General features: G+C 50.6%; 1 protein-coding gene across 4 annotated transcripts; it reads left to right on the top strand.

The window, feature by feature from the left end:
* The first annotated feature begins 3,159 nt into the window (after nucleotides 1-3,159).
* Nucleotides 3,160-56,065, top strand: DAG1 (dystroglycan 1). Of its 4 annotated transcripts, XM_037049714.1 has the most exons (4): nucleotides 3,309-3,596; nucleotides 12,794-12,945; nucleotides 40,505-40,903; nucleotides 51,261-56,065. In XM_037049714.1, the coding sequence occupies exons 3-4, from the start codon at nucleotides 40,619-40,621 to the stop codon at nucleotides 53,658-53,660; spliced, it is 2,685 nt and encodes an 894-aa protein (XP_036905609.1). In that variant the 5' UTR covers nucleotides 3,309-3,596; nucleotides 12,794-12,945; nucleotides 40,505-40,618; the 3' UTR covers nucleotides 53,661-56,065. The 4 variants fall into 4 exon arrangements, with proteins under 4 accessions (XP_036905611.1, XP_036905609.1, XP_036905610.1 ...); XM_037049716.1 differs by lacking the exons at nucleotides 3,309-3,596; nucleotides 12,794-12,945 and adding an exon at nucleotides 3,160-3,302; XM_037049715.1 differs by lacking the exon at nucleotides 12,794-12,945 and having other exon boundaries at nucleotides 3,309-3,455.
* The last annotated feature ends 1,488 nt before the right edge of the window (nucleotides 56,066-57,553 follow it).

Raw genomic sequence — 57,553 nt, 5'->3', positions numbered from 1 at the left:
AGACCTGCAGGCCTGACATTTGGGTCAGGAGCCTCCACCCTCAGCCAGCACTGCCCCTGTTCCTCTCCATTGGGCCTGGGGGAGGATCAGCAGCAGGAGCCTTCTTCCCTCTGGAAGAATCTGAGGCTGGGCACTGGCCCTTGGTGCCTTGGAAGCATGCCAGAATAAAAAGCCCCTAAGGACCTAGGATCCTAAGACCATCGGAAAGTTTGGTCCCTGTAGGTGTCTGCTAGATTTTATCTGAGCTAGAACCAAAGCCTTGGCTTAAACACTATCAGCTCCAAGTAACACTGGAACGTGTGCCTTGGGTGGGCCTTACACGGGACTTGGACCCTTGGGGGTGACTGCCTACTCGGAAGTGAGGCTGGCAGCATCCCCCGATTCCTTCCTTCGCAGATGGAAAGTGAGCCTCTACTACGTGCAGGCTCTAAGGTGATGATTGTAATGTGGGACCAAGCAAACTGGCCTGTGGCCTCAAGGGTTCATACTCCAGTGCAGGGACAGACCTTAAGCTGATAATCTCCTTGGAACCTCTGTTTGGGGGTCTAGATGGAGGATGCACTAGAGGCTCAAAGGGCCAGGAGAGTTGAGGGGAGACTATCAGTCCCGAAGAGCCCTACTCCCAGCCTCTTGCTCAGTCTTCAAGTCTATACCATTTAGCAGCTGCTCTTGGGCATTCTCTGGGCTTCACTCTTGGTTTTGCTCTCCAACGGGCTGTGGCCTGACTTAGGGAGGCTTAGGACCTGCTGGGGTTCCAGAGTAGCTTCCAAGGGTCACTGGAAATGTTGTGCTGAGCCTTAGGGAGGGATGTGCAGTTTTCTGGGAGGGAAAAGGCTTCGGTTATCGTGGCTACAGAGAATACCAAGGCCTTGACTTTACAGACTGCATCTAACCTAGGAGCCCATGAAGACAACTACCCACCTCCCTCTTCACTTTGCTATGGGCTCTATGAGGGCTGGTTAGGCCCCGAGAGGCTGGTTCAACTCTGGCCAGCCAGTCTTCCTGACTTCTAAGGCTTGAAGGAGCAGGAGGTCGGGTGAATCTCAACTCCAGAACAAAAAGTAAAGCAAGCCAGCAATGAGGCCCAGGGCTCAGAGCTCTTCCGCCAAGGATGGAGGGCTAAGGGAGGGGGAGAGCTTCAGGGCCAGCCCGGGGCCACAGCACCTTCAACTGACCCCCACACCTGGGGGGGCAGGGACTAGAAAAGATTCAGCTGTAAGAGCTTCAGGCAAACTCTTGTTGTTACTCCCTCCTTTCAGGAGGAGGAAAGGCCTACTGCACCTGTTGGTGCCAGCTACTTGAGGTAGAGACTCCTTTGGCCAGAGCTCTGGGGGTGCTTGGGCGTGAGGCGCAGGGACCCTGTATGCCAGAATGTGGCCTGGTGACTCATCTAGGAAGACCAGTGCCAAAAAGGAAGAAGGGGTGATTCTGGCACCCATGGGCGGTCAGCTTCTGTGCAGATGTTAGAAGGGACATGACTCATGAGGCCTCTACCCCATGCTGTCTTTTGTTTGGGGAAAACATATGTATACCTATTCAGACACTAAAATCCCCAGCAGAGCCCAGGGTTGCCAAGCTGGGCCTGGTGTATTTTTTTGGGCAAGGGTGTGGGGGGAGATTCACTCTGCAAGCTGAAGGAGTGAATGAGAGAATATATTTTATTTAGAAACCCAAATAACCTTCTGCAGTCCTTAGCCTTTGTTTGTTTGTATCCTCATCCAAGGACATTTTTACATTGTTTTCAGAGAGGGGGGAAGGGTGGAAGAAAGAGAGAGACACAGACAGACATCGATGTGAGAGCAACATCAACTGGTTTCCTTCTCATGAGCCCAGATCGGGAATCACACCCGCCATCTTTTGGTCTGTGGGATGAGACTCCAACTCACTGACCCATACCAGCCAGGGCTGTTAGCTTTTTCACAGCAGCAGAATTTTAAAGCTGGATTTGAGAGACCATAATTTTTTTTTTTAAGTTTTAACATCTAAGAAATGATTTTGGCCCTTTCCCTGTTTTTGAGTTCCTTTTCTAGTCTGCGTGAATGGGATTTGGAGCCTAGGCAGCGAAGCGTATGTGCTGCCAAAGGAAGCACTATGCAGCTAAGTATAGAAAAATCACAAAGGGGTGTGTGTGGTTGGGAGATGGGCCATTCTTTTATGCCCTTGTTGAAATTTGCTTCTCCCAGATGCTCTTAGGGTGGAGGAGAAAGCAGGGGAGACCGAGGGCTATCTGGATTCAGGAAGAAACCCCTCTCCTGCAATAGCCAGTTCTGCGTTCAGAATGCTTGCTGACAAGAGTGTGGGCCTGGGAAGGAATGAGCACATCCTGCGCAGGGTTTGGGGGAGGGAAGAGAGCAGAGCATACCATGGGTCCCATCCCTAGAACCATCCAGGGACAGTTCAGATCCAGTTACTGTCGGCCCCGGGGCCTTTAGGGTAGAGGGTTGTAGGTAAGCCCTGGGGAGAGCGAGGGCACTTTTAGGACCTACTCCTTGAAGGGACACAGACCTCAGCAGTACCCCTGAGCCTTAAGTCCCCACCCCCTGAAAGAATGCAGGCCACAAGGAGTGACCAGCACACCAGAGGGTCAGAGCTATTTCTGGCATCCAAGGAGGCATCAGATTCCCGCGTTCAAAGACGGGGGAGGGGATGGGGGTCAAGCCTAAGGCGCCTCCCGGATCTCCAAGCTGCTGGGGGTCAGGCCTTCGGAGAAGGGCTGGTTTCCCACCCTTCCTACCCTCGCCTCAGTTTTCTCCATCCATTTAAGTCCCAGGCAACAGGCCCATCATCCTTGGCAGTTTGGTGTATGCTTCCTGATTCTTTTCATGGCTTAGAAATATCTCGATTTGCGTTCGGCGGAAATCAGGAGGGCTGCACTCATACGGTGAGTGGTTAGTTGTGGCCGAGCCAATTCTTGAGGCTAACCAACCCGGGTTGGTTGGATACGCCTCAGAGGCCCCAAAGCCTGGAGTTGGGCAAGGCGCCCCTCCCCTCCCCCACGCGGTTGGGGCGTGTCCCGAGGGCGGCCCTGGCAGGCAGAGGGGCGGGACTTCAGGGATGGGGCGTGTCTTTTGGACGGGGGCGTGGCGGGCCAATGAACTGAGCGGCGCGCACAGGGGTGGGGCCTGTGCGCGGGTGCGGCGCGCTGCGGGCGGTGGACGCTGGCAGAAACGGGCGTCGCGCGGACTGCCGGTCGGCGCCGCCCGGAGCCGGCCGCAGGATTGGCTGCGGTACTCGCGTGTCAGGCGGTTGCTAAGCTCCGGCCGCGCGCCCCGCCCTCGCGCTCGGCGCCCTCTCACCGCCCGGTACGTGCTCGCGCGGAGGCTGCGGTGCGGCGCTCGCGCTTCTCGGGCTCGGCGGCGGCGGCGGCGGCGGCTTGGCGCCGAGTCCCCAGGGAGAGGCGACGGAGGTGTCTTGCGGCCAGGAGGAGCGAGCACCTGTCCGCCCGCCGGCGCTCGGTGAGTGCGCCGCTCGTCCTCCGCCGCTGAGCCTGGCAGCCCGGGCCCCCATTCCGGTCGCCAGCCGAGCCTCCCGAGGAACACCTGCTGCTGCTCGCTGTTTGGCCCGGGGCGGGGACACAGTCGCGGACGTCCTTGCGGGTGAGGCGGCCGCGCGGCCTGGGCAGAACCGCTCCCCTGTTCTCGGTCCCTAAGGCAAATGCCCGGGGCATTCGGTAGCTGGGCCGGGGCAGCACGCCACAACGATGGGCAAGGCCTCAGCCTGGTCCGCGCTCCTGGGAACGCGGGGCCTGGCGTCAGCCGCGAGCATATGCGGTCTGTGGACCGCCTTTTGGGCTTCCAAAGAGTGCCTCGGGGCCCTGTTGGGCGGAAGTCGGAGGATGGGACGTCGACCCTTCGCAGGAGGCGTGGAAGGGCGCCGCACTCTCTGGGTCCTGAGTTGCTCAGAACCTTGGGCTCACCTTCCTCCCACTCCTGAACACACATACTTCAGCTTTTTTGGAAGCTTACCTTTTTACCTTTCACTTGGATTTTGGAAAACCAGATTCACCCGCGTGTGTATTTGGAAAATGTCTCCAGAGAAAGTGCTCGGCTTAAAATCCTTCTGCCATAAATTTCAAGTTAATTTCATACAAACTCAACTGCTAACTTAAAATGTGTGCTTTAATCTGTGTGACTTGAAGAGATCTTAATATATAAACTGACTTCAGAATTAGTTTTAGTAGTGACCATGGAGTTTGGCTTTGGTGGGAGCAGGATCCTGGGACACCACATTTATAGCCTAGAGTTCTAACTTAAGAGCCCTGCCTGGTGTTTCCCTAAATAAGCAAGTAGAAGTGATTCCTGGCGTGGAACCGAGACTGTGCGGTGTGTCTGATGTTTATATGACATAAGCCCAGATAGAGAGTTGGATGTGCTACCAGGTGTTTTGGAGTCTGGTGTGGATGGGATATTGTAACTTTATCGGGTTGTTTTGTGCCTAGTGTTCAGAGACTTGACACTTTTGGAATGTCTCTATTTTCAGAAAGAATTCAATCTTGGAGGTGTAAAAATCTGTAGATGAGATATGAAACAGTTGAATTGTACTTTGTCTGCCTTGCAGCCAAGAAATAAGAGCCCCATGGCCTGCATGCTTATAGGAGGCTGAGGAGCCATTTCTTGAAGATTTGAGAGGGAGTTGGACACGAAGTGGGATCACGTTCATAGCCTATGGGGTACTGTATGGCAGCACTGTGAGCAATACTGTATAGGCAGCAAATGCCTGGTTGGAAAGCTTGTGTTATGTGCCTCTGTTGAAAGGCAGAGAGCAAGTCTTCACTGTTCTGAAAATTTGATTTGGCACATTCATTCATTCATTTAAACAAATACTTGGTCCTATTACCGGCTAAGTTCTGTGGTGGGTCCAGAGGACTTGTGTTAAAGAGGCTGGTTCTGACCTTAAGGAACACAGTTAGGGGGAGAGTGGGGGTCAGGGAACCTATGATTGAAGGTGTCTGCCCACTGAGTGTGCTCACGTGGCTCTTTGGGAGCTTGAGGAGAGGGGAAATTCCTGAGCTGAGGCTCGCAGAGCCAGCAAGGTTGAGCACAGGGAACACAAGTACATAAGTGCCTAAAATAGCACCTGTGAGTCCTTCAGCTGACAGTTGGGAGACCTGGGCCTTTCTTGTGCTGAGGAGCTCAAACTCCATATTCAGGGTACAGGAGCCTAGGGAAGCCTTAATCAGCGGAGTGGCATGGTCCAAACCTGTGTTTAGAAAGATCTTGCTGGTGGCCACATAGGTAGTACCCAGGGACGTACAGTCGGGACCTCTGGCTGTAAGGTCAGCCAGTGGAGGAGAGATGAGGAGGGAGGAGGAGCTGGCTGAGAAGAGGCTGAAGAGGTGGAGCAGAGGGGGTGCCAGGCTGTCTGGGGAGGAGCCTGCAGTCAGGAATGTGTGGGTCAGAAGCCTAAGCACGACCAAGAATTTTAACCACCTCCTCTGTAGAGTTTGCTGGCGTCTGTTGAACATGGAGAATGGTGGGGTTTGGAGGGACCATGGGGCCACTTTGGGATTGTTATTTAGGTAAGCAGAGGCAAGTCATTTGATTGTTCAAAACTTTGTCACTTGAACTTGGGGCGTTGCATTTCTTGTTGACCAGGGCTGGTGCATTGGCCTGTGAAAGTAGATGTGGGTGCATACTGAGGAGGAAGAGAGCACGTTGAGTTCTTTCCCTCACATTTAGCCCTCCCTCCCCTGCGGTCTAGGTCAGTAATGTGATGGACTTGCATCAGCCACAGTTGGAGGCCTGGAGTGTTTCCACTCTGCTTGTGCCATTGCTGATGCTTATGAGAGTCTTGTATAGTGGCTGAGGAAACTGAGTTGCAGATGAAGGAATGTTCCCAAGGTCGTACAACTGTCATCATGTGGCAGAATTAGGATTTGAACTCAGGTTGAATATTTGGCAATGCCCATCTGCATTTGTGTTGCAACACACTGACACTAGTAATGGCCTCAGTTGGGTGCTTCTCTGGCGAAGACTGAGCCCAGGTTTCTGGTGGCGGGCAGAATGCCAGGATGGTACAGGGAAGGTGATCAGAAACCCACGTGGAACTCTAGGAACATGCTGTGGGGGACCATTCTCAGAAACTAGGACTTGTCAGAGCCTTCCTGGGGCCTGTGCATGCTGGTTACTCCGGGCACCAGAATGGAGTAAGCCACGGAGCTTGGGTCCCAGGTTGGGGAGGGCAGGCTTTAGGGGAGCCCTGCTTTTGCGCTAGTCTTGCCAGAAGGTTCATGGTTTGATTGGTGAGGGAGTGGTGGCAGGAATGTCACAACTCTGGAAGGAAAAGAGGTGAGTAGAGGCAAGGGGTGGAAGGTAGAAGACTGGGCATCTTTCTGTATGTTCTGGAAGGTTGGTTGAATTGGAGCCAGGTGTCACGTGGCGGAGTTTGGAGTCATGTAGGAAGAGAGAACCTTGAAGATCTTGGAGCACAGCTGTGGTGGGATCAGCTCTTGGCTTTAAGAAGTAGGCCCCAGTGTTACTGTGGAGACTTGGACAGGAGGCAAGTTGGTTACAGCTCCAGTGGGGAGGCAGTGGACCTGAACAAGGGGAATGGAGAGAGAGAAAGAAGACCAGAGATGAGTCAACTCAGCAGATGTTAGGGACCCGAGGGGTGCTGCTATCATCAGCGGTCTACTGTTGTGTGGAAGGGCCAGGGGCTGACAGCAAAAAGGTGGGATGTGAGGCAGCATCAGGCAAGCCTGGGTGAGGACTTGAGAGACTGAGACTAAAGAGGGCCTCTAGACTTCCGAAAGTGGGGAAGGTTTGAGCCTTTGTGGCAGGTGGGCAAGATAAAGTGCTGTCCTTGGGTGGGCAGAAAAGAGTGGAGGAGGGAAAGAAGAGGCCATGAGGACTAAGGAGTGGACGGGCTGGGAGCCAAAGGACATGTCCCCTGGGGAAAAACAGGACAGATGTTTGACCTGAAGTCTGAGCTGGGCTGGTGGTGAGTCCCTGGAAGTTCCGAGTGGGGCAGTGCCTGTGCCCTTGGTAAGCGGGGTGAGAAGTTAGGAGTACCTGTTTTGAGTGTCACAAGGGTGCAGGTGAAGGGGATAGACTGGTGGCGGAGAGCAATGCTGAGGAAGGGGCGAACTGATGGAGGAGAAAGCATGATTTGTTGACTCACTAGGGTGGGGTAGGGCACCGCTGTGTTTTAAAATGTCTGCAGCTGGGGAGACTCCAAACCATGCAGGGGTGATGGGGATTTAGGCTGCATTCACTGAAAGAATTGCTATTGGCTGGAGGACTTGACCTGTGCTGGGCACACTAAGGGTGGCCCATGATGTTGCAGGTCAGAGCCCTTTTACCTTGCCTTTTTGAGTTGGGTTTACTTCGGTCATAGCTTTCTTGATAAGAGGCTCACAGGGAGCCTAGTGGAGTGGCAAGTTGTGATAGACCCATTTTGTGGGTGGGCAAGGATAAAAGTGAGGCTTTGTGATTTTTTTTTTCTTAGCCTGTGTAGAAAGTCAGCAATGAGAGGTTTGTTCAGTATCCAGGTTCCCAGGTGTGCTGTTTAAATTTGAGCCGTGCAGAGTGTGACTGCTTGGAGGCATCTAGAATATCAAGTAAGAACTGCTGGTGTGAACATCTGAGGGGCTCAGATGGGGACCAGAGAAAGATAGTATGGAACCTCAAGGGGTCTCAGAATGAGGATGGACTCAGGTAGCTTGTTCTTTGGTGTGTCCTGTGTGTTAGTCAGGAGTTTCTCCCTTGCCCTGGCTGGTGTGACTCGGTGGGTTTGGAGTGTCCTCCCATACACCAGCGGGTTGGGGGTTTGATTCCCAGTCAGGGCACATAACCTAGATTGCGTGTTCAATCCCTAGTCAGGGTGCATATGGGAGGCAACCGATCGATGTTTCTGGCTCACATCTGTGTTTCTCTCTCTCTCTTTTCTCCCTCCCCTTTCTCTCTCTCAAATCAAGAAGCACATTAAAAAGAAATTTTTTCTCCCTCCTTTTTTGGAGTAAGTTTTCTTTCTCCTCCATGTTCAAGAATGTTTTCTGTGCCTTTGCCAGTGTTACTGTGCTGTTGCTTCCAAAGCCCCATCTTTTTCTGCTCTTCTGTGTTGACTCTGCAGGCCTGAAGTAAGGCGACGGCGGTTCTCGGTGTACACGTGATCGCTCTGCTCACTTACCAGTGGGTCTTCGTGTGTCCATGCCTTTGGGTGTTAATTTGAAGCAGTTTTCCTATGAGTTGCAGAACCTGCTTTGCCTTTTGACTGTCTTTCTCCTCTCTGATCATTAGTAATACTGCTCAGATAGCAATTTCTATAAATAGGATTTTAGAGTAGTTTACAAAATTATACCAGTCAGAGGGCTGGCTTCATTTAGCCTTGATAAATAGGGCTTCTTAGTTTCTCATTTTTTAAAAAATTAAAAACATTACTTACTGATTTCAGAGAGAGAGAACATGGATTTGTTGTTCATTCATTCATTTATTCATTCATGGATTGATGCTTGTATGTGCCCTGCTTGGGGACTGAATCCTTAATGTTGGTGTATTGGGACAATTGCTCTAACCAGCTGGGCTACCTGGCCAGAGTTTATTTTCTTATTTCTTAGGTTTGATAGCTAAGCATTTTCTTTGCCTTGCTCTGAGTTCAGGGTAGAAAGATGGGTTGGATGCAGTGGTACAGTCTCATACACAGACGGTTTCTGAGTTGGTGAGGCTGTCTGTACTGTGAGCGCTGTTGGAGTGAAGTACGTCTGAATGGAACTTAGCAGTACGTTAATTTATATTTATATTTATGTTTTAGAGGGATCCTAGTGGGAACAATCAGCTGAATATATAAGAGTCACTTTTATGACTGAATGTTTTTATCCTACACATCATGGGTGCATTTAATAATGTTGAGGTTTTGTTTCTCATTTATATCTTCTTGAGCTGATTGTTTTTTAAAATACTGCTGTCTAAATTTTTGACATTGGAGTTCATTATATATTTTTGGAACTGTTCATAATTTTTTGCCCTCAACTGCCTCTATAGAAAAGATTCGTTTTCTTTTTCACACTTTGATGAAGAAGGGTGATTAATTGGTGGCGTGGGCAGGGGACCCAGGGGCATTCCCTGCTTCCCGTGGAGCTGGTCGTTGCAGCGTAATTCCATTTCAGTTGTGGGCATCACCGACATTGGTTCCCTGTTTTCCCGCAGGGCCTCTGTGCTCAAGGAAGATAGGGCTTCTAAAGTGGCCTAGCACTAGAAGGTGATGTAAGGTCCTTAAGAAAAGATACATCCACAAAAGAAAGATGATGGGTAATAAACACATACTTGGCAAAATGATTAACCACGGAATTTTAAAACTATAGTGGGGAAAAAAGCTGTATCAAATAACATATATTTAAAATAAGAAATGTGGAAGATGAAAGTAGAAAGAAAAAGAAAAATCTCTTGTCCCTCCAGTTTTATTCTTTAAATAGGAAATGCCAACACATGGTACAAACTCAAAAAATTCAAAAGCATAACACAAGGGAAAGAAATCCTCGTTCCACCCCTTCCCTCAGTCCCTGGCTCTCCACCCTAGGAGCGCGCATCCCCAGAGGTGGCCCCTGGGCAGCACTTTTACCAAGTTTAGGTTAGAGTATAGATTTAATTTTTATCCTGCTTTTCCCCTGCTGGCATCATGGTATGAACATTGTCCTATAAATAGACTAAATAGACCATTTTTTATGGTTAACCTGTCCCCGGTTCTTAGCTGGATAAATTGTTTCTAACTCTGAGAATAAGTATTGTTGCAGTTAACATCTTTGTGCATAGAGGTGTTTGAGAATCTCTTTCTTACCATGATAACATTAAGTATAAAGCTTTTGAAAAAGTGCAACATGGCATTCAGTCGCATACCTATTTAAGCAAGGCAGGTTTTAGTTTGAAGCACGGCGTGTGTTTCTCTAGTCCCTTTTTTGTGGCGTGCATGGGTGTGCAGTTGCCGTAGCCATGGAGAGACCCAGACTTGATGCTTCCTGTGGTTGGGGGTGTGTGGCCATAGACGACTCCTCCCTGAGGCGATCACAGCCCCGTGGGACTCTTAAGTGTAGGCAGCTGTGCGGGTTGAGGGGAGCTCGAGGGTGAGGACGAATGAAGCCCTTGGAAGGATGTGTCCTGTTCAAGGAAATAGTGTCCAGTGTCCAACTTGGTCCCCTGGTTTGACACTTGCTCTTCATTTCTGTGTATGTTGAGTGTTTGTATGTGGAGTATGGGAATCTACAAAGAAGTGCTTCTTACAGAGTTCTTTTTTTTTTTTTTAAAGATTTTATTTATTTATTTATCTTTAGAGGGGAAGGAGAGGGAGAGAAACATCAATGTATGGTTGCCTTTCGTGCGTCCCCTGCTGGGAGTTGGCCTGCAGGGAACTGGTCTGCAACCCAGGCATGTGCCCTGACTGGGAATTGAACCGTGATCCTCTGGTTCACAGGCCTGTGCTCAATCCACTGAGCTTCACCAGCCAGGGCCAGAGTTCTTTCAGATAGTTGGTATGTATGTATTGAAACAGATTGGTGGCATTGGAAGATGTTCGTTTTTGCAAGTGATATGGTCATTTCTGTTTTAATTCTCACTGTGCTGGGAGCATTTGCCCCCAGGCAGTCTAGGGGTTGATCTGGGTTATTTAAGAAGCTTCCTGAGGCTGTCTGTGGCCGAAGTGAACCAGTTCTTGGTTGACAGAAACACACCCCTCTTGTTTAGCTCACTTGTTCTCCAGGGCTGGGGTTGACTCTCTGTTTTTGCCAAGAAAAATGATATAGTCAATAGTGGAATTCCAAATAGCATTTTCTTTTTATTTGGCTATTAATCAGAAGGTGGGACACCATCGTTTTCTGAGCCCTTGTTTTACTATGGAATGCCTCCGTAAACGTGCCTCTCTCATCACCGTGAATGCCCGTGTGCACTTCTGCTTAGCTGGCAGGCTGTCTTTGCCTTGGATTTACCCTGGCTTCAGGGAGCCTTGCTTACTGGATTTTTTAACCCTGGAGCTCTGCCTCATGGGTAGCGCTTGAGCAGGGGTGAGTTCTGGGTCTCGTGGAAGATGAAGAAGTGTGGAGAACTTTGCTCTGCCACCCATTTGTTCAGCTTTGTGTCAGTAAGTGTCCTATGTTTTTTAGACTTTTAAGCAGTGTTGCTGAGATTGAATTGCCTGAGTGGAGAAACTTGGTAGGAGGAGACTAGAAGAGAAGCTCTTTATTAAAGATCTAAAAATAGAATTAATTAAAGTCACAAACAGATAACAGGATTCCTGTCTTGCTCTCTCCTTCTCTGGACTCATGCTGCCAGCTGTTGCTTCTGCTTACCTGGAAAAGATCACAATATTTTGTCAGAGAGGTCAGCAGCAGTAGAGACTTTAAACACTGTGTTTGCCAGTCTGAAGATGTACGTTCTCCAGTTTTAAACGTAGTTTGAAAAGTGACTGGATCCCACGGTGCTGGAAAGAAATCCTTAGCAGGAAAAGTTCCTTGTTCTGCTTGCAGTGCCAGCTCTGAGCTGATGGGGCTTGTGGTGTCCCTGTCCCCTGAAAGCCCTGAGTTTTTTCCCCTCTGGTGGGCATTGTTGACCAGAGGGGGGACTCACATGCAGGCCATTTAATCTACCTGACTTAGTCAGATGGCATGTTAGGTCTCCATTCTGTTTTTTTTCTGGTTTCTTTTTGATTTGTGAAGCTGGAAAGGAAAATGGCTGCTCACGCTTTATTCTGCAGGCCTCCCATTCTCCAGGCTGTGTGTGCCCTTTCCTTCCGTGTGAGGGGGTGGAGGAATGTCCTGGCCTCCCCTCGCTCCTCCTGCGTGAGCTTCCAGGGAGAATGGGACCCATTGTGGGCTGTGCCCGCAGGCACAGCCCTCTGCCTCAGTGTCAGGCCCCCTCTGGCCTCCACTGTGGTTCCTGGGTGCTGAAGGTCTGGGAGTGCAAACAGTCACGTCCTCACACGTGGCCCTGCTGTTCAGGACTGTTCTGAGGGATAGCTCATGCTTTGTTTGCCCCTGATTTTGTCATGCATGTCTCAATAAATGTTCTTGTGGACCCCAGAGCGGGCCTGAGCTCACTTTTGCAGCAGCTCTGAGGCCGTATTTGGAGAAGCAGGCCTGTTACCCCAAGGGTGGCCACGGAGTGGCTGGTCACAGGAGGCTAGGTACTCCCCCCAAGCCTTTCTTATGTTCTTAATGAACTGGAAGGTGTTGATGATCTCCCCCCTGCCAATGAAATCGGACTTTAATTCCTTGTTTTTGAAATTTAGTTTGGCCTTCAACTGTATCTCAGCAAGTCTGGGAAGTATTATTTCGGCCTTAATCAACTGTAGAACTTGCTGAAGATGTGAAATACTCTACAATATGATTCTCCAGGTAGAGGAAGCCAGAAGCACTCAGTTTTTTATAGACAAAACAGGTTTGCTCTCTTCCCTGATAGTCAGACTGCCTTCCTAATCAGCCAGTTCTTCCCCTGACCTCAGGCTACTGTGTGCCTGGGGGAAAAATGTGTGAGGTACTTACAGTTTGGTGAGTGGACAGAGAGAAACCACCAGCTGCTGCTTTTTCGGGGTATTGGCTTCAGACAGGGAGCCAGATGTGGAATCAGCTGTTGTGCCACAGCAGTTTCTGCGAGGAGCAGATGCGCCAGCCCATGGTGGTAGGGGACGGAGAGGGCCAGCTTGGGCCCTCCTGGGGCTGGCGGAGGCATTTTCCACACGCGGTCTCCGTGATTGCACGGGCGGCTGCTGAGAAAGCTGCTCCTCTTGAACCCACTGACATAGACTTCGGAACAGTCCTGGAATCGCCCTTGATCTCGTGAGTAAAAATTCCTTTCTCTCCGTGATGCTTCAGGATGCACGATTTCATCTCTCCGTGGGAGCGTCTTGTGAAAGAAGCAGCTGGCGCTGGCACCGCCCTAGATGTTTGTCTTCCTCCTACCTTCCGTGGTCTTTTATCACAGGAGAAAAATCTAGACTGTTTCGTCCTTCGGCCTGAGCAGAGTGGTATGTTTTTCCTCCGTTTTAGGACTGGGAGTGGCATTTTGTTTTCATCCAGTAAAGCAGTAAGACACGGCGCTGTGCTGAGCTCACGGTGCAAACGCTGGCCCTTGTTACAAGAAAGCGTCGAGTTGCTAAAGGAGAACTCTTCCTTTCGGATGGCACCCAGTCATTCTGTGGGATTTTGGTCATAACTTCCCAAGAGGTGCGGTCTTCCCCCGAGGACCCTTTCTTTTGGGCAAGACAGGCAAGATTTTTGGCACTAGGGTGCTGAGGTTGGACAGTGAAAACAGGGCGCCCCAGCAGTAGAAATTCAGGCCTGAGGAGGGGACTTACCAGAGGTACTGAGTCCCCAGACCCCTCCCGTCCTGATGTAGCCTTAAGTAAGAGGACACTGATGTCTCTGCCTCAGTGACATTGGGACGGAATATCTTCCCCATAGCTGCCTCAGCAGCGTGCCCTGCACCTCTGCGTAATTACTGCTTGTCATTACTACACCTGTCCTTTTTCTTTCTGGTTTAATTCAAGAGTATGATATTTAATAAAGGCTAGACATATTTCTTAGGTTGAGTGATGAGTTCAGGGGTGTTTTTTATTGTGCTTTATAATTACATATGTGATGAGTTATTTTATGTGTACCAAGTATTTTATTGAAAAACAAACCTAGACAGGAGTGCAGTGGCACCTCCCAGAAAGCCGCTCCAGCTGGCCTTCGCGCTGGCCTGCGGAGCTTTGGGTGCTGCGGCGTCTTGCTGGGGTGGGCGGTGCTTGGGGGCATTGGCCCCTTCCAGGGTGAGAAAAGAGCTAAAACTGTTTGAGGATGAAGGTCTCTGTTACCCAGACAGCGTTGGGTAGATTTTGAAAGAGTTTTTCCGACGTGCCCAGCTTGGTGTTCATGAGCTCCCCGGTGAGGCAGAGGGAGCACAGACCACCTGGCAAGGTTGCCATGTGAGTTGAATGCCTGGGCATGTTTTCTTTTTTGTAAAATGTGTATTTCTGTTTGAGTTATTAACAACAATGGCTGTTCAGTGTGAAAAGCCCTTGGTTTTCACATGGATACATGTATGCTTATTTTTTCCTCATGTGACCATATGACTTCCTGACTGGGTAACTTATAATAAGTTCAACTTTGCAGCCAACAGATGCATTAACGTGAGACCTGGAGAGAGGGAGAGCTCCCGGCTGAGCGCTGGGCAGCAGCAGGCTCTGTTCTTGGAACCTGTAATTCTGCTGAGCTGTATGTAGGGCTGGACTCTTTGGAACAGGAATTTTAAGATTTTTTTGTCGTTGTTAATAGAGCGAACTTAATATGGGACGTCTGAACTGTACTCTGTAAAGGCAGTGTTCTCCCTGGAAACCTGAACTGTTCCTTGGCTCCTTGGCCCCTTGATGAAGGCAGGCACTGTGTCTTTTGATTCTGCATTGAGGGGCAGCTGCCCGTGGGTCCCCAGTGGAGAAGCTTCAGGTGGTTTCCAGACAGCAAAAGGCGCTGGTCCCTGCTCACCTTTGTGTGAGAGGCCAGTGAGGGTCCGCTGTTGTTGGCTGTTATCAGATAAGATGACCTGGTGCCACCAGAAGGGAGCTTAAAATGGAGCTCTGAATGCTCGTTCTGCATCCTCTGGGAGGGCAGAGGAGGGCGGAGCCCACAGGCTGCTCCCAGGTTGGGGTGGTCCTGTGCAGTGCGGATCGCAGTGTGGAGGGGCCGCCGCACAGGAGCTGGCGCTCCGTGGAGCAGAAGAACCCCCACTGTGGGAGCAGGTCCCTTCCTCTTGCAAGCCCTCTGGACACTTTGTCGTGGGACACCTTGTCGTTGCTGGCCTGCACAGTTCTACTTCAGATTCGGATCTGGGGTGAGAAAGCAGGGCCCACGGCGGTGCACACGGTGATGTTCATGGTCCTCAGCTAGTCTGCTCGCGTGGGTTGGCCGAAGCGCAGAAATGTTACCCGTGAGAGGTTATGAGTGGCTGGGTTAGGATTATTTCTATTTTGTATGTATACATATATATTAAAGTGTTTGTGTCAGGCCCTTTTCTAAGTACTTTACATGCATTAGGTCACTGAATGGATTTGTTTATAATTGGAAAAATTAAAGAAAAAGGAACTTGATCTAGGAAATGTTTAAGATGAAATGGTGACTCTAAGCAAACTTCTAAGACAGGCTAGCCTGGGAGGTGACCCCGGCAGTGCGCCTCTGATTCATTGGAAGAGGTAGTGGGATACAGGCCTCTCGGAGGGGAGGGGAGGAATCGGAGAGCTTGGAGAGCTGAAAGGCACCTCAAGATTGTTTTCAAAGCCAGGCTGAAGTTGGGGTGCACACAAATGTGTTTGTGACCTGTGGAGCCATTTTCTGTCTCTGATGCTGTGTGTTAGGTGCCTCTGGTGGGGCCTCCGAGATGGGGTTTCAGGGCTGGTCAGGGTGAACCATGGGAGCCCTTTTAAGTTGTGATGATTTGAATGAGGATGTAGGGCCACTTTGGGGGATAGTGGAGGAAGCTGCAGGAGGGGGATTAGAGAAGGTGGACCTTGGAAAGGGGATGGTGGGAGGAGAACTCACACGCTGAGCAGAGGAACTTGGCTGGGTTTGATCTGTTCAGCCCCACATCACCTGGAGGAGATGGGAGGAAGCAAGGGGTCACCGTCAGGGAAGGGTGAGGGATGGGGGCTAGGGGCCACCATGCTGCCAAGGCGACAGGTAGTAGGGGTGGGCAATGAGTGCAGAGGCTTTGGCCAGCCCTGAGATGATGGACTTGCAGTGGCATAGAGCAAGCCAGCCTCTGAACAGAACAGAGGCAGTGAGGTCGGACTAGCCCAGAGCTGAGCAATGGCAGCCCCCGGGAGGCAGTGCTGGTGTGCTTTACTGGAGCAAGTTAAAGCCCTGCAGGCCATGGGAGTCGGAAAATCCACAGTGGAGAGAGTGATGACTGGAGGGGACACGTTGGGATTTGGGACACCTGGTTAGAAAAAGGCACCTTTCCTCTGTCCCTGGGAACCATTGAGAGATGGATAGAGAAGTCGTTCTGGTGGCTGCAGTATCAGCTTAATACCAGCAGAGCTGTTGCAGGGCTCAGGACCTGGGTGAGCAGCCCTTGGGGTCCCTAATGCCGAGCCCCCAAGTCAACAAGGGGTGGCCATCTTCTCTGTTCACCATTCCTGGCTGGTTTCTCTTCCTGCATGAGCTGCTTTGCAAAGTCTCCAAGCTCTCGCAGGCCTGGTTTTATATTTACTTTATCTTATTAATTTTTTTAACTTTTAAAAAACTAGTATAAAATAAAAAAGAGGGAAAACAAGACCCCCCAAAAAAGCATAACTTAGTGAATTTTAAGGTTAAGAGAGAGCTTTGCTGGCCCCAGAAACAGTCTTTCCATGGGCCCCATCCCTGCTACAGCCCCCCACTTCCTTCCAAAGGTGACCCCATCCTGTTTTACTGTATCCATTTTCTTATGTTTCTTTATGATTTTGTCTCCCAAATATATGTCCTTAGGCATAGGCATTGTAGTATTCTTTTTTAAAGATTTTATGTATTCATTTTTAGAGAGAGGGGAAGAGAGGGAGAAAGAGGAGGAGAGAAACATCAGTGTGTGGTTACCTCTCGCATGCCCCCCCACTGGGGATCTGGCCTGCAACCCAGGCATATGCCCCAACTGGGAATCAAACCAGCGACCCTTTGGTTGGCAGGCCGGCACTCAATCCACTGAGCCACACCAGTCAGGACAAGCACTGGAGTATAATTTTGTCCATTTAAAAATTTGGTGCATCTTTTAAGTCATTTAATTTATAGTTTCCCTTTCTATCCCTTTTCTTTACAATTATCTGCTGAAGAACCCTTGGGCCTGTGGAGTCTCCTGTAGTATGATGTAGCAAATTGTGTCTCCATGTAATTGAGCTGTTTCCCCGTTTCCTGTGAGTTGCCAGATGGCCTGGTCAGCTTCAGGTCCGGTTCCTTTGGCACGGCTGCGTGGTTGGGTCTTTCCTCCGAGGTGCTGCTCTCTTCCTGCTCCACACTTCGCTTATAGCAGGCACGCAGAGCACTTCCTCTGTGGAGGGCGGTGGAGCCTGGGAAACAGCCCCGCGGTGGCTCTGTGGTCCTCGTCCTCGCCCTCGTCAAACCAGTCTCCCCAGCCTCTGGGGCGCGGAAAAGCCTACGTGCCTCCTTTGACCCAGTTCACAGAGGAGTTCACCATGCTGGCCCCTCTCAGTTGCTCCCCCTCTTCCTTCACATTGTCCCTTCCCCTAACCCTCAGCTCCCTGTCATTTATTATTGTCCCTTATGTTGTCCTCTCTCTTCAACTTTTCCCCTCTTCTTTTCCCCCTTTTCAGGGTGTTCTGGTGGGAAGAAGGTTGTTTGAATCTTAGGAGGGACTCTCATCCTGCTTGATCACTCATCGTCTAGGGACTGTGGGAGCCGCTGGTTTACCCATCTGTGAAATGAAGGTGTTAGTCCTGATGACTTAAATGGTTGCCTCAAGCCCTGTCCTATGGTAATTGTGTTTTACAAGTTTTCTCTGTGTTTGAAAGCTATTTGAGAGGAATCTCCTGCCTCTCTAGGGCACAGCCTCAGCAGTAAGAATGTGGGGACACAGGTAGGGCTGAGCCAGAATCTAGTCTTTCCCTGTGTCTGTGCCATCAGGCCATGTGGGCAGGGTGGGTAGAGGAAGGCTGTGGGCTGTGGTCATGGCCTCCCCTGCTCTGGGGACAGAGACCTGCCTTACAGAACAGGGAGGTGTGTGCCAGCTGCGGTGCTGCCGCCTGCCACGCTGGCAGGTGGCTGAAGGAGTGAGCATGCCGAGGGCGGCAGAGGCTGCTTCCCTGTGACGCTAGGCTCAGGCCGCAGGCCCGGGAACTTGTCAGCCAGACGGAGCTCTCTTGTGTGCAAGCCCGCTGCAGTTCACCCCAGAATTTGGTGGGCAGCCACAGCCTGTGTCTGGTACAAGGGTGACTCTGCTCACCTCAGGGACAGAGCCACGGCCTGATCCACTTTTGCCGGGAGGATCTGGGGTAATGGGCTGTGCTCTCGCCTGGCCTGTCCCTTTGCATTATACCAGCCCGTACCCTTTGGTGGGAACTGCCCCTGGGATGAGGTGTCATGTGATGTGCCGGATTCACCTGGCTTCTCCCCAGGACTGCAACACGTGAGTGTGCCTGTGGTGCTTTTGTTGTGCTGTTATTTCACACATTTCACTGATTTCATTTATTTTGTACTTAAGCAGTTTTGAAGCCAAATAGATTCAGATTTTTGCCTCCTGTATGTCAGCTAAGGTTGCCTAGGCCTAAGAGGGTAGACCAGGTTTTCTCTTTCTTCTCTTCTTTGAACCCCTGTTTCCCGAGGGCTGGCCTCCCAGGAGGAGAATGTAAGGAATCCCAGTGGGGAGGTGGGAGGAAGGGTGGGGAGGCTGGTGGATCCTGCTGGAGCTGCCCGGGGGCTGGGGCGTGGAGGTCAGCAGCCAGCAGCAGGCAGGGTGTGAGGGGAGAGCTGGCTTTGCTGCACAGGGCCCTGTGCCACCACGCTGAACAGAACTCCTCGAGATACGGGGAGGGCAGGAGTGCAGCCAGGTCGGCTGCTCAGCTCAGGTGGGGAGCAGGTGGGCAGCCCTCAGGGAAGGCCCTCAGTGGGAGCCCCTGCTTTCGCCTCAGGTGTTGGCAGGGAGCAGGCTCCAGCCCACATTACTCCAGGCTGGAGCAGGGTTTTCTCAGTTTTGAGGCTTTGAAAAATCTGCTCTTTTGTAGATAGAGATGTTTCACTGAATCTCTTGATAACTAGTAGTGTTTGACTTTTTTGACATCACTACTTTTTAAAAAATTGAAGCATACACCCTGGCTGGTGTAGCTCAGTGGATTGAGCACGGGCCTGCGAACCAGACGATCGAGGTTCAATTCCCAGTCAGGGCACATGCCTGGGTTGAAGGCCAGTTCCCGGCAGGGGCCAGGTCCCAGCAGGGGATGCATGAGAAGCAACCATACATTGATGTTTCTTTTCCTCTCTCCTTCCCTTCCCCTCTAAAAATAAATAAGTAAAATATTTTTAAAAAATTGAAGCATACTTTACATGTAGCAAAATGTATGAATCATAAATGTACAGACTGCCACATTTTTACTGCTGTGTACATTCGCTCTCACGGCGTGTCTTTTCTTGCTAAGTACCAGGTCTCTGACATCTGGGCGGCTCTGTGCAGCGGTTTGTTCTTTTCTGCTGTCGTGCAGTGTTTCACATACAAATAGACCAGCTGGCTCTTTTTCCTATTGATGGACATTTGTGTTGTTCCAGTTTTGACTACTGTAAATAATAATGATGGGAACATTTTTGTCCATGTTTTCTGGATAAACACCTAAGAGTGGCTAGCTGGATATATTTGATGTTTTTAATTAGTGGAAATTTCACTTATGTGCTTGCCGTATTTTAGTTTTGAACATTTTATTTGGGGGACTTTCCAAGTACACTCAGCTAGCACGGCGAATCCCACGTACCTGCTACCAGCCCCAGTACTGTCAACTGGAGGCTGCTCTTGCCCCACCTACACGAGAGAAAGAGAGAGAGAGGGAGGGAAGGAGGGAGGAGGGGGGAGTCAGACATTGAGAGACATCCATCTGTTTTCCACATATTTATGCATACGTCGGTTGATTCTGGCATGTGTGCTGACCAGGGGTTGAGTCCTCAGCCTTGGCCTGTCTGGACGACACTCCAACCAGTCAAGCGACCCGTCCAGGGCTCAGGTTATTTGGCAGCACATCTGCCGCATTCTGTCACTTCGTCCATGGGTGGTTTAGTGTGTTTCGAGAAGACACTGTAAGCACATCTGCTGAAGGGCTTCGTGCTCCTTCTCTCAGGCCCTAGTGGTCTTCCCTGGGTTTGTATCATGGTCCTCACGGCTCCTAGTTCCTGGGAGCAGCTCCCAGTTCCTGTTACTCCTCACCTTGGTGGGGCTGCCTAGGCCACCCGGTTTTTCCAGGCAGCCTTTGAACCAGGAACCAGCGTGATACGGAGTTGGGAGGGTTACCTGGGGGCTCTGGAATGTCAGTCACTGATGTGGACCCTACCTTCTGTTGGGTTAATTGTTCATGAAGTCAGTTCATCTGGGAGAAAGGTGAGAGTGGATTGGTCAGTGCTTCTGCGCTAAAGCTCTCGGTGGCAGTGACCTGGGGGGGATGGTCTTTCCCTAGCGCTCCAAGAGTCCGGGGGTGTCATCTCCAGGACAGCGGGGTCCAGCAGTCCTCCCAGACCTTGCCCCTCAGTTGAAGGAGCATGGACATCAAACTTAGGTGTAGAAGTATTATTTAGGAAAGGTTAGTTTTTCGGAGCAGGGGAGCCACAATCTAGAGGTTAGACTCGGGAGCCCCAGGGGCTCTCTCGCTTCCCTCGCCTGTCCTTGTGCTCAGCACTTGGGGCTGCTTTCCCGGCCCGAGCCCAGGTGGTTCTAGGGGGACCAGAGGGCTGGTTCAAGGAAGCAGCAGCAGGCGCGGGAAGCCCCACAGGTGCCTTGTTGTTGGGAATAATTCGCCCATCAATTCTTCAGAGCAGGTTTCCTTTGAGGTAGTTTGAGTGGAAAATCAGGGCACCGTGTTTTGATCCCTGAGCAGTCTGGGTGCTCACCTTCCCACATTTTCCTGCTGCCGCACTGCGACGTGCCGTGACCCCCAGGGCGCATTCGTGACTCTGCTGTCCACCAGCCGGTCAGCCAGTCGCGCAGCAGACGGGCAGGCTGCCCCTTCCTGCTGTGTCAGCCTGTCTCCCCTTTCTTCCTCTTCCATCTCATGTCCTGAATGAAGAAGTTAGACAGTAACTCAGTTTCAGTGAAGGTAAGAAAAAAGTTACTTAGCCCTGGCTGGTGTGGCTCAGTGGATTGAGTGCCGGCCTGCAAACCAAAGTGTCGCTAGTTTGATTCCCAGTCAGGGCCCGTGGCCTGGATTGCAGGCCAGGTCCCCACTGCGGGGTGCACGAGAGGTGACCACACATTGATGTTTCTCTCCCTCTCTTTCTCCCTCCCTCCCTTTCTCTCTGATAATAAATAAATAAAATCTTTAAGAAAATTACTTATATCTTTAGGTGGGGAGGGTAAGGATCAGACAGCTGATGGCATCATGGTGAGGCTTACTGTGTATCTCCTGAATGGGGACCGAGAACCTGATGCTGGCAGCCCAGGCTTCAGCCTGCTCACACACGCACGTAGCTCTGGGAACTCTGAACGTGGTGGTGTTTTTTCCTCCAAAAGGGAAGGCTCCTGGGAAGGGAAGATGAAACTATTTTTAATCTTAAGCAAACATAGCCCAATGTGGTCATTTCAAGCCCTAGTGTTTGACATTTTCTTCTATTATAACCTAAGTCACTTCGAAAACAAAGTCCTTTTTTGTATATTTTGTGTTTATAGTGTTTCTGGAGGAAAGTGCTTTTAAAATACCCTCATTTCCCCTTATAAACCTGGGGGTCCTGGGGTCCTGGCAGGCGGTGTGTTTGAGTCAGGCAGCTGGGGGTCTGGTGCCTGGAGCCTGGACTGCTCCTGGACGCCGTGCTGGGGTGGGAGGTAAATGTGGGGGCTGGGGTTCAGGACGCAGACGGTCACAGTCTGCGGGGCCCGCCTGCCGACTTTGCCTGACTGTGGATGAACGTCCCTGCTTTACCTGGAGAACCAAGGTCCTGAGAGAGGAGGTGGACCGTGTCCCACACTCCTTTTGCTTACCACCGTTTTCTTTCCATTTTATGGGGTGGGTGTTCTTGTAACTTTTAAATTTTGATCTGCTTCAAATTTCCATAATAATTTCAAGAATACTAAGAGTAACTGTGAAATACTATCTTACCTTGAATCTGCATTTGTCACATTTTGCCTTGTTTGCTTTTGTCATTCCCTTTTCCATACATAACTTTCCAACCCCCTCTAGCCATCTGAGTAATTGAGACACATTGTACTCCTTTACTGCCCAATACTTAACCGTGCGTTTCCTAAGAAGAAAGGCGTTCTCTAAATAATCACAGTACGTCTGCCAGTGTGAGGACGTTGCACGTGGGCATGTTGTCTGGTCTCTAGTCCGCACTCAGGTTTCCTCAGATGCCTGGTAGCCCCTTGGATGGCCCCACGTGGGCAGGCACAAGGTCCTGGTCTGTTCTGACGGTCACTCTGGGGACGGAGCTGCTTGGCAGTGTTCTCCACTGTGTGGTTGCTGCTTTCCATTTGTTTGAAAACAATTTATGGGCGGGAACACTATGAAGTTATGGAGATAACTCGGTTTCTCCTCAGACTTGGACCCTTACTTTCAGCATCTGATGATGCTTCTAAGACCATCGTTACTTCTCTGTTAGTTGTCATCTTACTCTAAGAAGAGTTTCCTCATTTCTCCATTTCTCACGCTCAGTGGTTCATATTAGTTCATATTGACAACTTGTTCAGTGTGGTATAGCTCACTCTTGTCATTACGCATTTTGATATTCCACTTGTCCCAGGTGTGACCAGTGCAAGCTCCTTGAGGCTGGTCCCTGTGTTCTTTTGACATGTTCCCGTCATTGAGCACTTCCTGGCTTTGGTGCAACAAGACAGTCCTGGCTCCTTTCCCCAGCCTGGCATCAGCCCTTTTCACAAGGAGCCTTGGTTCCTTTTTAGTTGAAGTGGCACTTAGAAACCGAGATATGGATGCATGACACATATTTTTAGTTATTGAAAGTGTTTTAAAATAAATAGCATTTTGATTTTAGGTAATCACGTTGCAGTTGAGTAAAGGGTTTTCATGAGTGTCCAGTTCTTGACTTGTGTTATAAGTGGAACAAGTGATACATCATATTAGCACAGATGGGATGGGGCTAGAATGAAAGAACAGTTGAGGGGCCCTGGCTGGTGTGGCTCATTGGATTGAGTGCTGGCCTGTGAACCAAAGGGTCACTGGGTTGATTCCCAGTCAGGGCACATGCCTGGGTTGTGGGCCACGTCCCCACTAGGGGGCATTCGAGAAGCAACCACACACTGGTGTTCGCTCCCTCGCTTTCTCTCTTCCCTTCTCTCTAAAATAAATAAATAAAATCTTTAAAAAAACAGTTGGGGGAAGATAGGGCAGTATCTGATACTGAGTAGGTGGTCAGATTTGTTGAATAAAAATCATCAGGGAAATATATTCCCATTATGTGTTTTTTTGCTGGAGCCAGGTGCTCGTGAAACAAGAAAAGCAGTTGTTGCTGAAGCAAACAGTAGGTGTTCCTGTGATATTTACCCAGAGTCTTTCCTCCAAAGAATGAAACAAACACCGAGTATCATTTAATTTGCTATTTGTCCCTGTTACCTGTGTTTGCGCTGCTTCCCATTGTTTTTTTTTAATATATTTTATTGATTATACCATTACAGTTGTTCTATTCCCCCCCTTCATTCCCCTCCACCTGCACACTCCCTCCCCCACCATTCTCCCCCCCTTAGTTTATAACCACGTGTCTCAAGTTCTTTAGATTCTATATTTCCCCCACTATTCTCGACCTCCCCCCTGTCCATTTTCTGCCTACCATCTATGCTATTTTCTGTGCCTTCTCCTCCCTTCTCTTCCTCCCACCCCCCTGTTTCTAACCCTCCATGTGTTCTTCATTTCTATGGTTCCACTCCTGATCTAGCTGTCCTCTTGGTTTGCTTTTGTTTTAGGTGTGGTTGTTAATAACTGTGTGTTTGCTGTCCTTTCACTGTTCATATTTCTCATCTTCTTTTTCTTATATAAGTCCCTTTAGCATTTCATAGAATAAGGGCTTGGTGATGATGAACTCCTTGAACTTGACCTTATCTGAGAAGCACTTTATCTGTCCTTCCATTCTAAATGAAAGTTTTGCTGGATAAAGCAATCTTGGCTGTAGGTCTTTGGATTTCATGACTTGGAATACTTCTTTCCAGCCCCTTCTTGCCTGTAAGGTCTCTTTTGAGAAATCCGCTGACAGTCTGATGGGTACTCCTTTGTAGGTGACTGTCCCCTTATCCCTTGCTGCTTCTAGGATTCTCTCCTTCATTTTAGTCTTGGCTAATGTAATTATGATGTGCCTTGGTGTGTTCCTTCTTGGGTCCAACTTCTTTGGGACTCTCTGAGCTTCCTGGATTTCCTGGAAGTCTATTTCCTTTGCCAGACTGGGGAAGTTCTCCTTTATTATTTGTTCAAATAAGTTTTCCACTCGTGGCTGTTTCTTTCCCCCTTCTGGTACCCCTATAATCCGGATGTTGGAACATTTAAAGATGTCCTGGAGGTTCCTAAGCCTCTCCTCATTTTTTTGAATTCTCATTTCTTCATTCCTTTCTGGTGGGATGTTTTGTTCTTCCTTCTGGTCCATTCCATTGATTTGAGTCCCAGTTTCCTTTCCATCGCTATTGGTTTCCTGGACATCTCCCTTCATTTCAATTAGTTTAGCCTTCATATGTTCCTCTAATTTGTGACTGTAATCTACCAATTCTGTGAGCATCCTGATAAATAGTGTCTTGAATTGTGCTTCTGAGAGGCTGGCAATTTGTCAGTTGCTTAGAGTTATCGGCTCTGGGACTTTGAGTTCTTCTTGCGCCATCTTTTGGGCTGTTCGTGCCTGTTCCGTAGCAGGATCGGAGCCCTAGTTGTTCACTAGAGCAGGGCAACTCAGTCGCTGGGTTATGACGCTGTATGTGGGGGCGGGGTCAAAGAGGGACAATGGCTTCCCTCTGCCGCCTGCTGCCGTGGCCCCCACCGTCACCGCAGCCACCACCGTCACCAGGCCCACGCGTTTCGTTCCACTGCACACGAGTGTGCCACCGCCATCAGCCCTCCACCACTGGGTTCGCCCCCTGGGGCCTGCGTGGTCCGTCTCACTGTGCGTGAATGTGCAACCGCGGTCAGTCTGCCCCGCACCCCGACTGGTTCCGGGCTGCCTGCGTGCCTAGGTCGGGGGTCTGTCCTGCCCGACCCAGCTCCGCTGCTGGCTCTGCCTCTCTTACCGTCCCTGTTGAACGGTTCGTAGTTGTCGGACTTCCGTATAATTCCGTTTTCTGGTCTTTGGGTGTGTCCTATTTCTCCAAACCTTTGTTGTATTCAAACTTGGTTGTGGGAGGAGGCACAGTGTTTCCACCTATGCCTCCATCTTGGCGGAAGTCGCTGCTTCCCATTGTTGTAGCTGGTGTTATTTTACCACATTTGCCCAGCAGACAGGGTTTCTGGGAATAGACTTAGATTTGTAAAATATATATTTTTAAAAGTACGGTTGTTTTTTAAAACTCCTGTTGGTCAAAACCCCTTGTGTTGTTCCGTCATACCTGGCGTCATACCCAGCGGTGGGCCGTGGGGTCTCTGCACTCTGGAACCTCTGATAGTCGCTGACCTCTCGTCTGCCCCGTACCCCGAGGACAGCCACAGCCCAGGTTCTGGTGGTGAGGACCACTGCTTTCCTGTTGAGGGGCGCATGACGTTAGGACAAGTTCACCCTCCTTCAGAAGGTTTTGGAAATGATTCCCTTAAAACTCGCTATGTCAGGCACATACCAAGAGCTGTGCACCCTTGAGGGTCCTTGGTACCCAGGTGCTGCAGTTGGTGTTGCTGGGTCACCCAGCAGAACATGAGCCCTGGGAGAGTACCCAGGACCAGACAGGTACACACTGTCCTGTAGGAGGTGCTTGTTGGTCTCAGAAACCTGTGGAGGAGGAGGCCTTATCACTTCCTTGGCCCACAGTCAGTGTCAGATTTAATATTGTACTTGGTAGTTAGTCTGTTAAAAGCAGAAGAGAGCTGAGATCTCTGGATGCGTTGCAGGTAGTTCGAAAACCCGATGTGCCGACTATCAGTTCGCCATCGGGTTAGAATTGTTTCCAGAGCCAACTATCCCAGAAGCTGCTGCTCAGGTTTGCAGCTGCACTAAACCTTGCAGTGCGAGAGATGGAAACTGTGGTGTTGAGGCTGTGCTCGGTGGCTTCCTGCTTCTCAGCTCTTCTGCAAATAGAGAGTGTGAGTGACTTTTTGAGGTGCCTGTGGATTATGTGTTTACAAAGAGAGCTTGATTAAAGAACTCCCCTCACACCCTGCCTGCTCCCCAGAGAAATGCTACTGGCACCTGGTGAATTGGCTCTATGTTCTCTGTTCCAGAGAAGTCTGGATTTTTCTCTGATTGTTTGCTGAATATATCTGGTAATCATCTGAGGCTGGCAGAGGACTGGAGGGCTCTCCCTCCCTGGGGTGAGAAGCGTCTCCAAGGGGGCTCTGGCTTCTTTGCTTCCTCTCCAGTCCTGAGGCAGGTTGATGGGTGGGGCACCTGCTTGGGTTGGAATAGTCAGCCAGATCCTGGGAGGGGCCCTACAGTGGGATCTTCAGGCAGTGACTGAGGTGAACTGGTTTCTGGACCGTTTTTTTTCAACCAAGAAATGTTTCCAACCCGCCCTGTCTCCTGGTCTTAGGGTGAACAGCTTGGTAAGGGTGTGGAGGCCGCTCTCCCCAGTCCCTGTTGGTTGCTGCCCTGATGCTCTTATCGCCAGGTGTCCCACTTCCCCCCCCACACACCTTATCACGGGATAGCTAGGTGGAGGGACAAGTGTCGGCACAGAGGCCAAATCCTTCCTAAGTCAAACTCTAGAGGGCAGTTTAGTCTGAGAAGCCAGAATCACAGCTCCATCTAGTTGACTCGAGACATCGCTTTTGTCTGGACCCCTGCCCTCCTGCCCTTTCCCTCAGACTGACCAAGGAAGTCTGCAGAGGTCGGGCAGCAGCTCTCCCCGATTCCAGGGGGGCGGGCAGTGTGACAGAGGGCCTCACTGCCATGACACCCTCCAGGGTCGTCTTTGTCCCTGTGTGAGGTGGACCCAAAGTGAAGTGCAGGTTCCTGACTCCTGACTAGGTCTGTTCTTAAGTCTACAGAACTTTTGAGATTTATTGGGTAATTTTCTGTAGTGAAAAGACATCAGATAATTTCCTATTTTCAAAAGAAGTCCTTTGAGTAGTTACTTTGCAGTACAGACAGAGACTGTGCAGGGCAGGGTGCTTACATGCTCTCATTAGAAGCCAGTGGAAGATTTGTGGGAAATAAGATAGAGCATCTGAAGAGTTCAGCGGTGGGCCGTGGGGTCTCTCCACCTGGGCCGTGGGAGTCCGTCTGTGTCTGAAACTGGCCTGGCTTGGGAGTTCAGATTTCAGCTGCCACTGAAAAAGTACTTTGTAGCTGCTCCTCTCTCCCCAGTACTTGGAAACATGTAAATTGTATGTGTACCCTTTTGTTAAGATGAAAGGTCTTTTGCATTTGTCTTTCCCTTATCTCTTTGCTTTTAATATTTAATCCTTGGACTCTAAAATGCAGGAATTAATTTCTAAATAATGACTACTGAGTGGAAACCTACTTTTCCCCTCATGCTAAGGGAATGACAGAAGCCTGTGGAGCGAGGAGGTGGAGGCAGTTGGAGGTAAGGACGAGGGTGTCTTCGAGAGTGTCGTCGGTTGTATTAACCTGGGTGTAAATTCACGTGGCAGAGGCCTGGGGATCTCCTGCAGCTTTGAGGAGGAGGAAAGCGCTTGAAAATTGCGGATTTTCTCTGCCGCCTTGGTGCAGAGGTGCCTGAACTGGACACCGTTCCCCACATCTGAGCTGTGCTTCTTGTGGAGCGGCCCAGCACCCTCTGCTGGGAAAGGCCAGAAATGCGGGGTCGGCAGGGTCCAGCCCAGGAGCTTTGCCTTCACCAGTTCCCTGGGAACCGGTGCTCTCAGTCGCCGCCGCCCCGGGCCAGCCAGAGGCCAGGCACGGCAGGTGTGTCAGTCCTGCTCAGCAATGGCCTTGTGCACTGCTTTATTGCCTGGCCGTACAGTGGCCCTGGCTTTGCAGAGCAGACTTCCAGAAGTCTGCAGGATCGTTCTCTGGCTGTTGGCCCCAGCCTTTGGAAGCACAGCCCTAAATCCTGCCAGGGAAGTTGGTGATTTTTTAGACTGTGTAGCTGTGGCAGGGCTGAGGTAGGTAGAAGGGCCAGTTAGAGCCCTGTGTGGGAGGGTAGGAATTCTGCTTGCAAAAAGTCTGAGCTGGGAGAGTGGGATGCTAGTTGTGTCTTGTCCTTTTTAAAACGAAGTTTGTTGATCTTTAACTTTCTGGCATGGTTGAAATGTTTTTGATGGTTGAACCTTAAGAATGTGGCCCAAGACAAGTAGGTGGCTAAAATCGGGTGACAACTTTAAACACTGAAGATTGAAGTATTTGCCAAGAAAAACACTCAGTACAGTGGCAGCCTACAGTGAAGGTGCAGGAAGTCGTCACCGCCAGGGGCCAGACACCCCCATTTGGCCCCGAGACCTGTGCTGTGAGCACAGCTGCAGTTGGGGCACCTGAGTGGGAGCTTGTGGCTGCGGCCCCTCCTGCAGCTCCTCTCACTCCCTGTTTTGGAGTCTGATTAGCCGGCTAGGTCAGGAGGGCCGGCAGTCAGCACACTTTCTCTCAGCCTAATTCATTGAAGTCTGACTAGCATTTTCGTTTTGAGCTACTGCACCTACTTTTGCTGCTTTGTAGCATGATGGAAAATATATCAGAAAACTTAGCTTTTAACTTCAGAGTGTGAAATCAGGTGATTATTGCTTTTGAGCTGGGTGAGTCATTTCTGGGATTTTGGTGGAAATCCTTGCTTTCCCTGTACTGACGGCTGCCCAGTGCCTACTTGGTGCAGGTCATCTACCGGCGGGGGCGGGGGGGGGCGCAGGGGGAGCGCTGCCCAGGTGGGCCTGTCCCCTCTGCTACCCTCACATCCCTCCCCCTCTGCTGTCTGCCCCTCTGCAGGGGTGGACAGCGACCACCCTGCCCTTGTGGTGTCAAGTTGTGTCGTACTGAGTTGTGTCTGCCACTGTACTGAGTGGGCAGGTGGCAGGTAGCCCAGGAGTTTAAGTTACTTCCCCAGCTTTCCAGAGACAAGGCAACTTAGTTATCTGTAAGCACTTATGTGGAGAAAGCCTATTTATAATACATAATTACTCAGTTTGTCGCCTCTCGCATTTTGTGATTTAGTCATGTATGTAAATCTTAATGGAATGTTTTTGTATGAAATATGGGAAGACCTCATGCAACGCAGATGAAGTTTCATACCTCTCACAGAGTAGGGAGTCAGTAAATATGCATTGGAGTGTTAATTATTGTTGGGCTGTCTTGAGATAATTGTAATTTGCTTTAATTGGGTTCTTGGATGCCATACCGGGCACGTGAATGTGGTAATTCATTCCCACTTGGGTTCGGTGGAGTCTGGCCGCCCACCTCTTAGGCTTCCTCCTTCCCTCCACACCCCTCCCAGTCGCATCGCCCCAGTCAGATGGACGGCCAGACCTGGGCCTTGTTGTTGGTCTCGGTTTGCCCTTTTCTGTCCTCTGGGCCCTGCCTGGGCATCGGTGATTAAAAGCCTGGTTCTAAGCCTCATAGGTGTTTTTTCCTGAAATCTAATTGGTGTGACTCTGAGTGAGGTTTTTTTTTTAATCCTCACCTGAGGACATTTTCTTGTCGCTTTTAGAGAGAGAGGAAGGGAGAGAGAGAAACATTGATGTGAGAGAGAAGTATCCACAGGTTGCCTCCCATTGGTTTTCAGACTGGGGATCCCCCCGCAACCTAGGCATGTGCCCTAATCAGGAATCATACCTGTGACCTTTCAGCTATGGGACAACTCTCCAATTGCACCACACAGGCCTGGGATGAGTCGTGTTTTTTAAAAAACACATTTATTTATTTATAATTGTGATAAAACACATGTAATAAAAATTACCATCTTGACTATAAAAAATGTTTGAATTGTGGTTAAAAGAAGCACGTGACATAAAATTTACCATCTTAACCATTTTTAAGTGTTCAGTTCAGTAGTCAGTAATGTTTAACAGCGGCATGTGGAGGTCAGTGGTGTGTAGAAGGAACTGTTTTTCCGTGAGCTTTGTCACATAAGATGTTAAAAATCTACCCAGGTTAAAACCCAGGTTAAAACCCACGGTCCAGTGGGTTGGCCATTCAGTCCTGGGTTTGGGCCTTGTCTTTCTTCCCTTCCTCTAAGAAGGGTTGCACCTGAGTGAGTTTGCACTCAGGTATTAAACCTTTGCTTCCTTCCTGCCTTTGTTGAAGAAACAAACCACCAGCAGCAGAAACCACTGCCCTTCCTGGACCTCTGCCTTTGGTGTCTGTGGTAGGAGAGGACTGGCGAGCTTTCCAACTGAGGAAAGGTTCAGAGTGACTTTTCTGTTTGACAGACTGTTGTGTAGCGCCTGCTTCCCGCAGGTGGTCATTGTTTTCTCCCACATATTTTGACTTTTGAATCTCTTGCTATATCTGTGACCCTGGACTCCTTTGGTGGGGTGCTCAGCTCCTTGATGGTGTCTTCACAGGGCTGTCGCCACACTTGGTGGTGTTCCCCCAGCACACAGGTGGGCAGGAGCTCGCCTCCTGCTAGGGAACCTCACCTGCCTCCTGAGCTGCGAGTGAGTTGGGGTGACGCCTTGAATCTTCCCCATTTGTGACTTGGCCCCACACCTTCCTCCTCTGCTGCCAGGGAGTGAAAAAGGTCTGCTTTGAACTCAAAGCAGAGGAATCTGCCTGTCTTTTCAGTGTTTGGAGCCCCAGTAAACAGTGACTTCACACTATTGTTTTTCATTGTGCAGAGTGCATCCTGTTGACCGGCAGATTGAGTGGTCTTAAATTGGTTAACTCGCTAGAATTTTTGTATAATGTTCGACTGGCAAATGCTATTTTTGCTCCATGGAGCCTGAAGTGGTAGTTTCAGTGAAGTTTTTGCTTTTGACTTTTCTGTTTTCTTTTAATGTTTTAATTACCATGGCGAATGGTAGCAGTTTGACAGTTTATTTTTGGATAACAGCTTTGGAAGAGTAGGGTTCTGGGGAATGGTGGGTAAGCTGGCTCTGCCTCTGCCTCACTTTGCTTGATTAATAATGGGTTGGAGCTCACTGTTCCTTCATTCTTAGAAGGTAAAAACGAGGAGGGAGCTGACCTTTCTGAGGTTCGGTGCAGATATCTTCAAGTTGTGTTCTCTGTGAGTCGTCTGTCTGCATGTGAGGAAACAGGGACTTGACTCCGAAGGGAGTCGATGCCACGTCTGCATTTGCTCCTCGTGTGTGTTGGCTGGAAAGCGCTGCCTGGCTGAGCCTCCTCTGTGGACGGGGCACCCACTAGCCCGGGGGGGCAGCCCAAACGCAGCAGAGTGCTTCTCTCCTGGGGCTGGGCTTCCAGGGGACTCGCCTTCTAGTTTGCAGTCTGGGCCGAGTGGGCCTTCTCATGGCCATACCTCCGTCCCACTGCAAGGCACGTGCTTCCGTTTCACGTAGATGGGGATTAGTATCGGAGGCAGAGGGATTCCGTCCTGCTGAACTCTGCCTGCCTCAGATGCACGGGGTCCTTACCTGTCGCTGTACAATGTTTCTGATTCTCTACTTGTGCCCTTGCCGACTGATCTAGTAAAGTATAAATACACCTGCCTCCAGGACAGAGTTTTGTGTTTTGGGTTACAAAGGACATCACCTTTTAGTCACTGCTGGACATGGGATGGTTTGTTTAGTCTGACTGTCCTGCAGAGTTGGGGTGTTGGAGAAGGGAAGCATGGGCAGGGCTCCACCCATAGCTAGCTGCAGTTCCTCCCTCTGGGAGAGGGAGCTTCCCTGAAGTGAGTTCAGGGTCTGGGTTCCCTGGGTGCCTCCTGGAACCCAGACTGTTCTTTCATCATTGAAAAGTACCCCAGGAGCCCGGTGGAGGTGCTCAGGCCAGCTTTCTGTGGTGGTGCGGCCTCACTGGTGCTGTTAGGGGCTGAAGGAACTCCTGGCCAGGCGGGCGTAGGGTGGCTATGTGGGGCACTGTGGACTCTCCTCTCTGGTGCCATTGGCTCTTGCGGCAGGAGTGCAGGTTCTTCCTAAGAGAAGAGGGAGAGGGGTGGCCTGACTGTCTGCTCAGGGACCGCAGTCACTCAAAGGGCTGTGACGTGCCGCGCTTTGCAGGCTCCAACACTTTTAAGGTTTCTCTGTCCCCAGGGTGGACCGTCCGGTACTAAGGGATAGGTTTGCTTCCTGGCAGCTATGCCATTTTCGCTCCATATGCCATGGCTCTGCAGTGTGCGTGCAGAGAGCCAGGTACTTCAAGGCTCTGGGAAGGTCCCTCTTCACAGCGTTGCACTTCACTGGAGTCCGGGGCAGCGCTGAGCTCAGACTCAGTGGTGGGCACTGCACTCGGTCCTGGCACTCATTCCCTCCACCCAGTTCCCAGAACGAGAGCTTCGGCCGCTTCTGCCAGCCAGTCAGTGGTGAGTGCCGCTGGGACACATTCCTGGGCTGCCCCAGCACTTCCTGGTGTCGCAGAGGGTACAGTGTAAGTGTGCGGCATGTGCAGTGTCAGAACACATGGCTGTGTCAGAAAGACCACTTGACTCCGGCCATTGTCTTTCCCTGATTCCTGAGCCCCTTCTCCCACCATGTTCTGCCCACAGGTTCTGTGTGACGGTGTGAATGTCACCCCTCTTTGGGCCTTGGTCCATGAAAAATGGCGAGGAGGATCTCTGCAGTGCCTCCTGCTCTGAGTGACCGAGTGTATGATTGGGTGTAAAAACCTCCCAGGAGGTGTCCTCATTAGGGTGTGTGGGTGCGGCCTGCCAAATTTCCCCCATGGGGAGACGTGACCCTTGCTTATAAAAAGCCAGCATCAGAAAGACACAAGGCTGCTTTTTGCCAAGTTGCATAAAGATCTTTTTCTCCCCAGAGCATGGAAAACCAACACATAGCAGTTGGAGTGGTGCCTGGGACAGCGTCTGCTTGCTAAATGCAGAGCACTTAGTCATGAAACAGATGCCCGGCATCGTCATGTGTCCGCAGATAGTGGCTGAGCTTCTGCTCTGGTGACAGGGCGTGTCTCGTGCTGTTGCTGTTTTCACATTAGCTGAGAGCTTTAAAATGCAGAATCACTTAAAGAGTGAAGACCAAATGGATCTAATAAGTAGAAAAGTAAGTGAACTGAAGTGTGAAGACATAGGCAGAAGCTAAAAGAAAGTCCTGTGCCCCCCCACTCATTGATGAGGTGTGTGTCTGGCACTGTCATCCATCAGCGATTTCGACAGATGTGTCCCTGCCCTTCCACAGTTTACCACCCTTCCAGCCAGTCTTGTGGGACGTTCGTTGTTGAGCTGAACCATTCCGAGACGAGTGAGAAAGAACAGGCCGCTGGGGGAAGCGCTGTGCAACAGTGAAGGAAACGCTGAAGTTACAGTAAAACAGCACAAAACAGAAGATCTAGAGATATTTATTTTGTATTGTTTTTAAAGATTATATTTATTTTTAGAGAGGGCAAGTGAGGGAGAAAGAGGGGAAGAAACATCAGTATGTGAGAGAAACATTGATTGCTTGCCTTTCGCATACCCCTAACCAGGGACTTGGTGGGCAACCCAGGCATGTGCCCTGACCGGGGAATCAAACCGGCGACCTTTAGGTTCACAGGCCACACTGGTCAGAGCTTTTTTTTTTTTTTTTTTTTAAGATTTAGAAAAAATGTTTGAGGTCATTGTGGATTCTCATTCAGTTGTTAAAAATAATACTCTGTGTACCCTTTATCTAGTTTGCCCCCATGGTAACATCTTATAAAAGCATGGTATTGATACAGTATCAGCCAGGATATTGACATTGATACAGTCAAAATACAGAACATTTTCATCACCTTGAGGATTGCTTACATTACCCTGTTTAAGCCTCACCTACTTCCCTTTTCCCCTGACCCTGTCTTTAGTCCCTGGTAACTACTCATTTGTTCTCTATTTCTATAATTTTGTCACTTCAAGAATGTTATAAAAATTAAATCATATAGTACAGAATGCACCCTTCTTTTTATATATTTTATTTATTTATTTTTAGCGAGAGGAGAAGGGAAGGAGAAAGAGTGGTAGAGAAACATCAATGTGTGGTTGCCTCTCATTTGTCCCCCACTGGGGACCTGGCCCGCAACTCAGGCATGTGTCCTGACCGGGAATGGAACCAGCGACCCTTTGCTTCACAGGCCCATGCTCAGTCCACTGAGCTACACCAGCCAGGGCAGAATGCACCCTTTTGGGATGAGCACTTTTCACTCATCATAATTTCCTTGAGTGTGGCACACATCCAAGTTACCAAGTGTGTCAGTAGTTACATTTCATGGTACGAGTGTCCACAGTTTGTTCAACCATCCTTCCACTGAGTGACATCCGGATTGCAGCATTTGTGGAAAAACCTACTCCCCCCGTTGAATTGCTTTTGCACCTTCGTAAAAAGTCATCAATCCAAGATTGCTCTGTCCAGCAAAGCTATCATTTAGAATGGAAGGGCAGATAAAGTGCTTCCCAGATAAGGTTAGGTTAAAGGAGTTCACCATCACCAAGCCCTTATTATGTGAAATGGTAAAGGGACTTAGAAAAAGAAGATGAAAAAATATGAATGATAAAATGACAGCAAACTCACAATTATCAACAACCGAACCTTAAAAAATAAAATGAACTAAGCAAATGACTAGAACAGGAACAGAATCACAGAAATGGAGATCACATGGAGGGTCTTCAGCGGGGAGGGGGAAGGGGAGGGGGAGAGTATGGTTCAGGGAATAAGAAGCATAAATGGTAGATACAAAATAGACAAAGGGAGGTTAGAATAGTATGGGAAATGGAGAAGCCAAAGAACTTAAATGTACGACCCATGGACACAAAGTAAGGTGAGGGAATGCCGATGGTAGGATACAGGGCGGAGGGGAATAAAGGGGAGAAAAATGGGACCACTATAACAGCATAATCAGTTAAATATATTTTTAAAATATTTAAAAATACTATTGAGATAACAGTCGGGCATTCTTGTATAAGTGTATTTCTGGATTTTGAAAACATTTTTTCCTTTTCAGTGCGTATGCTTCCCCGCCCCCCCCCTCCCCATTTCCTTGCCGCCTTACACTGGCTAGTACATGAGCACTATGTCAAATAAAAGTGATGAGAGCAGGCGTCTTTTTCTTGTTTCTGATCTTAAGGAGAAAGCATTCAATCTGTCCTTAAGTATAATGTTAGGGATGTTTTTTGTAGATGCTCTTTATCAAGTTGAAGACTTTCTCTGTTCCCGTTTTTTCGAGAGTGTCCATCATGAATGGGTGTTGAATTTTGTCATGTACTTTTTCTGTGTCAGTTGATACGATTGTGTGATTTTTGTTCCTTAGTTACATTGATTTTCAAATACCAAACTGGTCTTGTATCCCTGGAATATATACCACTTGGTTATGGTGTATAATTCTTTTTATATATTGCTGAATTCAATTTGATAATATTTTGTTAAAAATTTTGTAAACTTTTTTGTGGCTTTGTTCATGAGATTTAATGATCTGTATTTTATTTTTTTGGTATAGCCTTTGTCTGTTTTTGGTATAAGTGTAATGATAGCTGCATAAAATCAATAGGAAAGCATTCCTATACTTTCTGGAAAAGGTTGTATAGAATTCATGTTATTTTTTTCTAAATGTATGGTAGAATTTACTAGTGAAGCCATTTGGGCCTGGAGATTTATTTTTGTGGGAGTTTTAAAAGATTATTTATTTTTTAGAGATGGAGAAGGGAGGGAGAAAGAGGCAGAGAAACACTGATGTGTGAGAGATACGTTGATTGGTTGCCTCTCATGCTCCTCCACCCGGGGACCTGGCCGCAACCCAGGCAAGTGCCATGACCAGGAATCAACCAGTGACCCTCTGCGGTTCCAAGGAGTCACACCAGCCAGGGCTTTTTGTGGGAGTTTTTAAATGACAAATTCAGTTTCCTTAATAATAGAAATTGTCTGTATTATAGTAGGCGAGTTGTGGTAGTTTGTACTTTTCAAGGAATTGGTCTCTTTTGTTTGATTTGTTAAATCTACCTGTGAGTTATTTGATGTGTTATTATCCTTTTGATGTCTGCAGGGTCTGTAGGGAGATCTCCTGTTTCATTCCTGGGAATTTGTGTCTTCTGTCAGTTTTACTAGAGATTTTACCAATTTTATTAATCTTTCCAAAGAAACAGTTTTATTTTGTATTTATTTTTCTCTATTTTTGTTTTCAGTTTCATTGATTTTTTAAAAAAGATTTTAAAAATTTATTTTCAGAGAGTGAGAAAGGGAGAGAGAAAGAGGGAGAGAAACATCGATGTGCAAGAGACGTATCAGTTGGTTGCCTCTTGCCGCCCCCTGCTGGGGACTCAGTCCACCACCCAGGCATGTGCCCTGACTGGGAATCGAACTGGTGACACCTTTCGGTTCACAGGCTGGTGCTCAGTCCACTGAACAGTACCAGCCAGGTCAATTTCACTGATTTTTGCTCTTCGTGATTTTTTTCCTTTTGCTTGCTTTGGGTTATTTGGCTTTCTTTTTAGATTCTTGAGGTAGCACAGATTATTAGTTTGAGACTTTTTTATTTTTTAGTGGATTCAGGGCTATAAATACACCTCTAAGCACTGCTTTAGTTGTGTTCCACAAATTTTAATACGAGTCAACAAATGTATTTTTTTAATTCAGTTCATTGTAATTTTTTATATCTCTTGAGACTTCCTCTCTGACCCCAGGATTATTTAGAGGTATGTTGTATAATTTTCAAGCATTTGGAGAGTTTCCTGTTTTCCTTTAGTTACTGATTTTTGATTTGATTTCCTCGTGGTTGAAGGACACATTCAATATTATTTCATTTTCTTCAAGATTTTATTTATTTTTAGACAGAGGGAAAGGGAGGGAGAAAGGAGGGAGAGAAACATCAATGTGTGGTTGCCTCTTGTGCATCCCCTACTGGGGACCTGGCCCACAACCCAGGCATGTGCCCCGGCTGGGAATTGAATTAGTGACGCTTTGGTTTGCAGGCCAGTGTTCAATCCACTGAGCCACACCAGCCAGGGCTTATTTCGTTTCCTTAAAAATTTGTCAAGGTTTGGCCCTGGCTGGGTGGCTCAGTTGGTTGGAGCATCATCCCACACACCAAAAGGTTGTGGGTTCAATTCCTTGTCAGGGCACATTTACCTGAGTTGCAGATTCGATCCATGGTTAGGGTGTGTACAGGAAGTAACTGATTAATGTTTCTTACATCTTACATTTCTCTATCTCTCTCTCAAATCAATAAACATATCCTCGGTGAGGATTAAAAAGTTTTTTGTTGAGGTTTATTTCATGACCTTAGATATGGTCTATCTGGGCATGGGTTCCATGAACATTTGAAAAGACTATGTGTTCTAATCGCAGATGGAGTGCTTTGTAAGGGTCTAGTAGAGTTTATTGACCGATGGTATTTTTGAGGTTTTTTGTATCCTTGCTGATTTTCTTTGTAGTTATTTTGTCAGTTGTTGAGAGAGTGGTATTGAAGTTTCTAGTTAGAATTGTGGATTCTTAAGTTTTTTCTTTCAGTTCCATCAGTTTTTGCTTTACCCGTTTTGTAGCTCTGTTGTGTGGTGCATAGGCATTTGATGGGGTTACTGTTGTTGGCGGGCTGACCCTTCTGTCATTATGTGGTGCCCTCCTTTGGCCGTTTTCTTTGCTCTGAAGGCTACTTCATCTCGTGTTAATACACGTCCAGCCACTCTTGCTTTCCTCTAGTATTCGCCTGGTGTCTTTCCCACCCTCTTACTCTCTACCTGTCTTTGTCGCCTTGGCGCGGTCATTTACTGATCATCTTTTCTTATTCAGTTTGCAGTCGTCCTTGTTCTTGGTATGATTTTTTAAGAAAATTGAAACCAGGACAATTTTCTATTTTGTTCTGAAACTCTAAGTTTTGTTTTAGCTGGCTTTTTCTGGTACTTCTCTGGCAGGAGAGAGGTAGGGGAGGTGCTGCCTGATTATTGGGAAGTGGAGGTTAGTGTCCAGAGTCCCCACTCAGCCCTTAGTGACACCTGAAGGTGGGAGAAGTCCCTGTTCCCACCGCGCAGCGGTGGACATCCAGGCATCACTACCGCTGAGCAATGGTGAAAGTTTCGACCCTCCATGAATCCTCCTTGTGATATCTTCCTAGCAGGGGGAGAGAGGCTCCTTGGTACTGCCCCAGTGGGCATAGAAATACCGGTTCCCGTGTTGTTTCCATGGACACTGAGGGGCTGGAAGAGGAGGAGGGCAAGGGCAGCACATTGTTACGGGCTGGTGGGGATGAAAGTCCCTGCTTGGCCTTCTCCGGCACTACCTCAGTGGGGGTCCTGGGGTGCCTGTTACAGCCTCATGAGGGTGGAAGTCTAGGTCCCACACTGGACTTTGCTGGTGTGGGTGCGATTGGGGCCCCACTTCTTTTCTGTGGTGTTTGTCTAGAATAGGGCTGTTACTGTGTAAGTGTTTTCTGTCTTGCTAGGCTGCCCCCTCCTGCTCCTTTGGCTCAAGAGAGCAGACTGTTGGAACCTTTACTGTTTCATCCGTTGGCATTCCTGGCCTGCTGCCTTCTTCAGCTCCAGTTCTGGAAGGTATGAGGCAGAAAGCAGACCCATGGGCTTCACCAGGGTCTTTTCGTGAGTCCTGGGGTCCCTAGCTGGTCTGCCTTTTTTTGACCAAGTCTTAGGCGATTTTTTAAAAAAGATTTTACTTCTTGATTTTCAGAGAGAGGGAAGGGAGGGAGAAAGAGAGAGAAACATCGATGAGTTGCCTCTTGCACACTCCCAGCTGGGCACCTGGCCTGCAACCCAGGCATATGCCCTGACTGAGGATCGAACCCGGGGCCCTTTGGTTCACAGGCTGGCGCTCAGCCCATTGAACCACACCAGCCAAGGTTTATGTTTATTTTAAATAGAATGTCTAAGGATTTTCATTGTAGTTAGTGGGAAACCAGGGAAGAACATATCTGCTCCATTTTCCTGGAAGTCCAATGGGCTTTTTCTTTTATGTTTTATATTTTTTGATGTCTTTTAAAATGAAATCCTTCTTTGTCCTGATATTCAACTATATTTTAAAAAGTTTTTAATTCTGCTTTTTACATTTGTGTGTCTAATCTACCTGGGATTTGTCTCGCTTGTGATGGGAAAGTAGGGGAGGAGCCTAAGTGGCCACTCATTCCAGAACTTTCGAACAGCTCTGTTGCAGAGCTGGTTTTTGGCTCTCCTCTGGTTTCACAGTCAGCTGGCTGTTGTCCGCATGAGACTTGGCCTTAAATACAGTTGCTTTAGGTAAGTCTTTGTTTGGTACAATAGGACTCCCAGGCTCCAAAATTGTTTTACTTTCTTGGGGTTTGGCTTTGTATGGTGAATGGTAGCTCAAAAACAAAATAAGAACCAGAATAGGAAAAAAAAAAAAAGCTGCTGGAATTGGCTTAGGTTTGTGTCGACTTTAGAGTACACTGCCCATTTCAGTGGCCGTGTTTTCTTTAGCAATTTTACTTCCTTTGTATTACCCAAGTCAGAAAATATATCATGTGGCCCTTCAACAGCTTGGCTCAGGGCAGGGCTTAATTCTTTTCCAGAATGAGAAATTGTTCCTGATGGCAGTGGTCACCTGTGGGTACCCAGTAAGCCCCACAATGCATCTGTGGCTGCCAGCCTTAGAGCAGGCGTCATAAGCTGTCTGAAGCTGGCGTGGGGGAGAGGGGACAATGTGCGGGATTCTAGTTACTGTGGTGCAGAGGCAAGAGAAGCCGTGGAAGTGTGGTTCACTGGCACTGAGTTTACAAATACACGGTTAGTATCTGGGTCCTGTGATAAGTTCGCGGAGTGTGAGGGAGGGGCAGGCATTTGTCACATGTCTCTGTGCAAATACTTGGGTTTTTATAGTCTTTTCAAAAGTATGTTTTAAAAACTTAATAATGGTTGTATTTTGCTCCATTGCTCTGTCTTTATATGTACACATACACATTTTTCTCTTGGACCATTTCAAAGTGAGTTGCAGAGATTTTTGGTGTTTTATCTCTAAGGACTTTAAAACCAGGGGCCATCTCTTACCAGAGACACCACCATCATTTCACCAAGTAAAATTAACAATAAATCTTACCTCCAGTACATGTGCAGAATTCCCCAGTTACCCCCTTTGGGCGCTAGACTTGTGCGTGTTTTGTTTTTTAAGTAAATCCGGGATCTAGTCAGGATGCACGTTCTGCACCTGGTTGCTCTCTCTGAGTCTAGACCAGCCTCTGGTGTTTCGGGGGGGTCAGCATTTGGACAAACCAAGCTGGGTATCGTGGAGAAGGTCCTGCATTCTAGACCTGTCTGATTGCGTCTTCCTGCCCCTGTGTTTCCCGCACAGTAGAGGTTAGTCCAGGGCAGCACGGTCCAGCGGAGATGTGATGTGAGCCACACGTGTCACATGAAAGTAGATAAAAATAAGGAAGAATGGATTTTAATACTGTGTTTAATGTAATACATTTCATTACTGTTTACCATTAATATTTACTGCTAAATGTATTTATGTTCAAAATACTATTTCACTATGTAAGAATGTCTCAAAAGTATTAGTGAGATATTTTACATTCCTTTTGTATACAGATTTTTAAAATCTGTATAAAAAGTGTCAGTGTGCTTTGCACTTAGTGGGCCAGGCCCATTTCCAGCGTTGATCAGCCGCATGTGGCTGGCGGCTCTGTACTGGACGCACAGGGCCTGCCTGGTTGGCCGCAGGACAGGCATTTGGGGGACACTCACAGGGTAGTAGCTGCCTGTGCACAACTTTGAATTCATGGAGGTTGCTGAAGTCTGAGACGGTTGTTCTTCTTTTTTAGGCCCTGAGTGCTCGGGGATGGAGCAGGTGTGCAGAGGGTGACCACCCAGCTCTGGGACCACGCTGCTTACCTCCTTTCATCGGAGACTCTCGGCTTGAGCAGACTTGACCCTGGATGAGGATGTCTGTGGGCCTTTCGCTGCTGCTCCCCCTCTTGGGGAGGACCTTTCTCCTTCTGTTCTGTGTGTCCGTGACTCAGTCCCACTGGCCGAGTGACCCTTCAGAGGCCATTAGGGACTGGGAGAACCAGCTTGAGGCGTCCATGCACTCGATGCTCTCAGACCTCCCCGAGGCGGTCCCCACGGTGGTCGGCATTCCTGATGGCACAGCTGTCGTCGGGCGCTCGTTTCGAGTGACCATTCCAACAGATTTAATTGCCTCCAATGGAGACATCATCAAGGTGAGAGACTGGCTATAAAAAGTAAATGAAGAAGAATTCTCATCTCCCACTTTAGTTTTAGGTTTTAGCTTTTCAGTTCTTCACTCTAGTGATTCTGAGCTCAGTTTTTCCAAAACCTGCTAAGTGGCCAAGGAACAGCCACTGATGTTCACAAGAGGGTCACCATATATCTCAGAGTGGCATCCTAAACCTTTGTTCTTATTCCCATTTTGAGGTTCTCATCATTAGAAAGCCTTTACCTTTGTACTCTGGGGGACCTCTTGGTCATCGAGTTAAAGGTGTGGTGGGAAAAATTACAGGAAAAGGCCTCCTTTTGTTGGCCGTGGGATTGAACCCAAGAAATACAGAACTTTTAACTGCTTTGAACCTATTTTCTAAAAAAGATTTTATTTATATATTTTTAGAGAGGGGCGGGAGAAAGGGGGGAGAGAAACCTCAATGTGTGGTTCTTGTGGCCCCCACTGGGGACCTGGCCCACAACCCAGGCATGTGCCCTGACTGGGAATCGAACTGGCAGCCTTTTGGCACTCAGTCCACTGAGCCACACTAACCAGGGCTGAACCTATCTTTTTTTTAAAAAAAGGTATCGATAATATAGGAGTTTTGCTTTAGTTTGATACTCTATATTTACTAATATATTTGATCGCTTAACTCTTGGGGGGAAGCAACTCAGTGAATAAGGGAACCTGAGACCCATGTAATAGGTAGAGCATCTTGGCTGGCCCAGGGTGGAGACAGAAAGCTTCTCTGTGAAGCAGCAACACCAGGCCTTTGGGGTTGTGGGTCCGTATAGCGTCCCCCAGAACCTGAGTGAGCTTGCATGGCGGCCCTCTGGGTCTGTGGGGTGCGCTCTTCTGATTGCGTACTGTGAGCGTCTCCTAGAGCAGCCGTCGGCACACTTTTTAAAGGGCCAGATGGTGTGTCGGGTTTCGCCGGCCATTTGATTGCAGGTGTAGTTCCTCAGCTCTGCCAGTGCTGTGCACGAGTAGGGACAGATAATCTGTAAATGGATGGGCGTGGTTGTGTCCCAATAACACTTATAGACACAAACCGAAATTGGAATTTCATATAATTTTCTCATGTCATAAAATATTACTCTTGTATTGACTTTTTTCAGTCAATGCAAAATGTAAAAACGGTTTTTACTCACGGGCTGTTCAGAAACGTGGCGGGCCTGATTTGGCTCACGGCCAGAGTTTGCTGACCCATAACCTATACCATCCTTTCCTTAGAGGTGTAACTTGAAAATGAACTAAAAAAATTTTAAGGTCTTTACTTTGTTATGGTAGTTTTTATATCTGTGTTGTATTTAGACTTCTATACACACATCATGTACTGGCTACCTATCGGTGTGTTTAAATCACCAAAACTTGGTGGTTTAAACAACCAGTTTGGCCCTGGCTGGTGAGGCTCAGTGGATTGAGCACAGGCTGTGAACCAAAGGGTCGTCGATTTGATTCCCAGTCAGGGCACATGCCTGGGCTGTGGGTCAGGTCCCTAGTGCGGGGCATGTGAGAGGCAACCACACATTGATGTTTTTCTCCCTTTATTTCTCCCTCCCTTTCCCTCTCTCTAAAGATAAATTAACCTTAAAAAAAAAGACTTCCTTAAAAAAAAAGTTTGTTTTGCTCACACTTTTGTGGCCAGGTATTGAGAGCTCGCCTGGGAACCGTGTCCCTGCCTCACACGGAACTAGCTAGAGCGGCTCACCTGGGGCCGGAGGACGCCCTTCCAGGATGGTTCATTTACGGCTGGCAAGTTGGCGCTGCCTGTTGACAGGGAGCTTACCAGGGGTTGTTGGTCAGGGTTCTTGGTTCCTTTCCACGTAGACCTTTTCGTGGGTTTCCTCTTAGGACAGTAGCTGTGTTCCGTGAATAGGTAGTCCAAGAAACAGGAAGTGAGAGGTGCCAGTCTCTTAAGGCCTGGGCTTAGAAACTTGCACAGCAATACTCCGTTGTACACCATTGGTCAGAGCACATGCACGCTCTGATTCATCCTTTCCAGTGTGCCCCTCTCTGACCCACAGCCCTGGGCATCCAGATTAGAAGTAGCCACAAGTTCTGTGCCCTCCAAGAGGCGGGGTTACAGTCCTTGCCCTTGAGTCTGGGCAGACTCGCTCCTCACCGCACCCTTTTGTGCTCTCCTCCTTTTCCCTGTTGGCTCCCTTCTCTTAGAGTGTGGCTTGTTCTTGGCGGTGTTGCGATCCCAGGGGTGGCCATACTTCTGAAGATCCTGGCTCACTCCCACAGAACTCTTTCTAGTTTGTCGGGTGCTTGCAAAAGATTTCTATGTAATCTTCATAATATCCCAGCAAGCCAAGTGCTAGTCTGGCCGTTAGGTGAAGAATGGCAGTTTAAAGGGTACGTTTCTTGCCTAACTGCAGATTTGGTCTGGATAGCCAAACCCTGCAGTGACTGACCTTGTTCCAGTGGCCACTGGAATGTTTTACACGGATTAGTCTCAACCAGAGGTGCTTTGAAATGATGCAGTGAGCCAGCTGCTGGCTGTATCTGGCAGAGAGATACTTAATAGGCTTACTCACCAGGGGAGTAAAGATATTTTACTGGGAAAACAGGATTTTATCCAGCATATTTATCTGTAGAAAGCAGACCATTTAGTGGCTGATCAGCCGGTAGAAAAACAGATGAAGATGTGTGACTCCTCATCCCAGACCCTCTCGCCACCAGGGTTGTGTGGGGTGGAGAGCAGTCAGAATGCCCGACTTCATTCCTGGAGCTTGGGTTTCCCTGAGAACAGGATTAAAGAGTTTTATGTTAAAGGAGCCGTGTTTCCCCCCTCATTATAATAATGATGTGTAAATGTACATTGTATATAAGAGGGAAGAAAGTCTGTGGTTCCTCCCACTCAGTGACTTCCTCCATCATTGTCCATCCTCATCAAGGGGTGTCTGTGTCTTGGGCAGACACCAGACGGACACCTTGGACGGAACTGGGATCGCACTGGATGCGTTTTCACCTTTTCTTCATTCACTGCAGCTTGAGTTTCTTCCCCTTGGTTGTTAAGAAGTCTTTTAACATGTAACTTCCAAGGGCTGCCCAGTGTTCTTGTGTATGTGAGCAACATTTCAGATCTTGGCCTCAAGGGGTCTTGTGGGGGTCACCTCCAGATCATACCCATCGCTCGTACCATCATCCGAGCCACCACTTCACTGACCTCTTCCCAGGTCACCACCTCTGTTCTTGACCCCTCAGTCTGTTCTCCGCACTGAGGCCAAAGACATCTGTATCTTTGGAAAGCTGGGGTCTGCTTCGCACCCTCCCCTCACCGCCCATTGCCAAGCTGCACTTTGGACCGAGCCCCCTCCCTTTGCACACCACGTCTCAGCCACATTCGCCCCTTTCTGCTGCACAAACCCGCCACGCTCAGCCCCCCCCACCCCCGCCCCGGCCCCTGGCTTCCTTCTGTTGGACACACTCGGGTTGAGCTGGAGCGTCACCTGAGGACGTGAGCCCTTTCCCCTCCCTGATGAAGACAGCTTTCCCACAAAACCTGTGTCACCTTCTTAGCAAGCTTCTGTACTCGAAATTCTGGGTTTTTGTTGGTCTGCGTGTGGGACTCCTGTCACACAGTCTGCCCTCCAGTGCTTACGGGCTGGTGGAGGAGAAAGGACCCCTTCAGTGTAGACAGAGCTTTGGATCCTCAAAGCCTGCCTGACTGTGTGCAAGGAGAAATGTGGGCTTAGCCCTCTGTGGGGCTCCCAGGTGAGGGTTCGCCTCCCAGCCAATTTGGACATGGCCGAGTTGCCTAATGAGGACTCCTGGGCCTAGCATCTGCCTGAGATCTGCTGAGATTAGATGGTTTGACTGTCATACTTGCTGACTGGTCAGGGCCTCTGCAGGCGATTGCTGATGGCATAATCTAGTGCTTATAGCAGACTGAGTAACGGTCTGTTGAAAGGATGGAAAATTAAGTCTCATGCTAAGTGAGCTGCATTGGCCACCTGCCGAGCCTGTGTGGGCCGTTGGTTACGCTATTTCAGGAGGTTGTGGCAACTCTGGGGATCACAGTGGCAGAGGGTGTGCTGCTTGGCATCAGTCTGGTGGCCCATCAGGTGCCATCAGTTCCTGAATCAAGGGCTTCCCTAGACTTGAGTCACCAGGCTGCAAGGAGGTTAGGAGAAAGGAGAGAGGAACTGCCTGCCTGGAGGACGTAGCCCGAGGTCCTGGAGCCTGTGCTCTGCACACAGTGGACAGCTTCTGTCCAGCCTCAGCCTGGCCAGCGTTCGTTACTTTCCCTGCTGTTCTCCAGCTCTTCCTCCACAATTGGTTTGGTACAGTCAGCCCCAGCTCACCTCCCAAATGGACACCATTGACTTGATGATGCAAGGAGAGGCTGCAGGTTATCCCCAGGCCCTTGTGGCCAGCAAGACCTTCCCGGCAGACCTGAGTCATGAAGCTCTCTCCTCCTGTGACCTCGGGACATTCCACAGCAGATGGTCCTGGCGTGTGCTCCTTTGGCCCAGACTGGGTGTCTGTGTACAGAGCTCATCCCAGGTCTCGACTCTTTGCTCTCACAGCTGCCTTTGGGTCCTAGAGCACCTCCTCCTCATCAGGGACTCTGGGGACAGGTCGCACAGAATCCAGCTTGGCCTTCGCTGGGCGAATCCTAGGCTGTCCTAGTACTGGCCCTAGTACACGTTACCCATCCTGACCCTGGCCGCCCTCAGGGTTGGCACCTTCCCTGTGACTTGAGTGAGTGAGGCTCACTGGCTGAGGAAGGTGAGCATTGGCCCGGGCATGTGCTGACCCTTCCTCTCCAGGGTGGTCAGGAGCTGCAGCTCTGCATCTCCTGAAGGGACCCAGCCGACCCTCCAGAGTCCCCCCAGATGTCCTGTTTTGGTAGGGCTGGTACGGATGGCTTGTCATCCCTGTTTCCCTGTAGCCTCCTTGCCTGGAGACAATGCGGACTGTCCCTCAGCCCAAGATGCCGGCAGACTGGGAGCAGCCCTTCCTGGGACTGTGCTCTCAGCTGCTGGCATGGGCCCCCCATTGTGCCCCTGCGAACAATGGCTACTCTTTCTGGCCGAGAAGGGGAGCCCATGAAAGGAGCATTTCTTTGGATGCTTGAGAGCTTTGTGGCAACCCCGCCTGTGGGAGATGAACTGCGGTTTCTTCCTGCCTCGAGTGGGTGTTCCCCGGCTCTGAATGGACCCCTTGTGAACATGGCACACCGCGAAATGCGGGTTGGCGAGGGACAGCATCCTTGGGGGTGGGTTGTCAGAATGGCATTTGCCTAGACTCATCAACTCAGATGCTTACTGAGAGTACAGGCTTCTGCGTTTCGGGGAAACACTGACAAGGACTGAAAGGGCGTGACAGAGGAAAAATAGGGGGTGTCGGGGCTTGGGAGAGAGGGACTGCTTCTGAGAATTTTATTTGTTTGTTTTTGTGGGTTTTTAAGAATTTTATTAATGGCTGTAACTATGCTAGGCTGTCCTTTACTTTTGGGGGGGAAATTTTTTGTTTTTAGGTGAGAACAGCTAACATTCTGTAAAGTGCCTCGTAACTCAGACCAGAAGGGTGCTCACCAGGCTAGGCAGTGTGTGTTCGGAATGTGATCCGGTGGCTTTGGCCTTTAATCAGGAGCCGTGTGCTGGTCTGAGGTTTGTGTGTCTGGCAGCCAGACCGGTGATGCAGGGATCGTCTTTCACGGGTGTGGCTCTGCTTTACTTGTCAAAGCAAAGGTCCCTTGCATCCCCATCCACCCTGGTCTTTACCTTACATGGGAAAAGTCTTGGCCCTTTCACCTTAAGCCAGAGGCTCTTGTTGACCTGCGTCATCTCCCAGCCCGGCCCACCCATGTCACTGCCCGTGTGCATCATTTGCAAAGCTGGTCTTGGCCACAGAGGGTTATCTCATTGGCATAGTCCATGGTTTGGACACAGGATCACCCTGGATATGAGTCAGCACCACGGAGGCCTCTACTGCTTGGTCGGAGGGCCAGACTCCCATCAGAGGGACTGTTCCCCGCCTCCCTGAGCAGAGAGGACCACACAGTCGGCCTTGACCACTTTGTGTTCCAGTGCCTCCAGGGTATCACTCATGGTACCCAGTCATAGACGGCTGCAGGTTGGCCCAGCTCTGTGGCTTGGCTGAGGGGTGAGGGGCCTGAAGGGTTAGGAGCCAGTGACGAGGTCTCAGGCACAGCAGGGGCTTTGCCAGGGCAGGCTGCAGGAGGCCCACGCCATGGGTGTCACAGGACAGCAGCCCATGCCATTTTAAAGTGGGCCACTGAGAAGACGCCCCCCCCCCCAGGGTTTTATCATTTATCTGAATGATAAAACCTGGGACTTCTTGGTTTCAGAAAGCTGAAGTTCATAGAATTAATTAGGCCCCAGTTCCTCAGTTTTGTTTTTCATTTGTACCTGGCTGGCTGGCTCCTGCTTTTTTTTTTTTCTTTTTTTTTTTTTTGACACGGGCCTAAATGAGGGCACTCCTCTGCCCATTTGCTCTTCCCCAGGTGGTACTGACTTGGGCGGAAAGACTGCTCGTGTTGCGTGGTGTTTAGCACAGGAGCTGTATCTTCTTCACCCCGGGTGCTCGACGTCCTACTGTGTGAGAGCGGGCACCAGCAATGCAGTTGGAGAGAGTGTCCCAGGACTGAGCAGGCGGTCAGTCAGTCACTGGTCATCTGCTGGCATAGACTACGGAGTGACCAGAACTCCCACTTGGCAGTTCCCTGGTCGCTGGTCACAGTGATTCATCGTGAGTGTCGCTGGGCAGGCAGCCTCCAGAACTCCTGCGGCTCTGCCCAGATTTTGTGGTTCTGATCCTTAATGCTTTTGGATGTGCTTCATGGATCAGGACTTCTTCAACTGGGTGTGTGGCTGTTGGAGATCATCTTTTGCTCTGTGCTGGGCTGGCCTTCTGTCTCAGAAGCATGTCCTCTCTGAGGGATGCTGACCCGGAAAGATTTCTTGCTTTTTGGGGGCGGCCTATCATGCTCTCAGGTTGGGCTTCCTTCTGCAGGTTCTGCCTCTCGCAGATTCCCACCAACTGCCTGAAGGCTCCTTTCGCCGAGCGCTGGGCTGTACAGTCAGCAGCCTCATCTCCAGCCTCTCCAAGGCAGTGATGGTGTTTGGCGATGGGGGCCTGAGTGACCTGAAACTCTGGGGGAGTCCCGTGGCCGGGACCAGCCTATCCCCAGCAACACCTGCTGGTGCCAAGGAACACTCGCACGGGACTCTGATTCCTGCCTCTCGCCCGTCATTCCTGGCCTGGCCATGCTTAGGGGTTGGTTGTGGGTGCTAATGGTGCAGCTAGGGCGGAAATATTTATATGAGTAAACCAAAGACTCCGAGAATAGTGAGGACCTTGGGCGCACATGTGCCAGGCTCCAGCACATCTGTTACAGACTGGAGAGGCGGTGAGTGCTGGTGTTCGGGCTAACACCTGCAGACAGGTCTTACCAGGCAAGCAAGTCTCTGGGGGCCCCCAGCCTTGGCCTTATTCCCCTGTAGGATCCTGGCTTCCCTCTCCCACGGTCTCCTTGTTCCCTTTGATGCTTTGAGCTTCTGTTTTGGGGTATGACTAGGGAGACAAGGCCTCACTGTACCCTGGGTACAAGGCCAGTTAGGGAGGAGGACTGGAGAGTGGAGCCTGGATGTGCCCTGGGCCTGTTCGTACGGCGGCCTTACAGTGTGTCCTGGGTCTTCTCTCAGCCCACAGGGGTGGGTGGGGAACCAGCGCTGACAGAATTCAGCATGTGCCTGGGCCTGTGACTGTACGAGGATGGCGTCATTTCCCTCTTTGTTCAGATGAGAAAACGGGCTGAGTTTGAGTCAGGCCTCAACCTGCGTGGAGCTGGGACTCAGCCCAGGCTCCCAAGGATGGGGCTTCCCCTTGAGTAGGCAGTTGTTACAAGGATGAGTCCTGGCTTGTCGTGGGGGCTGTGACTTTCAGAAGGAACTTTTCTATCCCGCTTCGCCCCCAGGCCCTGAGAGGGAAAGGGGTGCAGAGTGTTGGAAGCTGGAGGGAAGGTCTGGGGTTCCCATGGACGGAAGGAGTTGCTGCTTTGTCCTGATGGAGCAGGATTTGGTCCCATAGTGCTCCCTCCACTGAGCGTCCTCGGGAGGGAGAGGCCGCTAGTGGAATCTTCGGGGACTGGGGATGCTGCCAGCCCCTCAGGCATGTTCAGACTTCCAAGTTCAGGGGCTTTCCCCAAATGGCCTTGAAGATGCAGGGGTGCCAGCTTGTCTGTGACTTGCCTTGGCCAGGTTCCTTGTAGAACTCAGATTTATTTTGCTTCCTGTGGCCCTTGTATTAAATGAATCATTGCCACGCAAAGTGCTGTCTCGGTACTGGATGCAGCCAGGACCAGGATGCTCAGAGGTGCGTGGGCTTCAGAATGTTCCTGTCTGAGGAGACCCAGAGACCCTGGGAACTGTCCACTTCGGGGTTGGAGACCCAGGCTGAACACCTGTCCTGTGGCAAGGTGGGACCAGGCACGGCCCAGGCGAGGCCCAGCCCTGTAAACATCTCCTGGTTCCCTGACTTGACTTCTCTGTTTGGTTCTTACATTTTTGCTTCACGTTCTTTTACAAAATAGGAGCATTCAGCCTTTGCTTTGTGTTTATAGGTGGATGAGGCTGTTCGCATATTTAACGCGATTGAACTGAAAACATTTAAAGCACAGGTTTTTCAGCCAAAACATTTGAAGTAAATATTTGTTATAACTAAAAAAGACTGTAGAGGAAAAATACATTTAGTGTTTTGCATGGATTTCGAAACACTGATCTCGACAGATATTTTGCCGTTTCTGATGCTGGCTGTGTTTGCAGCAGAGGGCGAGTGCATTTGCAGAGGACAGGGGTTCATACTGGCCATTAATTAGAGGACAGTGCACCCTCCAGTGGGTGGAATGCGGTGTCACAGACCCTCAGTGAACTCGGTGGCTCAAAGAGCAGGCGGTAAGGGAGAGCCTCAGTAGTACAACTGATGGGGTCAGGTGTCCTCACGGGTTTTTGCTGGAAGCAGGAAACTCTTTGTAAGGGGATGAGTATCTGGTCTCTGATAAGGTTGAGGGGACTGCATGCTGCCTGGGCACCTGTGTCCTCGCTGGGACGATCAGGTACAAGCTTGGGGTCTCCTGCCATCACTCAGGTACCTGGCTCTGAGCAAGAGGAAGCAGAGGCCCCGTGGAGCCCAGCAGGCATGGCTCCGGCCTTCCTGCCACAGGGAGGGACGCGTTTCAGTGTCCCTCTGCTGACAGGCAGTGGCCGTAGACTGGGGCTGGCAGTAAGACGTGCTGTCTGTTGGCCCGTGTGTCCCTGGACTCCATGGGACGGGACAGTGGTAGCTGAGATGCCTGCAGGCAGAGAAGAGCATGGGTACCACCTCTTGTGCATTGGGGGCAAGGGTGTTTCCCCAGGGTGAGAGGGGTCACAGATGGGGCCTGGGCAAGAGGCAGGCATGGTTTCTCTTTGTCAGCCGATGGTGGAAGTTCTTGTGGCAGCATTTCCTTGGGTGTTGGGAGTATTACCAGTGATGTGCCCCTGTGGAAAAGGACTTCCACCCCAAAACAAGTCTAGGGGGTGCTGGTGGGTGGGATAGGGGATGAGCTGCTCATGCCCACTCCTGCACCCGCACTCTCCGGGCGGGGGTGAGCGCTGCACATCTCCCGAACGTAGCTGACTGTAGAACCCTCTTTTAGATACGCCAGCTCCGTGGGTCCTTTGGTAAGCACCCCTCTCCAACAGTTGTTTTGGTGCCTTGCCCCGGGCATCACAGTTTTGCTTGAGGGCTGAAAAGCAGGGTTAATGAAGACTTGAGATGACCAACGGTGTCTGCTACCAGAGGTGTACCACTACACTTGACTAACTGATGGTTGTGAGTGAGTCATTTGAGGGCATTGAGCTGTCCCTTGCACCCAGACCCCTGTGCATTTCTGCTCCCTTGGGGGGTGGGGGCAAAGTTGTGGTGTCCGCGGAGGGCAGAGAAGTTGGAGGCGAGGGTAGAAAGGAGCGCTGAGGGTGATACACTTGGGCTGGACTCTGCAGGCAGAGTGGGTGAGGGCGTGGCCAGGCACGTTGCTGGTGTGGAAACCCACAGCAGTCTCAAGCCCTCTGGTGTGGGTTCTCCGGGATGAGCCGTGTGTGTGTGTGTCAGCCCTGCCGTCTCTCCACCGTGTGACCTTGGGCGAGTCGTTTGCCTTTCATGCTAGACCTTCTGGCAGCCCCAGTTTTTGGCGACATCTCGGTGAACCCTAGGAGAGAGGAGTAGGTTCGCCCAACAGGAATCCTGAGTTACACCTCAAGCCTGTGACAAGACTCTGGTGACGGGTGTTTTGGGGTTGTGCGACAACGGTAGCACTTACTTCATGCTGGTATCTCTTCCAGGTATCCGCGGCGGGGAAGGAGGCCTTACCATCCTGGCTGTACTGGGACCCGCAGAGCCGCATCCTGGAGGGGCTTCCCCTAGACACCGATAAGGGGGTGCACTACATCGCAGTGAGCACGGCACGGCTGGGGGCCAACGGGAGCCACGTGCCCCAGACCCCCAGCGTGTTCTCGATCGAGGTCTACCCCGAAGACCACAGCGAGCAGCCGGCTGTGCGGGCGGCGTCACCCGACCCTGGTGAGGTGGTTTCATCTGCCTGTGCAGCGGAGGAACCTGTGACGGTCCTGACGGTCATTCTGGACGCCGACCTTACCAAGATGACCCCAAAGCAAAGGATCGACCTCTTGCATAGGATGCGGAGCTTCTCAGGAGTGGAGCCTCCCAGCATGAAGCTGGTGCCCGTGGTGAATAACAGGCTCTTTGACATGTCGGCCTTTATGGCAGGCCCAGGAAACGCAAAGAAGGTTGTAGAGAACGGGGCCCTGCTCTCCTGGAAGCTGGGCTGCTCCCTGAACCAGAATAGCGTGCCTGACATCCGCGGTGTGGAGGCTCCTGCCAGGAAGGGTGCCATGTCGGCGCAGCTTGGCTACCCTGTGGTGGGTTGGCACATCGCCAATAAGAAGCCCCCTCTTCCCAAACGCGTCCGGAGGCAGATCCACGCCACACCCACGCCTGTCACTGCCATTGGGCCCCCAACCACGGCCATTCAGGAGCCGCCATCCAGGATTGTACCCACCCCCACGTCTCCGGTCATTGCTCCTCCCACAGAGACCCTGGCACCTCCAGTCAGGGACCCCGTTCCGGGGAAGCCCACAGTCACCATTCGGACTCGAGGTGCCATCATTCAGACCCCAACTCTAGGCCCTATCCAGCCCACTCGGGTATCAGAAGCTGGCACCACGGTTCCTGGCCAGATCCGCCCCACGATGACCATTCCCGGCTATGTGGAGCCCACGGCGGTCGCCACTCCTCCCACGACTACTACCAAGAAGCCACGAGTGTCCACGCCCAAACCAGCTACACCTTCCACAGACTCAACCACCACGACTCGAAGGCCGACCAAGAAACCACGTACCCCCCGACCAGTGCCTCGGGCCACCACCAAAGCTCCCATCACCAGGTTGGAAACAGCCTCCCCACCTACACGCATCCGCACAACCACCAGTGGGGTGCCCCGCGGAGGAGAACCCAACCAGCGCCCGGAGCTCAAGAACCACATCGACAGAGTGGATGCCTGGGTCGGCACCTATTTTGAGGTGAAGATTCCGTCAGACACCTTCTACGACAAGGAGGACACCACCACCGATAAGCTGAAGCTGACCCTGAAGCTCCGGGAGCAGCAGCTGGTGGGCGAGAAGTCCTGGGTGCAGTTCAACAGCAACAGCCAGCTCATGTACGGCCTGCCCGACAGCGGCCACGTGGGCAAGCACGAGTATTTCATGCACGCCACCGACAAGGGTGGCCTGTCAGCTGTGGATGCCTTTGAGATCCATGTCCACAAGCGCCCTCAAGGGGACAGGGCTCCTGCACGGTTCAAGGCCAAGTTTGTGGGTGACCCGGCACCAGTGGTGAATGACATTCACAAGAAGATCTCCCTGGTGAAGAAGTTGGCCTTCGCCTTTGGAGACCGCAACTGTAGCACGGTCACTCTCCAGAATATCACACAGGGCTCCATTGTGGTGGAGTGGACCAACAACACGCTGCCCTTAGAGCCCTGTCCCAAGGAGCAGATCACAGGGCTGAGCCGCAGGATCGCCGAGGATGACGGGAAGCCTCGGGCTGCCTTCTCCAACGCGCTGGAGCCTGACTTCAAGGCCTTGAGTGTTGCTGTGACGGGCTCTGGGAGCTGCCGGCACCTGCAGTTTATCCCCGTGGCACCACCCAGGAGGGTGCCTTCAGAGGCACCGCCCACAGAGGCGCCAGATAGGGACCCTGAGAAGAGCAGCGAGGATGACGTCTACTTGCACACAGTCATTCCGGCCGTGGTGGTCGCGGCCATCCTGCTCATTGCCGGCATCATCGCCATGATCTGCTATCGCAAGAAACGGAAGGGAAAGCTCACCCTTGAGGACCAGGCCACCTTCATCAAGAAGGGAGTGCCTATCATCTTTGCAGACGAGCTGGATGACTCCAAGCCCCCGCCCTCCTCCAGCATGCCACTTATCCTTCAGGAGGAGAAGGCCCCCCTCCCCCCTCCCGAGTACCCCAACCAGAGCGTGCCCGAGACCACTCCTCTGAACCAGGACACCGTGGGGGAGTACACACCCCTGCGGGATGAGGATCCCAACGCACCTCCCTACCAGCCTCCCCCACCCTTCACGGCCCCCATGGAGGGCAAGGGCTCCCGTCCCAAGAACATGACCCCATACCGGTCACCCCCTCCCTACGTCCCCCCTTAACCCACAAGCGCCTGGGTGGAGGCAGGGGCAGGGCAGGGCAGGGCCCGGAGACAGCACGGTGTTGTCTGGAGACCGGGGCCCTGCAGACCGCTGCCCGCCGGGAGCCGGCACCTGACTAGCACACGCTGACACACGCGGGGCCTGGACTGGCCTGCCCTCTCTGGTCCTCCTGAGCCCCAAAGCGGCTAGAGAGACTTTGGGGACATTTTTACTTTTCTTTTTTTCCTAACAGCTTTTTGTTTGTTCATAGAAAAGTCTTCGCTGCGTTTTTGATGGCTGGCTCTGAAAGCACCATTTGGCGTAGAAGTAGATGGAGGGAGCGAGGAACCGTGAATGAACTCGCAGGCAGTGCTGGGTGGCCTCCCAGCTCTCTGCGTTTTGCCTTTAACACTAACTGTACTGTTTTTTCTATTCACGTGTGTCTAGCTGCAGGATGTAACCTGGAAAACAGTAGCTAAAGATTAAATTCAAAGGACTTTCTTAAGGTTAAGTTTTTACATTTAATCTGCTGTTTACCTAAACTTGTATGTATAATTTTTGGGTGGGTATGGGAAATTGCTTTGCTAAGAATAAGCTCCCAGGGTGTTTCAAACTTAGAGAAGACCAAGGGACAGTATTTTTTAATCAAAGGAATCCTATTTTTTCACACTATGTAAACTGGGTTGCTCTGATACCCCAGAGTTGGACTGGGGGCCTCCTGGCCCTGGCTCCTCGAGGGGGGCTGGGGTCCTGGTGCTGGGCTTGCTCCCCTGCTGCGGCCAGGGGCTGGAAGCTGGAGGGGCCTCTTTAGGAGGGGCTGTGGACATTCACACCCCACCCCACGCATGCTAGCGGGTTACCACCGAGGGGTCTTCGTTTCCATGGAAAGGGGACTCCGAGAGGCAGCGGGCCATGGCCCCCAACCTAGGTGCTCCAGGGTGGACCAGCTGCTCATGGGGGTACCTGGGGAGGTCGAGGGACTCGACCACATTGACCTAGTTTTTTTTACCCTTCTGTGTTTTCCCCTCCTAAAAGGAATATCATGGTTTTTGAAACACTCAGTGGGGGACATTTTGGTGAAGATGCAATATTTTTATGTCATGTGATGCTCTTTCCTCACTTGACCTTGGCCTCATTGTCCTAACAGTTCACAGCCCCCACCCTGACCCACCCCACCCCTCTTCTCTGGCGCTCCTGTCCCAGACCTGGGGCCTGAATGGCTGGGAAAGTCTGGTGGCTGGGGAGGAGTGCCAGCAATAGTTCATAGTGAAAAATCTGTGGGCTCTCAAAGCTAATTTTTTACTAAAGTTTTTATACAGCCTCAAATTGTTTTATTAAAAAAATTAAAAACGGTGATGCTTACAGCAGTTTGTACAAGCTCTTAGTGTTGATTCCACGGAACTGACGGCTTTGCTCATTTTTATTTTATCTTTTCCCCTCCTTTTCCTAATGGTTTAAATTCTGGAATTACACTGAGGCTTCTTTGGCCTTTTTTAGCAGAACGCCCATCCATCCACCTGCATCTCTGTCCCGTGACTCAGGGGCGCCCCCTCTGCTTTGATTCTCCTCCTTTGGAAGACACCATTCTGAGCATGACTCCTTGACATCTGAGAGTTATTGGGGTACCTTTTAGGGAGGGATGCCTTTTGCAATAATGTGGTCGAGGGCAGGTGGGTGGACCCAGGCTCCCTTTGCACACCAAGCAGCCACTTCTAAGCCATATAGACCTTTCTGCTGAGGACTCTGTGTGCTGCCCCAGGAGGGGAGGGCCGGTCAGAGGGGCGGGGCCTCCACCCTGCCCTCCCAAGGGCCTTCCGCTGTGTGCCTGCTCCCACGGGGCCCAGCCACTCTCTCCCCTACCCAGCCACTGTGGGAACTTGAGTGCGCAGTGCCCTGGTTCGGGGAGTATGCAGATGAAGGCGCAGTGGACTTCTGGTGACTGGGCCTTGTGCCTCCAAGCCCTGGTCCAAGCCAGAGTACCCTCAGTGCCCTGGAGTTAGGAGCACGAGTGGGATCTGAACTGGTGAGATTTTTTTTGATGACCTCATCAAAAAGTAAAGAATCCCCAGTGTTCCAGGTGAGGGCTCTGAAAGGCCTTCCAAACTGCTCAGTTGCCCCTAGCAACCCCATCACGGGGCACTGCCTCGCAGAGATGCGGCTGGCCCGGAATGGCCTGTTGCCATAGCAACTGGAGGCGCTGGGGCAGTGAACAGAATAACAACAGCAACAATGCCCTTCCTGGCAGCCTCCTCCCCTGAGCACGGGCTGGCAATGGCCGCTGAACTCGGAGACAGTCCGTCTCACATTCAAATGTCCACCAACCACTGATGTGTTTTTATTTCCTTCTATATGATTTTAAGATGTGTTTTCTGCATTCTGTATAGAAACATATCAAACTAAATAAAAGCAGTGTCTTTATTACAATGCCATTGCCTCCAAGCATCTATTTCTCTGTCCTCTACACACTCTAGGATGTGAGGGGTGGGGTAGGAAGATAGGACCCGGGCAAGCCCAGGCGGAGGTCGCCTGTGAGCAGCTCACTTCAGGGCCTCCAAATCCTTGCCATTTTTGTGCCCTTGGGAGAGGGTGGGTGTGTGCTCTGGCAGTTCTGCCAGCACAGGAGCCCTCCTTGGCACTTGTTGAATCTGCAAGTCTCAATTTCCGCACTGTAGGACGGGGGTTGGGGGGTGGTAGAAAACCCAGTGAAATTGGGGGGAGGGGGAGGATGGTGGGAAAGGCCCTGCCACAGGCTCCCTGCCTCTGAATGGCTCAGCACCTCCTACAGGTCCTGGACAGGAGTCTCAGCCTGGGTTCCTGGAAAGGTGGGGATTTAGGGTGTCCCCTGGTGGCAGCTTCACCCCAGCTCCCTTGCGCCAGTCTCCCAGATAGCCTCAAGGCAGGTTTGGCCTTGGCCTTGGAGTGGAGAGAAAGGAAAAAATGTTTCTGGCCAAGCTGTTCTTCCCCGGTTGGACTTTTGTATTCTGTGGGCCTGCCCCTAAGTGCCCTGTGTGATGGACAGGCCAGCTGGGGAGGCTTAACATGACTTACCGCCCAGGAAGGGCCCGGGCAGTCCTGGGACACTGCCCAGCGTGCGGGCGGGAGCAGCTGTGTCTTCTGAAATGGGATCAGGGACCACTGAACACAGAACAACTAGTATCTTATTTGGGCTCAGCCCCATCCCCACAGGGTCCCCATCATCGCCACCTACAGCCCCAGGCTCCTTCTCTGCTCAAAACTTTCAAGAACCACATAGGATCCCATATTGCCTCTAGAGCTAAGTCCCAGAGTGGGGAGTAGCTGAGGGTCAAACATACTTCTGGAACACCACACTGAGCGCCAGGAGGACACTTTCCCCAGTAGGCATTCAGGGAAACAACCCAGCCCCTGGGCCTAGCAGCAGGGGCCCAGGAAGTGAGGCTGCCCTTGCTCTATTGGCTTCAGGAAGTTCTGTTTAATGTCTAACCTGAAGCCACTGGGTCATGAGTGGACTCACCATCCTGATCTCCAGTGAAGGGGTTCCTGGTTTCAGCAGAGAACAGTAAGGTCAGCAAGGCAGGAAGAAGAGAAGCTACAGTGGTCAGCGGCCGCTGCCCTGCTCTCTGCGGGGACTCCCTGAGGTTTTTCTGGCAGCCCCCAGCCCCCAGCATTCCTGCCAGGTCACTGTGACCTCTCATTGGTGGGTATGAGGACTGTCTACTCAAGTCTTCTGAGCAGGAGAGCGGGTGATGGAGGGAAGGGACAGGAAGGGACACAGTGAGGGAGGAGAGGGGACTGTTACCCACTGGAATCTACAGGGCAAGTTCCTGGGGTTCCTTTGGTCTGGCTTCCCCATCATTAATCTCCAAGGGACTCCGAGACACTGGTGTGTGTCTGTGTGTACATGGAATTAAGGTAACAAGTTAACCCCGATGTGT

Source organism: Sturnira hondurensis, unplaced genomic scaffold (genome assembly GCF_014824575.4).
Source record: "Sturnira hondurensis isolate 20B ecotype Veracruz unplaced genomic scaffold, ASM1482457v3 Scaffold0006496, whole genome shotgun sequence".
In the NCBI taxonomy this organism is placed as follows: domain Eukaryota; kingdom Metazoa; phylum Chordata; class Mammalia; order Chiroptera; family Phyllostomidae; genus Sturnira; species Sturnira hondurensis.
Note: the sequence above shows the minus strand (reverse complement) of the source record. Positions and strands in the feature narration are given on the sequence as shown.

What these genes read in the sequence shown, in the direction of transcription:
- DAG1 (XM_037049716.1), top strand. Translation starts at nt 40,619, where the DNA reads ATGAGGATGTCTGTGGGCCTTTCGCTGCTGCTCCCCCTCTTGGGGAGG. An exon ending in CCAATGGAGACATCATCAAG is followed by an intron (nt 40,904 to 51,260) that starts GTGAGAGACTGG and finishes TATCTCTTCCAG; the next exon opens with GTATCCGCGGCGGGGAAGGA.